The sequence below is a fragment of the Hirundo rustica genome, chromosome 2 (genome assembly GCF_015227805.2).
Source record: "Hirundo rustica isolate bHirRus1 chromosome 2, bHirRus1.pri.v3, whole genome shotgun sequence".
Taxonomy (NCBI): Eukaryota; Metazoa; Chordata; class Aves; order Passeriformes; family Hirundinidae; genus Hirundo; species Hirundo rustica.
The window spans coordinates 105,417,337-105,489,425 of NC_053451.1; the positions used below are offsets into that span (position 1 = coordinate 105,417,337).

Here is a 72,089-nt window from a genome sequence, read left to right on the forward strand (position 1 = left end):
GATGGATTCCATACACTGAAGATAAGTGAGCCACATCCTCCATCCCTTGCCTTCAGGGTGAGGACCAAAGTCCTGGCTTCAGTAAAAAAGCAAACATAAGCATGTAGACACAAACCCAAAAGTAATAAAGGGTCACATTGGAGCTTCTCTGCATTAGGGCTGTATAACAAATTCTAGTTGCTAATTCACAGTAGAAAGTGAGAGTATTAAAAACTGGGGAACTGGGCCCTATCCCTTCCTTTCTTTGACAAGTTATTTCCTCCCTAGACAACCCTTGGCTCATCCACCTTGTAGGCACAGGTTCTCTTCAGCTTCTTTCTGCACCTAACATCAAGTTTTCTTCCAAGCTGGTTTCTCTTCACCACCAGTAACAGCAGTGCTTACTGCAGCCCGCATGCTAACGTGTCCTTACACATTTTTAAAGGCTGTTGTGGACTAAGACATGTTTCATGAAGAGATGGAGAAAATAAGAGAGAGCAGGAAAATGGGGCTAACCAGGGCTGAAAGTGTTAGAGTATCAATACAAAAATGTATCTGTAAATTAAGGCCTATGCTATTTTTAGCTGTCATTTCAGAAACAGCAATAATGATGGATACCAGGTTTGTACCTCAACTCCTCAAAGGCAACTTGTCCTCATGACTTTGCCGCTGCTGCATGAATAGGAGATTCTCCCTAAGCAGGCAAGGAAGGCAGAGCGGCTCTGCATGGGGCTGTGCCCAGTGATTTAGCTGCAGAGCTGCCACTCATTTTGCCACGTTGCTGTAGAGAAGCTAATTAGCCCCACTGAGAGTCAAGCTTTATTAGCCTCAGTGCATGTTTGTTAACCTTGGCTCACCATCAGGGACAACACTCGGCCAGCACAGGACAAGGGTCTTTGCACCAGAGGCCTGTGCACAGACACACCACATGTTCTGGGTCTGTCCCTGGTGCAGTGTGCTGCCCCAGTACCCCCAGTGCCGTGGCCAGCTGGGGAAAGTGGGGACACGATCCACCCTGCTCCCCATTTCTTTCCCACTACTTCTTCTCCCACGTGCGAACGTGACGGAGGACCTGCACCTGTTCAGCAGAAACATCATCCTGCCCTGCAGCTGCTGCCCACCACAGGAGTAACCAAACTCACTTCTGTTACAGTGGGGCAACTTCAGCTTTGGGACTGAGCTGATGCTTGCTCCCAGTAAATGCTGTCACCAAGTATTTGGCACCTGCACTCCTGTTGCTCCAACTGCACTTCAGGCCCAAAGTGCCAATGTTACTACACGCAGGACTGAGGATACCTGGTGATGGACCACGCCTTGAGGCACCCTGGCCTGAACCTGCCTCTCCACACAGGATGTAGGAGGCTACACGTCCGTGGCAAGGCACCAAAGGTACTCAAACTTGTGCAGTTTGCTCAAGGGCTGCAACTGCCATGTTCTGGAGCAAATGTGGAATGTGTATGTGTGTGGAGATTAGGTCAGATGATGGCTTTAGGCTCTCAGCCTGCCAAGGGAGAAAACAACATCCTTAATCTGAAGAGAATGAAATTAGGGAAACAATTTGGTCAGAACCACACAGAATTGCCAGGCCAGGGACAGGAATCAAAGCTGCCTTGAGTCCTTGCTTGCTTCCTGTATTATAAGGCCAGCCTGCCTTCTCTAGGCATCCTTTTGGTTACTGCTGAGAATATGAACTAAGGTTGTGCATCATCTTTAACAGAAACGTCTCAGATGACCCAGGGCATTGGGAATGAGTTCCTTAGGCCTTTTGGCTGGACCCCATGAACTCATTTCAGTTGTGGAGCATTTCTGGAGCCTGTTGCCCTTCAGCTACACAGATCAAACCTGGACACAAAATTCTCTCCACAGGCGCCCTAAGCCTCCAGGTCTGCCCATGTCCTGCCTTCTCCAGCCATCCCTGGGCTCGAATGAGCACATCTCTGCAGTGACTCTAACAGGCACACACTGTCTCTATGGCAATGAGAGGCAGGGAGAGCCTGGGAAAGATGCTGCAGAAAGGACTGTCTGGCACCAGGAGGAGACAGCAGAATGTGCAGGAAACCAGAGGGAAACATTTCCCTGCAGGCTTAGGAAAGTCATGTGGCCACGGGATGACGATGAGGGACCCAAAGGAAGACAGCAACAAGTGTCAGTTTGCTTCAAGTCAGGTTTTCCTTACCCTTAATGTTTTCTTTACCTTTTATTTATAATGGATTAAATTTTAACCATGCAGTACTGTAAAAGGTGCTTACTGCACACCACCCAGCTCAATCTCCATTGGGCTCCTGAAAACTGTGAAATATAACCTTTCCAGCTTTCAAGTGCAGCACTGCACTGCATGTTATGTACTTTGTTGCAGCACAGGAAGGGTTATTATGAAATAACAAGTACTGCATAAGAGTACTTTCAGGTGCTCTCTGTATTTGTGTCAGGCTTTTCCATCTTAAAAGGCATTACATTAGCATAAAAACTATATTTAACTAAAAACATACCTACTATTATAACTGATGATTCAGAACAGGAAAGGAAAGAAAGTAAGACCTCTAATTCACTCTTACCTATTTATTGTTTGTTTCCTTTTTAACACTTCATTCAGACAAGAGCAATGAAATGGCCTTGCCAGGCTCAGCCTCTCAATTCTCAGGTACTAGTGCCTTCTTGCCTCATATAAAAGAACAAGGGAAGTATGTTTAAAAAGGTACATGCTTTAATTACGTCAGGATTTGACGTGTCTCTAGAAAAAAACTGCAGTAAAATCTACAGGTTTCTGTTTCTGCCATAAACTGAACTACTGATCATGATCGAGACAATATGACAGACATTATAAATCACATTAATTGTTGCAATTCATGCTCACAAATTGGTTTTAATCCCATGTGTAGCTATTTGCTTTCAAAATCCAATCAAAACAGAAAGGTCAACTTTTTACTTAAATCCCTTAAAAGAAGTTATCTACAAAATCTGCTGCATTTCATCTCTCTAATTTCAGGGGACAGATTAAGAAATGGGCCAAATTTTTACTTGCACCAAGTAAATCAAGAAGAAATGCAGCATACATTTGCAGGTTTATTCACAGGTGCTGTATCCCTGCATGCTCTTTCACAGCTACCTATTCTCTACAAGTGGGTAGGAGTGAGGGGGAAAGTGGGAAGAATGAAATAGTGGGACAAGAAGTATATAATCCTGAAGTCACTGGAGATACCAATGCATTGGTAGTTTATTCAAGTTCCATATGTGTGCGTAAACAAAAGACCAGGATTTACATATAAATTTGCATATGGTATATGGGACTTCTGAACCAGCTCCCTGAGACATATACTGCTGCCCTACTGCTGTGCTTTTCAAAACCCACATCTTTTCTAAAAGAGAAAATGTCTGCACCTAGCAGATTCTAACTTTGTGTGGGTGTGTAACCGACTTGGTTACCAAAGAAACTAGTTCATGTTCTACACCACTGAAAACTAATATTACTATTAGAATAAATAATTGGAAGGAGAAGAAAGGAGGGGGAAAGAGGAAAAACAAAAAATAACAGGGAGAGAGAATTACTGCACTGCAGATTTGTGACAACCAATTAATGGCCAGGGAGAGAAATGCCATAGCCTCTGTCACAAAATTTTTGGTTTCCCTACACCGACCAAACAAGCCTTTGCTTTCAATGCAAATATTTCAAACCCAAGCCTACACGGCTGTGTTCACGCACCACTGCACTGCCTACACGACGTGTTTTCTGCATAAGTGAAGGAAAGTTGCAGACATCTTGTACTGTTGCCAAGACACTCTGACACTTACTTAGAGACACTCTGCTGCTGCCGCTGCTGCTCAGGAATCCTCTGACTCCCTACACTCCAGTGCCGCACCTGGGCACTCCCCGGCTGCCTGCACCTTCTGCCTCGCTTTTCCATAGCATTGGATTTGCCTTTCTTCCCTGCAGCAGCACTCACCTGTCTATGTGGAAGGTGAACAAAACCCCAAAGAGCAGAAACGGACCATTTCTTTGGGGCAGAAATATTGTACTACTTCATGCTCGTTATGCTGGCAGGGTAACACCCAGATGCTTAACGCAGCCTCGCGCCAGCAACGCCAGCCGCTTTTTCAGGGATTTTTGGCCGGTTTTCCCAAAGTGCCACACCAGCGCCCGAGGTCGCAGTCGTGCGCGGTGCCGTGTGCCGGCGGGGCGCGGCGGGAGCGCCCGGCAGCGCTGCCCGACACCGCCGCCCCGCGGCCCCGCCGCCGCCCGGGCTGCCCGGAGAGCCCGGAGCGCCCGGAGAGCCCGGAGCGCCCGGAGAGCCCGGAGAGCCCGGAGAGCCCGGAGCGCCCGGAGAGCCCGGAGAGCCCGGAGCGCCCGGAGAGCCCGGAGCTGCCCGGAGAGCCCGGAGCGCCCGGAGCTTCCCGGAGAGCCCGGAGCGCCCGGAGCGCCCGGAGCGCCCGGAGCGCCCGGAGCGCCCGGAGAGCCCGGAGAGCCCGGAGAGCCCGGAGAGCCCGGAGCGCCCGAAGCGTCCGGAGAGCCTGGAGAGCCCGGAGAGCCCGGAGCGCCCGAAGCGTCCGGAGAGCCCGGAGCGCCCGGAGCGCCCGGAGAGCCCGGAGAGCCCGGAGCGCCCGAAGCGTCTGGAGAGCCCGGAGAGCCCGGAGAGCCCGGAGAGCCCGGAGCGCCCGGAGAGCCCGGAGAGCCCGGAGCGCCCGGAGCGCCCAGAGAGCCCGGAGCGCCCGGAGAGCCCGGAGAGCCCAGAGAGCCCGGAGCCCCCAGAGAGCCCGGAGAGCCCGGAGCGCCCGGAGCGCCCAGAGAGCCCGGAGAGCCCGGAGAGCCCGGAGAGCCCGGAGCTGCCCGGAGAGCCCGGAGCTGCCCGGAGAGCCCGGAGCGCCCGGAGAGCCCGGAGCTGCTCAGAGAGCCCGGAGAGCCCGGAGCGCCCGGAGCTGCCCGGAGCGCCCGGAGCTGCTCGGAGAGCCCGGAGCGCCCGGAGAGCCCGGAGAGCCCGGAGAGCCCGGAGAGCCCGGAGAGCCCGGAGCGCTCGGAGAGCCCGGAGCGCTCGGAGAGCCCGGAGAGCCCGGAGCGCCCGGAGCGCCCGGAGAGCCCGGAGCGCTCGGAGAGCCCGGAGCGCCCGGAGAGCCCGGAGAGCCCGGAGAGCCAGCCCGGAGCTGCCCGGAGAGCCCGGAGAGCCCGGAGAGCCCGGAGCGCCCGGAGAGCCCAGAGAGCCCGGAGCTGCCCGGAGAGCCCGGAGCGCCCGGAGAGCCCAGAGAGCCCGGAGCGCCCGGAGCACCCGGAGAGCCCGGAGCGCCCGGAGAGCCCGGAGAGCCCCGAGCTGCTCGGAATGCCCGGAGCTGCCCGGAGCTGCCCGGAGAGCCCTGGAGCTGCCCGCGTCTCCCTTCCCTCAGCCCCGTCCCGCCTTCCCCTCTCCTCCCGCGAACGAACGCGCGGGGCCGCGGGGAAGGCGGCAGAGGAGAGGTGGGAGCCCACAGCGGGTCTGAGACGAGGAGAAAGGGGAAAAGGGAAAAGGGAAAGTGAGGACAGAGGAAAGGAGGGCAAGGAAGAGCGGAAAATTCGGGATCTGATACGGACGTAGGACACAACTGCACCCTGTGCAGCTGCCCGGCAGAGGCAGGGCTGCGGCCCCGTCACACTGCCAGGATTTGGCCGTTCCCAGAGAGCCAGCGAGCTCCTCGATAGGCTCTTTCCAAAAACTGGAGGCAAGGGGACCCCCACAACGTGTCAGTGTAAATGGAAGGAGCTGTTTTCTTTACAAGAACTAATCGACTCTTTTTTTCCGCCAGGTAATCCTCTGTTTACAGTCGGTGGCTGATGCATCAGCGGGCTGGTGACATCCCCAAAGAACGCTGAAAGCAGCAGAGACTCAGTAAATGGGAAGAAATTACAAAGCTTTACCAAGAGATGCTGGAGCCTGGCAGTCACTCTCGACCCTGAACTCTACCTCACTGAAGGTTTCCCTTTTTCATTACCTTTTTTCTCACATCTGTGAGTTTGATTGTGCCAAAGCCTAGCCACTCTTCATATCCTACTCCCTTTCCTCTATCAAGCTGCAGCCAGTTTTACCTTTGTCCAGGCCATTCCATGCCACCTGGACCTCTGGCTACACATCAGTGACCCAGGGATTAGTGTCACTTACCATGATTTTCTGTTTCACTCAAAGGATCTCCTAGCCCTGATAAGAAGACAGATAACAAATTTCAGAAGCCAAAGCTGAGTTCAGCCACCTTACTGCAGCTGTTGCCCACTCAAGCCCTTGCCTCCCATACTCTTACCCAGACAAAACTCTGCTTCCCAGCTCTTAAATGAGTCTTCAGACAGTCAGACATAGCAGTGAGAGGTGATGACAAAGTCTGATGTGCAAGAGGGTGTACAGCTATGTAACTCTTGAGTCTTTTCTTCAAAAACATCTTTCCTCTTGTTCCAGTCACAGCCACATTCCAGCACCTAGAGCAAATGATGCAGGGTCTGGCCTGCAGGGAACAGACTCATTCCAACGCAGCTCTGACCCCTTCCTTAACTGACTCTGGACACCTAAAAAGGAATGGCTTAATCCTAAAAAACCCTAAGGCGTCAGCATGTAAGTAAAATGTGTGTTTGCACTAAGGCCAAATTAATGTCCTTTTGGCACCCGAATTTAGGTGTTCCTGAACATTTCAGTGCCTGACTCTGCAATATGAATGCTCTTTAATACATATCTGCATATAAATTCTGGAATGGGGCTGGGGGTGGGGACAGATGTCTCTAAAACAAATGGCTTCCCATCCCCCACACAAGTCCCTGAATGCATTATCAGAGGACCCACTGAGAGATCTGAAGGCTTAATATACAGACTTTGACCTCACAAGCTGAGAAGGAAACTTTTCAAGGGAGAATAAAACATTCCCTTTACGTGATTGTCACTAGTCTTCTCTGGCAACAGGAGAGACACACAAACACAAAGAAGGGTGATGTATGGTGATGGTGAAAGACACTTCTCCCTGTTCATTTTCCACTCCTCTAAGTAATGTGTTCCTCAAGACCAGGATTCATGCTCTCACTGTTTTATCCCACCTGCTGGTCCCAGCTCCCCTCTGCACCATTATTCTCCATCAGCTGCCTAAGATTTCTGTATCTTCATGCACCTCTCTTCCTCTCCATGTCAGTCAGGCTAATTCACCTTCCATCATATCAGAGAAGGATTCATTTAAAAAAAAAAAAAAAAAAAAAAAAAAAAAAAAAAAAAGAGGAAAAAATAACAGGAAAACAATATCCATGAACTTAGCAGAATTGCCAGGGACCAGAGCAGCCCCTGGCTTCCAAAAAAAGCAATTGCAAAGCCCCAAACTGAGCATGCTAAATACTCGGTGTGGTTTAAGCAGCCATCTCTTAGGAACCATCTGCTTAGCATGTGCAAATAGTGACTTTGGAGTTTATTATGATTCACTAAGTTTTGGAAGAATTTTACAGGAACAGCAAGAGGAAGCTCTAAGCATTGATGTGACGTAAATATTACAGAATAATGAAATACTGGTTTTAGTTTTAGGAATACAATTCATCTCCCATGAACCAAAACGTAAACTTGCAGCAGCCTTGAGGGAAAAAAAAAAAATTCCTCTTAATGAGTTCCTCAAATGTACAGTAAATTTCACTGAAATATAGAAGTCTTTGCTTGTATGATATTCCCATGCAGTCAAAATAAAGTGTGTGCTTTCAGGTGCAAAGCCAAACTCAATTAGTATTATACACAAACCAGAATATACCCTGAATGCTGATCAGAGGCAGGCTGATGATTCATACTGCCATGGTCTGCACATTCGGATTTGCAAGGAAAGCCACTGTGCAGCTTGATAAGGGGTTTTGATCCAAAAATAGGCACAGATGCGATTTTGAACATTTGCCTTAGAAAATTAGGTTTAGACACTCTGCTTTAATTGTGTGTCATCTAATGCTGATGGGCACTCACCCAGGTAGAACACCAGCTCCTCAATTAAAATGTAAAGCAACGTGTAACATTTACAGTAATGTAATTCTATATTCATGAACAGAAAGCGCTGCTTGGAATGCAGCTCTCATGGAAAGCAAGCCCGAAAACTCTGTAAAGATCAAATGTATATCATACAGCAGGATAATTCCCTGCTTCTCTTTTTTTATCTCAGAAACATCAGGAACAATTGGAAAATCAAGCCAGTCCTATGAAAAGCATGTAAGAGAAAAAGGAATCCAATGTTTTCTTATTTTGAATACACATCTGCTTAATTATCTGATGGTTCTAAACTGGAAATGTGTACCTTAAGAAAAATTGACCTCTCTCAAAGACTGTATGCATTTCACCTGCTCATAAAAGGTACACCTGTGACTTACTGATGTGGGTTTCTTCCAGCACTGTACAATAACCCGTGCTTTGTCATGAGAGACTTTTAGTACTTAAAAATAAAAACAGGCAGACTCTTGTCTTACCCTAAATACAGTACTCTGAGAAACCTTCTCCTAATGTCCTGCATATTCTTTACATGGCAGTGTGGTTAGGTAACCAAGTAATGGGATATTTTTAGGAACTATTTTAATATGGTTGTGGTACATTTTTAGTGAACACGTGTTAATATGAGGAGCGTAAGGATGGCAAATCCCTTGCTTTATGATAATGTGGCTGTTTGGTTTTGTTCATCTGTCAGGGGAAAGATATGTTTGTGACAGACAGAAAGGACAGCAGCACAGAGGTACAGCAGCACAGAGGTTCATCCAAACTGCTGACAAACACATCCCTGGTGCAATTTTCTGGTGTTTGTCAAGAAAGCACTGGTGCAGGGCTGTAACAATGGCCATCTGGGATCCATATTTGTGGGGAGTTGAAAATGGGCTGGTTAAAGAGTAGGTAAAACTCACTTTCCGTTTACAATTCATTATATTACTTGGCTCACAACAACATTTAAAAGCAGTTGATAAAACATAACACAGTATGATGTTAAGAATGATCTTACGGTAAGGGTTCTCTGGGCTGAATAAAACTCTGCTCTGGTTTATCATACTGTATTTCCTAAATGCTGTTAAATTGCTGATTATGGTCATTCTACTCCCTGTAAGAGGAAGACAACCTTTATCATCCCAGTTTTAAAGATGGGGAAACTGAGGCAAGGAGAGAATAAAAGTGAAATAAAAGTTGCCTACAGCAACACAGCAGTTGTAGAAACTGATTCCAACAGCTTTCAGTCCTTGGTCTGTCACCTATGCTGCATCCTATAAATGATGCAAAACCCCTGTGATATTGTCTAAAAATCTACTCAATCTGATACTAGTCCATAAAGACATTCTGAAAGACTGGAGAAAAATTACAGGGTTTTTTTTTCTTAAATGTCCTCTACTGAAGGTCTCTTATTTTATAGCCAACAACACTGTCAATATGACTCAATATGCAATCTAGATGGAGATGGAAGAATGTGACAGAGCAGTACGAAGACAGTTCTGAGTCAGTGTGATGTCCCAAAGCTGTACATCTGTAATATATATTTAGATAATTGTTTTTACTAACAGCCTTAGAGACACAAAGCCTAGCCAAAGGCTGTAAAGGGGATGTAAGTCAGAATATGAAGTAGAACAGGGGAGAAATAGGTTGATCATCCCTGTCTACACAACTTGGCTGCTCTCTCAGGGACTTACATCAAACCCACATTTTCTCTTGAAAGAGGAAGTAGATGAGCTAAGTAAGGGCTATTCACTGTGCTCAGTAATAAGACTCTTTGCAACCGCAAATCACAGGCTATTTTTCTTATACTTCATCAGATGTGGAAGTGTGACATCTAACCTATTCATTGTCCATATCTTAGAGTCACAGAAAATAATGCTGTCTGACAGAGTCCTCGAAGATACCTAGTCCATTCTTCTACACCAAAGTGGGATTAGCAATACTTAACATCACAGCTTGCACATTTATCCAGCTTGGCTTTTAAAATCCACCAGTAGTGGAAAGCCTGCACCCTTCTCAGGTGACCCTGCTGCTCCACGTTACTATTAGAAAGTGTCACCATTAAAAAGCATTTTTAGTATCCAACTTAAACATCTCCTGCTTTTATTTAGGCCTATGTAAACATATATATAATAAAGATAAATAAGCACTTATATATATTCCATATATGTAGTGTATGTGTGTGCCTTCACATATACATGTGCATTCACATGTGCATATGTATGTATTCATTCCTAAATCTGAAATCAGATGTTAACCTATTTTAATAGTTCTATGTGTTCTCTTCTGCTTTCACTTGCAACCTACTTCTTTTGCCCATTTTTGTATGAAGGCATATAACAAAATAAAAACATTCACACTATTCTAGGAGCTACACTGTGCCAAAAATCCCAGTATCTCCAAACGTATTTACTAAACTCCTAGTTAATTTTTTTTTTATATTACCTTGTCTCTTAAAGCAGTGCTTTACCTTTAAAGTAGAGAATTCATACATTTTATACACTTAACCATGATAGTTAAATTAAAAATACCTACTTTCTTAAAATAATTTTTAAAAACCACAAATGAAGCCTCTTTTCTATTTTGGTCCCCAGAACCCTGACTATTATAATTCCTTTTCCAGTAGTATTCCAATATCAGAATAATCAGGGTTATTCCAATGAGAACTTTGAATTGTGCATGCAGGGTAACACATACATAGCAATGCCTCTTCATTGGCCCACAGACATTTTTCCCAAAGGATATACTGTTTAAGTCTGTCGTCCTCTTTAGATAAATTCATGTTCTTGATAAGATTTGTGCATTTTCTATTTTTTTGGAAAGCTGCATCATCCAGTTATCTAATACAACTGCATTCAGTAAACATCAAACAGACTGGGACACCAAGCAGATTTATTGTGTTGTCGTCTGCTTGTTTTGTTTCTTAAAATGTAGTATGAAAGCTGTAAATTGACTCGTCTGCTTATATTAGCTGTAACATTTCAGTACATCAGGACCATTCAGACTGCATTTCAAAACAAGAACTCAATCCACATTTCTGCAAGGGAGGACTCTTTTTTTATCAGGCCATTATTATTTACAGTGAAGGAAAGACCTTTCCCTAGGCGTGGCCGAAGTGTCAGCAGACACTCTTTTAAAATAAACAGGTGAGAGGCCATGATTAATAGTCTGGTCAATGACAAATATCAGGCGGTGGAGACAAAAACATAGCCAGAGAGAGACCCAAAAGTTTCAGCTCAAGAAGCAAATCTGGATCTAACAAAATATAGGGGAACTCAAATAAAAGCAGAGCTGTGGTTTTGTGCAGCCTATGCCAATATGCAAGGGAACGGATCCATCCTTCCCCTCTACTGAGCTTTCATACAAGTTGGAGGGGGGGGAAGCACAGGCTTAGTGGCTCCCTGTTACATACCAGGATTTTTTTAATTTATTTATTTATTTTCCAATCTATTCATATTAATGGTACAATTGGGGATTTCCAGGTTTTGTATCATCACTGCCAGGATCAGGCTAATGGAGCATCTCAGACCACGGAACTGCGGTTCCAGCCACACAGGGCGCTTTCCTCCTTTTATTACACTCTGTAAAAGATGTCACACATGCTTCCTCTTAGCAGTCCTCATGATTCAGCAAAGAGCTGCTGGAGAGTGACCACCAGGGCACTTGGGAAAGAATCAGGTGCCAGCTGCCAAAGTATTTCTTGGTGATTTACATTGTTTTCATGTATGTCTCTATCCACCTGGAGGAACAGGCCAGAGAGGAGCATATTTGCATTTTACGGCACAGACTGCAAAGAAGAGATGTTGTCACGCAGGAGAGAAGTTTTCTTTCCTTTCAGCAGATGCAACAAGATATTTCAGTTCCTGTGATTTCTCCCAAGATCTGCATTAGCAAGTCCAATGTGTGGAGTGTGCCCGTCCTGTCACGGGTGGCAGCACGTCAGGGCACGGGGAAGCGCAACATCGAAGGGCATGCACAGCCATAGCTCTTCCTCATCTTTGTCCCTCTGATCCCTTCCGTTTGGTGAACATTAGGGGCTTACACATACTGAAGGAAAAATTCCAACATGACTGATTTTGTCAGTAATCTGTTTCAGGGAGGTAAGAAACCAGCCATCTTGAGTTCCAGCAGTGAAATCTGTTGGATGCAGATTGCAAAATGTGTGGCCGTCACTTGGCAGGGTATTGCTTCCTGGTTTGTACGCTGGGTTAAGAAGGCAGCTGTTCTTGAGACAGCCCCATCCTTCCCAACCCAAAGGACTGGTGTAGAGAGGGAATACACGGGCTGTGATGCTGCTTTGTTCCTCTATTTAATTTCTTCTTTCTCTGGTTGCACAGTTTAAAAAGTCACCTCAGTTTTGGGGTTCTTGAGCTCTGATTATGCTGTTTGCGCCCATGATGCCCCACTCCTTGGTCCCAGCCAAAAGAAGGTGGGACTGAGGAGAGGAAAAGAGGCAAGTGAATTAAATATTAAACTGATTAAATATAAACTACTAACTGCACTGAGACCAGCTGTCAATTTCCCAAGGTTGCTTTTAGTTCCCAAGCCTTTTTTAGTACCAGAAAATTGTCATCCTTCTGGAAGAAGTGCAGCACATGGAAGTGAAAAGAGCGATATTTTGTATACTATTCCTACTATTGATGGAGCCCGATCTGGAAATAAGGAGGGTGCCTCCTGCTTCACTTTTCTGTTAATTACAAATGGACGAAAGTTGCAAGTTGTGAGGATCCCTCACCGATCAGCAATGGGAGATTATCATCAACCTTGTCTGTGCCTTCACCTATTTACTTGGCATTGGCCCAGGTCCCAGACCTGAGGTCAAGAAATACAGAGCAGAGCTTGGTTGGGTGATACAATGAGAGCTACTTCTCTCCCCAGCCATCCTGGACTGGCTACATGTTGTCTTGATCCCTTGGCACAAAGCACAGGGTCTTTCCATGTCACCAGCAAGGCTTTCAGCCAGTATCATGAGCATAACACAACCAGTGTTACTAAAAAAGGTTTTGCAACCCTTAAGAGTCTAACCACAATTATCAAACTCTCCTCAAAATTTTTCTTTTTAGTTTTCTTTAAAAAACCAAAATCTTTGTTACCCATTTCCTCACTGTGGGTAACCTCATTCTCTCCAAGCTCCAGCACGAACCCGCATTACACTTTGCTCAGTGCCCTGTTGCAAAAAACATTCCCCATTCGCAGCACTAAATCCCCTGCACATGCTCCTAAAATATCTTCTGTGGTTCCTCATGCCTAACTAAACAATGCAAAATCCTGATTCTCTGCATGCCTCCCACAGCCATCCCAGCTGCTCCTGACACCTTTCCTTTCCCCTAGGCCCTCTTCACTCGTCTGAAGTTACTCATCAGGAATCCCCTCCTCCACCACTCCTCAGTTTTTTCCTTCATTGGAACACTTTTGGGGAGGTAGGAGAACAAAGTTATTTAAAATAAAACCTTGTCAACTTCCTCCCCTCACATCAGTTTTAAAACTTCCCATCGTAACAAGATTTGAGCAGATGCATAAAGACTTGCTCATTTCTGGATGTTCAAGTCATCCTAAAGCCCTCTGGCCTGGGCTGTGGGTTGCGTGAACCCCCCAAGGCCTTGCAGGGCCTGGGAATGACACCATGGCCTCATGCTAATCCACCTGGCCTGTCTGGCCTTGAGAGCTTCTGAGCGTGGGTCAAGGCAGTATTTTTGCAGGGACCTGAGAGTCAACAAATGCTCCCCAGAGGAAAAATCTGCTCTTCAGAGCAGACTTGAACCCCGTGCAGATGCTGCCTTTGAGTCACATCTTTTTATACTCTTTTTCATCCCTTTTATACTCTGTCCCCAAAAGTAGCTACCCTGAGGCGTTTGCTTTGAAAGGACATAATCATATTGCTCCCCCCTCACTATCCCTATTCCCAGCATCTGCACCTCATTGTACGGCCATCTCTTCCCATCATTCTCTCTTAATTTAGTTTGGAAACTCTCTGGAGCAATGAGACATCATTATCTATTTTGTAAAGCGCCATTCAGAGCCGTAGCGGAGTGGCACACATAGAGATAGGAATCCTACCCTCCCATTTCGCTCCAAAAGAAATGCAGAGCAGGCCGATGCTCAGTGCTCGCCGCGTGGCACGTGCTGCCAGCTTTCCCCCGCAACAGAGGCGAGAGCTCACCGGGCTTTGGTCTTCACAGAGTGCCGTGGGAGGCCTCCAGCTGTTCCGCTCCCGACAGCCACATTCCCACAGAATGAGTTTTGATGGCAGTTTCTGGAGTGCCAGAGCAATGATGCTCAGTAACAAGGTGATTTCACTGCCTGCAGAGTCAGGATGTGCAGGTTTCCCCTCCGGTTTGGTAATATCCAGGGGGTGCCTGCGGCATTGTAATGCGCTCAGTGCAGTTCCGGCACACACAGCTGAGCTCTGGTAGCTCAAGCTGCCCCACATTCCCCTGAATGTCCCTTCCCTGTGGGCAACCCCACAGACAAAGGCAGGGCAATTCCTTGGGCCAAAGCGAGGCAGAAATTTTGTGGGATGAAAACATGTGACTCTCTTTGGAAAGACATCATTTCCACAGCGCAGCCTGATGCTGGTTACTACAGGCAGTAAAACTGACCCTGCCCTGAGAAGGCAGAGGAACATCCAGCAGAATTGCTGATGCATCCGTTTTTTCTTCTATACCCCTGCAAAAATGCATATATATATTTAATGGTTGGGTTCAATGATCTCGAATGATTCTTTGAGTCTTCCCTGGGTCACCGATAGCTTACCCAAAGTTAGTGTGCTGAGAACTGGGCTAGATGTTGGATCCTCAAACTAGTTTTTCTGAGATACCCAGGAGAACTGTGAATCGGCCACTGGATGGTTACTGAAACAATTAATAATCTCCCTTCATTTTTAATAATGATAAAATATCTTTAATGGAGACCCAAAAAAACCAGCACAGATGATACTGCCTGCAGCAATGACAAAAGTTCTTTACTTGTTGCTAATGATGTCGAGCACTAGGCACATCCCGACATTCCCCCGACACACAATGAGGTAAGCCTGTGCTCAGATCTGTGTACAGTCTGAGGGGGAAGTGCTGCACTGGGAGACAAGACACCTGGGCTCCAAGGCCTAACCTAGTAGTGAACAGTCACCTAAACTCGGGTCCAATCCTCTCCCATGTCTGTGATTCTATGTTCACCTTTGAAATGTTCTTTAAAATACATTCAAATTGAATTTTCTTCTTTAAACTTACGTAGGACTGATACAAGCAGTATCCAACTTATGCAGGACTGATAACCCCCCCTTCCCCTTTTTGGGAGTGAAACTGAGCAGGGGCACAATCGTGTTACAAACCCCAGCGCCCCTGGGCTGGGCACTCTAGATGCAGCTGCATTGACCACACAGGCAGATCACTCTGCAGGAGTTAACAACAGGAGTTATTCCTGGTCTTAGGCATGAAACCCAGAAGAACCAGGAGATGGGACCTTACCTACCCTGGCCGTGCTCAATCAAACCACTCTCTTGCTCACCACGTTACAAGTGAAACATGGAAAGAGTTTAGCATTCAAGCTGTGTGACCTAGCTGTGAGGAGACAGGAATGAAGTCAAGGTTTTGTGTATGAAGCGTCCACGACAAAACATTAGCTTAGGTCAGACGCTACTGAAATGTAAAAGGGAGGATGACTGTCAGACTATCAACAACCAAAACAGGGAGCCACTGCCGTTTTGTGCAGCAATACATGTAACAGCTGTCAAACAGAAACTTCCTTTTCTCAGATTTGTAAAACCACCGGCCTGAGTAGTAACTGGACTCGCATGACCAACACCTTTGGATTGGGAAGCAGCAGCTTGGACCAGCTAACAGCGCTAGGAATCAGAGTGCCCAAATATGCCAATAGCCAGGGTATCTGTGCTCGTTTCCGCTATTTAAATACAATTTGTGTTTAAAGACGAGGCCGCGCCCCCGAATCGCATCGGCGGGGCCGGTCTGTACCTACACGCAGGTGGGCAGCGCGCTCAGCCACACGCCGCCGGGGTTTGCCGGTTCGCGCCGAGGGAAGCGGCAGCGCTCGCCGGGCACGGCGCGGCGCCGGCGGCAGCGGCGCGGTGCCGGCAGGTGCCGGGGCTCCCCGGGCGGGGCACCGACGAGACAGCCCGGGGCGGCTCCCGAGACGACGCCGGGCGGCCAGGGACCGTGAGACGGGCAGGGACAGCCCCGCCGCCGGCACCCGCTCTCCCTAATGGGCATGTGCGGCGCTCGCACATGCCCACTCGTGCCGCGCGGGGCCGGCGGGCTGTGCCGCGCCGCGCTGCCGGCGCCGCCGCGGTAGCCGTGCGGCGGGACCGCGGGGCGCGCCGTCGGGCGCCCCGGGACGCGGCCCGCCCCCGTCGCCGGGAGAAGCGCCCGGACGTTTCCGACGGAGGGTTCCCGCAACAAAACCCCCCCGCGAAAGACACCCAACTCTCCCTCCGCGGGGGGCGACCGTTCCGCGCCTCGCCGTCCGCCCGCGGGCGGCCCGCGCCGCCCCGTCGTCCCGGGGGCGGCGGTGCCGGCGACGGCGGGCGGGGCCGGGCGGGGCGGGGCGCGCCGCGGCGTCCCGAGCGCGGCCGGCGGGCGGGCGGCCCCGGCGGGAGGCGCGGCGCTGCGCCCGCCGCCCCGTGCTCGGCGCCGCCCGGCGTGGCCCCGCGCCCCTGGGCGGAGGGCGGCGGCGGGGGCGCCGCGGAAGGCTTTACGCGCCCGCCCCGCCTCGCCTCTCCAGCCGCGGCCGGGGGATTAGTCAGCAGTCTGCGGGCAGCCCCGCTCCCGCGCAAACTCCGCGGCGGGGGCGGGGAGCGGCGCTCGCCCCTTCCCCTTCCCGCGGCGGGGCGGCGGCGGGGCTGCCCCCCCCCCCCACACACACACACGCACACACACGCACCCCCCCGGCGGTCCGCGCCGCCGCTCCGCGGCCAGGGGCGGCGGGTTGGGAAGTCAGGCGCCGAGGGGCTGGGAAACTCCTCTCGGGCACGGCGGCGTTGCGGGAGGACGAGCGCCCGAGCCGCCCCGCGCACGCACACGGGCGGGCGGGCGCGCACACACACCGCACACACACGCACACGCGCGGCGGCCGCCCCCGGCCCCCCGCAGCCGCGGCCGGCGGGGAGGCGGCGCCCGGCGGGGCTGCCCCATGGTCTTGCGGGGGCCGTGGGGGAGCTGCGGGGGCCCCGGCGCGGCGCTCGCTCTCCTGCGCGCCCTCCGCACTAGGATGTTGCGGCAGGTCTTGCACAGGGGGCTGGGGACGTCCTTCTCCCGGCTCGGCCACTTCGTCGCCAGCCACCCGGTGTTCTTCGCCTCGGCGCCCGTGCTCATCTCCATCCTGCTGGGCGCCAGCTTCAGCCGCTACCAGGTCGAGGAGAGCGTGGAGCACCTCCTGGCCCCCACGCACAGCCTGGCCAAGATCGAGAGGAACCTGGTGGACAGCCTCTTCCCGGTGAACCGCTCCAAGCACCGGCTCTACTCCGACCTGCAGACGCCCGGGAGGTACGGCCGGGTGATCATCACCTCCTTCCGCAAGGCCAACATGCTGGACCAGCACCACACCGATCTCATCCTCAAGGTAACCCCGGCGGGTCCCCCGGCCCCGAGCATCGCCCCCCCCGCGCCCGGCCCGGCGCTCCGCATCCCGCCCCGCTCCCCGCACCTGCCCGCCGGCACGGACCCACCCGCGCATGCCGCGCTCTGCCCGCCCGGCACGGGCGCTGCCACCGCAGCTCCCCGGTCACCTCCCTGCAACAGTTGGGACGCCAGCCCGCCGCGGGGAACCGGCACCGCGCTCCCCGCCAGCGCCGCGGACTCCGCTCTCTTCCTCCTCCTTTTTTTTTTTTTTTTCTTTTTTTTCTTTTTTTGTTTTTTTCTCCTTTTTTCCCCATCTTTTTCTTTTTTTCCCCCGTTTTGCTTTTATTTGCTTTGGGTGAGCGAGAAGAGCAGTCTGGCTTGCTTAAATAATTTTTTCGGCGTTCCTCTACTCGCTTGGCAGTTGTGCTCCCGAGTTCAGGCGTCTCGGGCTTTGATAAACTCAAACTTCAAAAACAGTTAGGTACCAGTCTATCAGGCTGTCGAGAATGGTTCTGGGGGCCGCTGCTGTGTCTGGACTGCACTTCTGCATGGAGAGGGGTAGCACAAAACCTTATTTTCACTGCTCGTCAAGGCAAATGACATAACTCAGCAGCTTATTTTTAGTGGATAGTGTTTTTTTCCCCCTCCACTCTCAGCCCACCACCATCGATTTCGTAGATGGAGAGAAAATCCAGCCCAGCTATAGACTGCAGGCATGGTGCAGCCTGTGCTGCCGATTCAAGTTAGAGCGGGCAGCATCTTCCCGCTTGAGCAGCATGGAGTGAGCGAGTCACAATCTGACAGGACACCTCACCGTACTATATATCATAACACGTCAGAAACCTGCATTTCTTGAAGCTGGTACTCTTGTTTATACCCCAGTAGTTTTGAACAATTCTCGAAGGAAAAACAGGGATGATAGGTGCAAAAACTTGAGTGTTAAGAGGGTCAAGTTCACTCAAGAAGAAGGAAAGGAATATTTGGAAATAACCAAAGGTGTGGCTAGCTCAATCCTGCACATTTTTGCTGTTGCCTTTGTGGAAGCCCAAAAGGTTTCAGCTTTTTTTTTTTTTTTTTTTTTTTTCTTTCTTTCTTTCTTTCTTTTTCTTCTCCCTGAATGTCAAACTGTCAGCCCATATAAAAGCCAATGCTAATTCTTCTTAATCACTTCAAGGAGTGTCTCTTCTAAAATGAAAAAAACAGATGCAAACGCCTATTGTAAGAGACTTCAGGGAGACCTCTCTTTACTAAACAATGAAATTACTGTTATAGTGAATTTATTTGTATTTTATTTCCACTGTAGGCACATACAGAACTGTGGTAAAGAGCCACTCAGTATTTTCTGTTTTCCTTTTGACATATTACCCAGCAGTAATGAGCAAACATTTAATGAGTGTCGACTCACTAAGTACACTAACAGCAATGTTACTGGAGAATGAGAAAACTCCAGAGAAATTATTTTCATTCCTTCATTTTCTTGCACTGTGAATTGCATTTGCATCCAGTATGTGCACATTTACTCAGTCATAGGATAATAATGATAATGGATTTTTTCTCTGTACTGCTTTCTCTGGAGATCTGTAGTTTTATCAATAGGAGAATGACACACAAATAAATGGTACTCAATCTTTCTGCAGGCAAACTTCTGCATAAGATTTATCACATCAGCAAAAGAGGTATAACTTAGAAACTTCTGTCAGTATTTAACACAGCCTCATTTTTAATAGAATTCACTAAATTTTTTTTTTTTCTTTTAGGGAGATAACACCATTGCCATTTGATTGTTTTAGACATTGTTAACCGTGTCTGATGCATTATTTCCCACTCTTTACTTATCTAGCTAATTCCAATATGCTTTGTTTAGGATGGATTAAGTCCCTTGTCCTGATTATGCTCCTGTTTGTGGGCAGAGGCAGGCACAGGCAGCTGACTGTCCACCCTTGTGGATGGCCGGGCCCCGTGAGCCAAAGAACAGCAAGACAGGAGGGAGGGCTCCTAGCTCCGGATATTGTTATATCTGTGGTGATGCAGGGCTACATCATCTTGTGTTAGCAGGGCCCACCAAGGGAAGGAGAAAGAAAAAGGTGGCCATCAAGGTTGTCCTATACACATTCAGTAGCATGAAAGGGGGAAGGGAGCAAAGGCACCCCAAGCTGCAGTTCAGAGCCAACCAACTCAAAGAACTGTGCTTGTAAATAAGTGTCCTGGGTGAAGCTACAGAGTAAATCCCACTCACATTTCTGGAGCTGCCATGTAAGCACAGTCAGGGCAGACCACCCACACAGCAGCTTTTTCTTATCTTTCCTTTTCTGGAGGATGACCTCCCCAAGGGAGAGATTGTGCTTTAGAATAAATGTCAGGTTGGATGTTGGCTCCTCCCACATGGCTGTTGCTGCATCTCCACCCACAAGCAGGAGCATGGGAGACACAGGAGGGTGATTGCCCCAGGCAGATGCTGGCTGCTCTTGGAGCGCATCTTGTTCGTTTCTTTACCTGCCATATCCCACTTCCCAAAGAGGGAAAAGAATGAGCCATGAGCAGCTACAGCTTCCCTAGTCATGTACCAAGGAAAGGAGATTTTCTGTGATTTAGGCAGAGGAAGAAAACAGCTTCTCTTACTGTCCCTTAGTAAAGGGATGGATACAAAGTTTTGGGGTCTGAGCGGTGGAAACTGAAACACAGATGGTACAGTCAAAAGTTAATCTAAGATCCAAGTCAATTCATTATTCAGTTATGACTGTTGTGGTGACATTTCTAAACCACTCTGGTTAACTTAGTGTAGTTCCTCGTGGGCACCTTACCACCCTGAGAAAGTCACCATTGCCAGTGCTGCACAATACCTTGCTGGCTGGGAGGGGATTCTGGGCAGGGCTCAGCCTCAGAAATGTCTCAGCCCAGGGCTCAGGCAGCACTCCCAGAGCAGGAGCTGCTGAAGGGCTCCCGCTGTCAGCGCACATCTGCCAGCGCGACGCTGGCTGCTCCCAGGACAGCCCCAGGTCTTGCTGGATGCACAAGCTGCTCCACAGAGTCTCTCCTCATTAGCAGAGAGGTGTGTGGCTGCCTTATAGAATAGTTTTGCTTTTGAGACGATGCCAAGTACACTTTTATTTCTTATTTTTGTATAAATCTCTGTCCATAGTTCTCATAACTCCCTGTAAGCACTTAACACCATCCTAGGCCTGTCATCCCAACGTTGCATTTCCAGCTGCCATAATCATTTGCAGAAGGGAGAAATCTAAACATATCCTCAATCTCTGGTCTTGAATAGGTGTTCCAATAAAAAGCCTTGGTAGAATCTCAGATATGGAAGAGATGCATCCTGAGACTGAGATACCGTGGGAGGACAATAATGAAATTTTACTTGCTGCAGTACCTGCTCTATAGCTGAGCATAGGGAACTGGTATCCTGTGCTGTTGGTGTGCAGGCTGTTTCCTCCTCAAGGTTTGTCTTTCAAGAGGGAGAGGTAGGAGGTAAAAACACCTAATTGAAGAAAGTGTGCTTTTATCCTTATATTTCCAATAGGTGCTTAGAAGAGCAAAAATAATTGGGATATTTGATGCGGACCATCATGCAGAGGTTCGGATGATTTTATAAAGTCTGTAGAAATTGTCTAAGAAAACCTAGAATCCCATCTAAAAATAGTGTTAGAACAGTCCCCCTACCATTTCATGATGATATTTTCACTTGCAGCAAGAGACTTGTTAGGTTAAAGTCATACAGACTCACTGGGAATAGAGACCTAGACAGATTTTGAACCTCAGAAAATATGTTATAACTTAGACAGAATTAGAGACACCAATCCTTTTGAGTCTGTTTATTCCTCTATGCTTACAGTGAGTTAACTGCACCATATTAAAGACTTTTTTAATTAAAGATTTTCTTTTTCTTTTTTTTCAGAAAAATATTCTCTCTTCCATTTCCATTACTGTGTTTATTACAATAACACAGTACTAATTTTTTTTTTTTGGCAAAAACTCCACTTAAGATATCAAGACATAAAGATGAAAAGGGATTGAAATGTAACATGCCTTACTGAAAGGGATTTTATTTGCAGTTTGCTTCTATAAAAATCTGTAGATGACAGGGGTTTTTTTCCTTAAAGAAACCTTTACTAACTATAGATTTTTTAGTGCTTATAGATTATTTCTCTCATAAGCTGGCCGTGATTTGATCTAGGTAACTGGCTAAATATGTATTTGTAAGCGCAAATGAAGTAAGGTCAGGTATTTCTGTTTAAGGACACATTTATTTAAGAACTTCATAACTTCTGATTACTGCAGAACAGAACAGTTTAGCCTCAAAATCTTGCAGACCTCATAGTTGTTGGGGTTTTATTTCCTCTCTCTGCTCCTTAATTATTCTGTTCCTGTTAACGTGTGTGTTGGCACGCTCTGTCTGCGGTCCTCACGGATTTCCTCACTTACTTTGTACGTGTGAGGAAATTCGTGGAGGAAACAACCGTGTTTAGAAATAACCGCGTTCCCTTGCCTGTGGCATTCCCAATTGCTTTGCTGTACAAACACAGCACACTTAAACCACTAATTCCAGAGTCAGTGGAAGCGGGCTGTGGTTGTCCAGCGGAGCCGAAAGCTGGGTCTGCTGCGATCCTGAGGAACGCAGGGTACCCTTTTGTTAGAAACTTTTGGCTACTCCTGAATGCTTGGACACAGGCAGTCAGCTGTGGATCTAGCAATGGATGGAGTGGGTCTCCACCTTCTCTGGGTAGCTCAGGCACTAAAAACACTTCTTGGGAAACAGACAATAGAACATACAGTGCGTTCTGCTGAAAACAAAATAAAGGATGAAGTCATGTCTTTAGAGCAAGGCTGTAGGATGAGGGGAAGAGTCCTAATACAAGAAAAACAAGGGTGTGAAAGCAGCAGAAGTGCAAGCCTGTTGTCATAGCAGCACAATGCTGCAGGGCTAAAATGTATCTTATGCGAAAACAGATGAGAATTAAGATACGCAGGTAAGATCCGGGCACTGCCAAGGAAGAGGGAAGGTAAATAGCACATTGCAAGGACAATGTGGAAGTGTGTGCAGAAGCCCCCCTGAGCTCCCAGGGTCAGCAGCAGCAGCTCCTCAGCGTGATTCCTGCAGGCAAGAGGGTTTGGTCTCTCCTGCAGGCACTGGTCAGCGCCTGGAGCAGAAGTCCTAAAGTTGCCTGTGCGTGGGAGGACGATCACATCCCACTGGTGCCCACCGCCCCCCGGCCCTGCTCCAGTAGCACTGGCCGGGACAGGGCCCCTCCGCTCTCCCGCCTGCTTCACTCCCTGGTGTGATGCTCCCTACAGCCCCGCGCTGCCGCCAGCCCAGCGGCCCGTGCTCGGAATGCCCGGCATCCCGTGTTGCCTTGCCTTCCCTGCCTCGGAAGGTCAAACTTTGCTCCCCCTCTCACAAACAGAACACTTGGGGGACATTTTCGATAGGTGGCTGGGATGTGTTGGGTGTGCTGGGGCATCACCCCTCAGGGCGAGCGCACAAGTGGGCAGGGCAGGCGTCAGAGGCCAGGGACAGCTGCGCGTCACAGCACCGAGACCACGCCACCCCCAGGCAGTGTCACAGGGCTGAGAGAGAGCTGCCAGGGCTCCCCATTGACCACATTTGTACTGCCTAAAAACTGTGACAAGGCCCTGCCTTTGAGTTGGGGTTTACAGCAGGAGAGCCCCTTCTCTCCTGTTGGTATATAGAAGGAGGAGGCGAGTTGCTAACTAACACCCTGGGCTGTAAACCTGCAGCTCTTAACTGTGCAGAGGGGGTCGTTCCTCAGGCTTCTGCTGGAGGAGCCCTTGGCAAGAGCCCCCTGAGAAACAGTGTAAAGATAGAAGGATGTTCGTGGAGGCATCTGAAGTGCGTGGAGAGAGCCACCCGTGGTGGAACTGATGCAAGATCAGACACAGGAGCAAAGTTTTATTCTTTTTTGCCCCATCATGAGAAATTGATCTTGTTGCCGCACACCAGGCTGTGCAGAGAGGTTTCTGCTGCCCAGGCGTCCTGTCCTCCAGCAGCGGTCAGCCCTAAAAACAGAGTGGGCTTCTCTCGGTGGAACAAGTTCAGGCAGATTTACAAGGGGTCAGAATTAAAATGGTATTGATTAGAAAAGCTTCACCACTTCAGATCAGAAAAGAAAAATCATATCTAGCGATTTTCTGTAGCTACCGAGAAGACAGATGGAAATGGAAATGTACGCACATCTGCCGCTTCCAGCACTAATAGTTGTCCCTCAGTTGATGACTTGTAGTTTAAACAATTTTTAGGTTTTATTTTTCTGAAAATTGTTTGGAGAGAAGATAAATCACTGTGTTTTGGACAGCTGAAAAAATTAGTTGCAAAAATAAATCCCATGCATAATTAGTATCTTAGCGTCTCTTCAGGAAACCTGATTGTAGGACTGAGAAAAGGAGCCAAGCTACTCATAGCGATCCTTGCTGCTTGCTCTCCAGCTGTGACTTCTAATGTTTATCCCGAGCCATTAGGATCTTTTGGCTTCGTCCATCAGCTGTGTGCAGGCTGCTCATCCCTTGCCAGGCTGGCATGGTCAGGAGGCCACTGCCACCAGCCTCTTTGAACCTCTGCCCTGGACCCGCGGCGTGGGACTGACAGCAGGGCACAGCCCTGGCCGGGGGCTCCCTCGCCCTCCCTCTCTGCACCTTCTGATGAAAGCGCACTCTTGAAAGTTTAATTCTGCCCATATCTGCAGAACCCACAGTGGGGGTTTTTTGTAAATTATGCTGGAAGCTGTGCAAGTCTTTTCCCTCTCATAACCTTTTTACGTTTTGACTGAGGCCATCTCTTGACGTGAATAAAAAAGTACACTGCAAAGGTATGAAATGCCAGAGATTACTGAGATCATAGAAAAAGTGGAGAAATTTATAGCTATCCATTAAAGGCATTTTCTCCTCTTCGTTTTCCTTGGCACAAGTTACCTGTAAAAATTACTAAAGAGTAAACCAGCTTCTCATAAAAATGGAGTGTATATTTAAAATTATTGTCTTCATCCTGCTTTCTAGTTTTTTCAGTCTTGAACCCAAAACAGTGATAAAATTTTATACAATAATAGGTAATGAATTCAGAGCCTTTTCAGTCTTCAGTTTTTCCTCCATAACCACAAGATCAGACCTTTTTTTTTTTTTTTTTTTTTTTTTTTTTTTAATGAAAGCTGAGATTCAAAAAAAAAAAAAAAAATCACAATACTTCAGGCTCCAGGACTCACAGGAAGCAGAGACTCGGTGAAAATGACAGCAAAAAAATTCTAAGAGTGGCAACACTGAGGAGCGAAGCTGATACTAGATTTGAACCATCAGATGGAGGCTAAATAAGTTAAATAATAGCAGCAACAACAGAGTAATAAGGCTTTGCAAAGATGATGCTCCTGAGAGTAAAACATGTCTGCGTGCCAGATCATTTGCAGTGTGGGAGGACATCCATATATCTAGCTAGTTTTGTCTCATTGGCCATTCATTGACTGTATGTCAAGTACAAAGTATAGTCGAGTCCTTACGATGAGTGATGTCCCCTATAAACACCACATATCACCGCTCAGCAGCAAAACCAAACATATTTTTGAGGTATATATGATAAGCAGGAGGTAGTTGTACACATCCTTATGATTAAAAGTGGTGTCTGTGACTGACCCAGCTTCCAAGAGAGTCAGAATGTATTTTCATGAGCTGGGCATGGGAGCTTATCAAAGACTGAATGGTCCCGTTGCATTTTGCTGCCACTGTGGAGTTTCCCTGGGAGCAAAGCTGTGCCACCAGCAAGGTGAGACCCAAAGTGGGACCCTGATGGTTGGGTCCTCATCCCCTTTGCCCGTAGATTTGATTGGGGTAGAAGATTATGTAAAGTGAGCTTAAAGGATTTCTGGGACCAGATCATTTTGCAGATGAATCAGCAGTTTCTAACCCATCCCTGCTGGGAATGGATCTGTTTCCTTCACAGGGAGGCTGCAGACTTCTTTGTTACCTGATGAAATTATCAAAATTCTGGTAATACCTTCTGACTTTTAAATTAAAGGATTTCTCCACAAAGCAAAGGGGTACAGGTTTTTCTCGGCCCTTCTTGTAGCTTCCTGCATCTTTTGCAGGGACTTAAGAATAAAAACAAGCTTTCCTTTCTGTCCTGACCACACAGGTCCAAGTACAGCTCTTTTGCCTTCAGGCTCAGCTTTGATGGCACTGCTGAAAGCTGTGCCATGCTCTGTAGAGTGGAGAGCTGTCTCATAGAGCCCAGTGTGGGGCTTGGCCATGCCAGGGCACCCAAACTGACCCTACTGCAGGGCTCAGCTTCCCAGCACCTGTGTTCCTGTGCTGGTGGCAGAGGTAGGAGGACCAGCAAAAATAAAACAGCTTGAAGAACTTCCAGCCGTGGTTCTCTGTGGCAGGCCCTAGTGCTAATGGCTCAGCGTAGAAGAAGTGGAAGGATTTTTGCTTCCTGGCATCCCCTCCTGGGCCCATGGACAGAACCAGCTGGCAGGGCACTGCAGTTTCACCACCTCACATCTGTCAGATGTGCCACAGGCTTAAACATGGCTTGGTGTGGAGGTGTGAGACTGGTGCAGCCCTCACCTGGAGATATTTGCTGAAAGGGATTTGTCTCCTGGTTGAAGCCATCATTCCTCTGTCTAGAATAAATAACCAAGTGAGCATGGAACTTAAAGTAGGCAAAGACCAAGAACAAGATTTTACCAAATGCAAATGACTAAAGGAAAACACTGTTCTAGAAATCTCCAAGGTGGGAATCCTGACCCAGACTATATGTGTGTGCAAGACACACATAAATACCATTTTCAGAAGGGAGAGGGGAATTCCAAGGAATGGTCACTGTTTAAACAATGGTGAAAGGAAGAGGTGGATGTTATTATTTCATGTCTGAACACTTTCAGGAACCGTGTGCCACCGTGGTGAGGGAGCTTAGGTGGTGCTGTGCAATTCTCACGCTGCAGTGCTCTGGCTTCTCAGCAGTAAACTGCTTTTTGGTTCCTTGCACTGTTAGCTAGCTGAAAAAGCTGGGAGCGATGAGCAAGCAGTGCATGTCTACCTCCAAGAAAAACTATTCATTCAGATTTTGTTATTCCTTTAAACTTCCCTTTCTTCTAATAGGATCAGTAAGGAGAAGAACAGCTGGATAAATGAGGATCTGGTAGTCAGTCGTTTGTCCCAGGACTAGGTGCCGGCTTTATTCCGAGTGTGATTACTTGCTATTACAATCCTCTGCACCGATGAGTGCAATATGCATTATGCATTAGCGTTTTGCTAATGTTGTCCCTGTCACACAACAGCCTTTACCATCAGACTGAAGTTTCTGGAGGACCTCCTGGTGTACCATTGGCAAGCCAAATTGCAGACTGTGCAATCCTTTGAATTCAAAGGATGTGCCCTTGTAAGCTCTTGGAGCTTCCGTTTTCCGCGGAAACAGAAACTCGTCACCCAGGGTTTTGAGTGTGGGCTTTGGATGGGTGGAAAAATCCGTGTGGCCACAGCTGAATTCCCAGCATGGCAGCAGAAAGGAGAGTGCCATGGGACTGCAGCTCTCATCAGGGAAGAGGCAGCATCCTGTGGCTCACAGGCTGCCACAGGCAAGCAAAGAGAGAAAGGAGAGCGAGCCTGCAGCCGTGCTGCAGCGCTCCCCTGCCCTGCACCGAGGCAGCAGAGGGCTTTCCTAGCACCGGGCTTGAAAAAAGTACAGATAAAGTGTGTTTGTCTTGAGAAGGAGAGTCTGGGTCAGGATTCCCGGTGCTGAATCCTTGGGCATGCTGGTGCAGTTCTCAGCACTCTTTGTTGGGATGGAGGGAATGGCAAGCTTTTCCCTCTTTGGCTGTTTGCCCCCAATTTGAGACCAAACGTCATGGCCACTGGCAAAGCTCAGAATATATCTCATAGCTGCTCTAAACTGCACAACCTTGCAGCCAGCTCCGGGGGCTGCTCAGCTGCCAGGATGTGCCAGGACAGAGAGCTGTGTGCCCGCTTCCCTCTCTTCCCCAAAGGCCCATTGGTGAGAGGAGGGATGGGCTGGTCCTCCCCCTGCAGCGCCCAGTCCAGCCCAGCACGGGCTCGGAAGCACCAGGCCACTGCTGCAGAACAAGCTCCTCAGCCTGAAATGACCATTTCCAAGAGGAAAGGAGTGTTTTTTGTATGGGATTTAGCTTCTAGCCTTTCACTAAAGGTGAAGTAACAGCTGTGATAGATGAGGTTATTTTATAACCTAAATATTAAAAGAAAATGCTTCAGATGTGGAAGGAAGCAAATGCTGCAGTGAGGCAGGGTGGGTAAATAGCAACTTTTGATAAAAGTTGCATGTCAGTTTAGTTTCTTCTGCATTGTGTCGCTCCACAGATCCTCTCTGAAGGAGTTGTATTGTGAATCTAATAAAGGCAGGAAATTCCTTCTATTCCTCCTGGTTTCCCTCAGCTGAGCTTCTTTATGTGACGTCTTGTTTTATAGCTGTTGTCAATGAAAGCCATTCAGTAGCTCCCATTGCAAAAAAAATTAAAATCAGATCTCTGTCTTTGATCTGGTAAATCAGGGCATTTTCCCCAAACTGTAGTCATGTACAGTAGAATTTGTACCCCAGAACAGCAGAACTTTGCAACCCCAAACTGAAAAGACGGGAAGTATTCCGCATAGAGGTTAATTTCTTTGTCACGTTCCTGCAAATGTTTTATTTTGTTTTGTTTTAGAAGAAAATTGTGCAAAAGACCCTGATCTGTTGCACAGTTAGTTACATTTTTTTTCTCCTACCACTATGGGAAATTTTGCTTCTCACCATGGCCAGGCATCATATTCTTGCAGTAGTGTAAAGATTTGTTAGTTCAGTTCATTTCTCAAATTTACCTTCCTAATGTCAGTATTGAACTGTTATTTCTGCCAAAAAATTAAAATTTAAATATATATTAAAAAAAAAAAAAAAAAACCTACTGAAAGGTGGAAAAATACACCCCCAAGCTGCTAGAGAAACAAGATGAGAATCTAGGAATATTGTAGTCTTTGTCTATATGATGTTGCAGTATCCCGAGGAACAGAGGCAACATAACTGAGTTTATACCCATCACAGACTGTGCAATGTAATCACAAAAGGATCAGGTTGATAGTACCATATAAATGATGGAGGGGATGGGGTGTGAGGTGCTGCAAATAAGTCTCAAATACCACACAGAAGTCACTATGACTGTTTAGTTTCAACAGATGCAGGAGGTTAGCCAGGATTATTAGGCATTTTTTCCATTGCCCCCAAATGAGTGTATGAGCTCTACTGTTCTCCTGCACACTGTCTTCTACTTTTTTTAAACAGTGTTTATCATCAGACAGAATGATACACGTTAGCAAACTCAATATTTTATTTTGAAAAACCTTGTAACCCTATTAGGGCTATTCTCTTGCCATATTTTAAATTTCTTGTTTCTTCTATGTTGACTAAAATAGATTCAGAAAAGGTTGCAAGAGTTTTCTTTATTTTTTCAAGAAGAGATGGTAATTTTTTTCTGCCTTTCTGATGCTCAAAAATAACTGAATATTTTTGGGGTCAGAGCTCAGGCATGGAAAATTTCAGAAGGATGAGGAACAAAAAGGAACGTGCACTACGAGGTTGTAGACCTAACAATAAGCTGCAAACACTAAACTTAGGGGACCCTCACTAATTAACAGAACCTCTCAGAGAGAGCGAGAGAAGACCAGTGTCTGTCTCTGCCTTGCTTCCTGCTCTCAGACCACTGAGGATTTGATGGGGGAAAGAGGGAGGGGGAAAGAGAGAGGAGAAAAGAGGGCAAATTAGTTATTGCCAGATCTCTTTTCCCTGCTGTGCCAGTGGTCTCTGTAGGTAGGACATGCAGCTGTGGCCTGTCCTCTGCTCAGAGCGAGGGCTGGTCCCCTGCACTGCCCGGCTGCCAGCGCATCCTGCACAGGTGGCACACCCAGGCACAGTGCTCTTCTGCCTTCTCGACCTCAAGCTGATCTCTTAGAGTAACTAGGCAATCCTCAGCACAACAGTGTCCCTGGACATGGTTGGGCTTTAGCTGGACCTGTTGAGTTTTCTTATTTAGAGAGGCCAAACAGCAGCTCAGCTACATGTGGCACATATGTACGTCACATTATGCCAGAGTTACCAGCAAAGGACATTGGGGAATAATGCTGCTGATTTGATGCATGTTTCTTTTTCTTTTTTTCTTTTCTTTTTTTTTTTTTTGCAATGAGTGTGCTATTATTACCGCAGTCACCGGAACTTTCGTTGTTGTTGCTTTGATCGAATAGAAAAGGGACGGCGGTGAGGAGCTGCTGTCGTCCTGGCTGCTGCTGTGCGAGATGAACTGGTGAATAACGTGTGTGATTTCTCTTTCCCTTGTAGTTGCACTCTGCAGTGACCAGGATCCAAGTTCAAAGACCTGGTTTCAATTACACGTTTGCCCATATATGTATCCTGAACAATGACAAGACATGCATAGTGGACGACATAGTGCATGTACTGGAGGAATTAAAGGCTGCTCGTTCTTCTAATCGAACTAATTTTGCAATCACTTATCCGATTACTCACTTAAAGGATGGCAGGGAAGTGTATAACGGGCATCAGCTCGGTGGGGTTACTGTGCACAGCAAGGACCGGGTGAAGTCTGCGGAAGCCATTCAGCTCACCTACTACTTGCAGGCAATCAACTCCTTGAATGACATGGTGGCAGAGAAGTGGGAATCCATTTTTTGTGACACTGTTGAACTTTTCCAGAAATCCAACAGGAAAGTCAAAATGTATCCTTTCACTTCCTCTTCGCTGAAGGAGGATTTCCAGAAGACGAGCAGGGTGTCAGAACGCTACCTGATCACAAGCTTGGTCCTTGTGGTCACCTTGGCCATTCTCTGCTGCTCCATGCAGGATTGTGTCCGCAGCAAGCCCTGGCTTGGCCTGCTGGGATTGCTGACAGTGACCCTTGCCACCCTGACTGCTGCCGGGATCATCAATCTCACTGGTGGGAAATACAATTCCACCTTCCTGGGAATCCCCTTCGTCATGTTAGGTAACTATCTCCTCTCTCTCTTTTGTGTGTTTGTGCCTCCCTGACGCATTTCCCAGCAAGCAGACAAGCATCACTGCATGGGTCCTGTTGTCTCATTCCTGCAGCACTGTCCCATGCCGAATCCACACTGCCTCTTTTCCTAAACTGTGTTTATGGTACCTCGATGTTAAAGTCATGCCTGGGACTCCAGTGTAGGTAGCACAATGCCGTGGGACGTGGAGCCTGTGCAGCAGCAAGGAACAAAGATGTGCAAATGCCGTGCCTTTGGCAGAGAGGGAGCCCAGCTGCTGCTTCTCTGTAGATGTTTGATTCTGGTTTTGAAGGGAGGCCTTTGCAGTGGTTCCCGTGCAACACTGACAGCATCAGCTCTGCTGGCAAATCAAAGGGCTGCCTGTGTTGGGCATTTAGGGGGTGCTGGCTCCTTTGGAGACCAGAGCCATGCTGTCCTGGCTTGGCAGGTGCCTGCCTGTGGGATAAGGGCGGTGGTGGGTTCTGGGTTGCAGAAGTCCTGTGTTGGCTGAGCAAGTGTAGGGAGAGTTTCACAGCCCTGGGGGAGAGAACTTTGACACCCCTGGTCAGGGATGGACCTGCAAGCTCAGCACCGGTACATCCCATGGCAGAAGGTTATGGAGGAAGGCAGAACTGACTGCTCCCTGGCTCCTGTGCCAGCAGAGACATAGTTATCTGGAGTATGGAGTGGTTTCAGTTTTGTTTTTTGTTTTGTTTTGTTTTCCTTGAGGGTAGGGAAGGGGAGGACATAAGTGTGGTAATCTTGCTCCCAACCCAGACTCAGAGCCCTCTCCTGCTGGCACCAGGGCATTTGTGGGAATTGTGCATATTGTACCCAGAGGCAGGAGAACTTCACGGGAGACAAAACAAGAGCTCTGGAGAGTTCACAGCCTCTTTGTTTGTGTTTGGTTCATAACCAGTGCGAAAAGCTTTGTGCACCGTAGGTGTTTAATATGTCCTTGTTCACGCCATTATTCATTTGTGGAGAATAATACATGCATTGATTTGATCACAGCTTCCCTGGCTGAAAATCAGTGCTCAGTAATACTTCAGGTTTCAAGTGTAAGAGTGTCTCCACTGACTTAGTCACATCAAGTAGCGATATGACATGTTTTGAGCACAGCTATTTTTATATCCAGCACCAGGTTCCTGTGCCGTGCTGGTACCGTAGTGCTGCTGCACTGTGGTATTGTTGCACTTTAATTAAAGACTATGCTTCAGTGCATCACACTACCAGCTAACATACAGAACATACTCAGTGACAAACAGAATTCAGCTACTTTACATCGGCTGTCATTTTCAGATGACATCCATGGAAATTAAACTACATTGTAATCTAGAGGAAATGCTGCACAAGAAAGTCAGAATCAAAAGAAGGGTATATTTCTGACCTGAGTCTCTGGTTTCTTTGGTGGGTTTTTATGCCTGTTCATGTATTATAAAATTCAATTCCTCAAACTAAGTAGTGTATATTAAGTGTAACTTGAGATAGGAGGGGATTTTCAGATGTGTTACAAGAGTAACAGAAAAGCAGTCTAAAGTCCAGACATATGAAGTGAAAATACATGAGGAAACTGACTCAAAAATATGAAATATTATCTTTGTTTTAGGGATCAAATATCTGCTCACTGGGACAACCTTTCAGATCTTTAATTTACTAGTAGTGACAATGCTGAGACTTGAAATCCTCAAAGACTTACAGATGACTATGAAAAGTTTCAGATGTCTATTTTAGTGTTCCTTTAAGTGCCAAGCTGTACAGTCAACTCTGCTTTTCTTTTTTTTCTTTTTCCTGATTTTTTCTTTTTTTTTGTCTTGCTTCGTTGAAGTACTCCACTCTTAAAAGGGCAGCTCAGCTCCCACTGTGAACAAGTCAAGATAGCGCAGCCAAGTTCATGTAAATCTTGCCTGCTGCCCCACCTGCATAAAATCTCCCAAGGAATGGGAATATCAACAGGTGAACAGAAGGCACTGACAGCATTTTGGAGTTTTTAATGAGAACTGTTTTAAACCGGCAGATAGCTAGAAAGGCAGGTTGGCCTCTTTTTTTTTCTTTTCTTTTTTTTTTTCCCTTCTTTTTTTATTTTTCTTTTTTTTTTTTTTTCTTTAAGTATAATGAAAAGATTCAGCACACATTTTAAAATGCATTTCATACCTAGATGTTGTTTTGCTTATAAAGGATGTTTTAAGTCAAGGCAACTGAAGGCTACAGACACCCAGAACCCTCCATTATAGCCCACTGAACAGCTTCCACTTAATTTCAGTGACCGTCAGATTAGATCATAGATTAACTGACCTTTAGAAAGCTAAAGGGTTTCTGGCTAACGATGTGGCCCTGTATCTATTACTCATAATCTCATGGCTAAAAGCAGAAATGAGATAGAAAAAATGATTACACCGGACACATTTCAGGCACAGCCCCTTCACTGGTATACATCACTAATGAAGTTTCCCTGGTTTATAGCAGCTGAGGATTTTTAACTTTCATCAGCGTTGCAGAGGCGGGGGGACACTCTCCAGACATCATTTGACACAGGATGAGATTACATCTTTCATAACAGAGAGTTTTCATCATGCACTTTGTCTCCTCCTTGGACCACTTTCTCCTGTGTTTCACTGCACAACCACACAACCACTTTGCATCATGTCTGAGTTCCCCTTTTGCAACTTAGCTGTCCTCCTTATTTATCCGCTGCATCTGGAAAATAATTCATTTTCTTTTTCTTTGCATATTTGGTACCGCTCTCACTTGCCCAGTCTTCTTCCTTTTCATCCCAGCTTTCCTCAGACTATGTTTACCAGACTTCCAGCAATCTTCTTACTTTTGACCATTCCACATCTTCCGTGGAGTGTGGTGCCTAAATCCAGGCACAGGATTCAGACTGAGGCTTTCAGCAGCGCAGAGAGTAGGAGGATGATTTTTCACATCTTGCATATGGCACTGCTGTTCATACATCGCCATATGTCATTCATTCTTTTCTCAGCAGTATGAAGTGGTTGGCATTTGGTTGGTGGTACAATGTAATTCACAGATCCTTCATGTCGTTTTCAACCCTGTTTTCACAGTCATTTATTCCAAACAACATGTAGAAGTTTGCCCTTGTCCTTGCTGAATTATAGCTTGTTTATCTTACACCATTTCTCCTCAATAAGTTTATCTGGAGACTATCACTGTCTCCAAGATGTATTAGCTGGTCAGCAATGTTTTGCAATTACCAACCTTTTCATATTTTTAAGAATTACTTTCTGAATAAGTTGTCCAGTCACAAGCCCATTCTAAAAATATAGGCGCTGTGTCTGGAAAATGGTCTGATCAAAGTTCTTTGTAATACTTCTTTCATTCATCCTGTTTTCTTTGACATCCCTTATTCATCAGCCATTTCCAAGAACAAACAAGCTACAGTGAAGGGTACCAGCCGTTGTAGATGTTGAATCCTCGGCCTTCCCAGCAACAGGAAATTTTAAAAGTTACTAAATTACCATGACTTACCCAATTACAGTCTTAAGTTCAGGCTGTGTAGGTGTAGGCAGGAATATCTTTTGCCTACTCCACCTGTTAAATATGACATGCCAGTTTAAACACGTTATACTTGGGTTTTAATCCTGGTAGTTTATTCTAATTTATTTTACTTTTTAATTAAGGCAGATTACTGTAACCCAGCTTACAAAAGATGACTCTACATAGTCTGAGAATGTCACCGTGATGATTTTTATGGTGGGGCGGGTTTCTTTTTCACCGGCCCTGATTTCTAACTCAATGGCAAAAACTGAAACCAGGAGAAATGTTGCCAGAGCCTCCTTTCCCCTTTGAGATACTAAAAGAGTGAAGGTTCCCTTTGGTGCCTGGAGGTCCTGGCTGCGAGAGGCAGGGAGAGGCCATGGCTGGGGCTGCCTGAACCCCACCGAGGGGCTGGGGGGTGAGGCAGCAGAGGGCAGGCTGGCTGCGGACACTCTTTTCTCTGGGATATCTGGCAAGTCAAACTGAGAACTGTTCTTCTCTAGCTACAGGTTAACACAGGTACTTCTAACCTGAAAGTGAAGCCTAAAGCCTGAGAAAATTAGCAGGCTCCCACCATTTGTCTGGACATAGTATGAATTAGCATATGTCTCTGAGGTTTTTTTAAAACCGCCATCCACATCCATCAGTGTGCAAACAATTAATTTAAGGACAGGTTTGCTGACATGTCTAGTTCATGTGGAATACTTTGCTGAATTAGGGCTGTTCATTTTTGACCATAGGAACCAAAAAAATAAATTCTACAACTAGGATAGATTTGAAATAGCTGATTTATTGTGCCAGATGAAAAACAATTAAAATTCTGATTTCCTATTGCCTTCTTCATTAAAAACTACAGATGTTTGGTCTGGCACAGATGCTAATATATCCATCATAAGTTTCCGTTACACATTAAATGCTGTTTAAAAACTTCCAAACCTTTAAAAATACTGTTGTCCTCAAAAAATCGCAGTGTTACCAAACAAATCACTGGACAACCAGCACTGTCTGAACAAGCCTTTGGCGTGACTTTTTTTTTTTACTTCCCAGAGGCAGAGTGGAACCTAGGCACTCAAAATAAAACTGCAACATAGCCCTTTGCACTGCAAACTAGCAATGTGTTTGCTGTTCCTTCAGAAATGAATACAGCTTGCTCGGGGAGAAGTGGCTGTCTTCAGCTGCCAAGTTCGTGAAAAGCATCGGCTGTGTGAAACCGCGGTGGAACGCCAGGCGCTGCCAGATATGGGCAGGGACGCAGGGCCAGCTCCGAGAGCTTATATTTAGCCTCCAGTGCTGGCAGGGGAAAACCAGGTAGAAGCTGTGAGAGTGGCTTGAGCTTGTAGCACACTGGAAAAGGAAATGATCGCCAGCCGTGTGTGAAACTCGGCAAAAACAGGGACAGAGGAAAACCCCTTCTTGCAACCTCCATCGCATCCCGCCCTGCGGCATGCCCCTTCTGGGAAGAGAGAAGGGAAAAGGGAAAAGCAATCAGCAGAGATATCCAGGGAGGGATGAGTGGGAAGGAGCAGGTGGAAATGTCAGGCGGGACCCAGGCAGGGTCCTCCTGAAGTTCAGTCCCGAGAGGAGGAAAGTCAGGGGGAGAAGGACGCCCTTACAGGGCTGTGTCTGGCACGAAGGAAACACGGGAGCAGGTGAGGTGCAGAGCACTTTGGAAGGTACCTGGAGGAACCAGGGCTCATCATGGCACCTTACAGATGCAGAGAAGTTCCAGTCACTTCTTAGAAACACAAATCTGTTGGACACACACCTTCCACGTGGCTTGCCTGGGGGAGAGCTGTGCTGATGGAGGAGTGAGCTGAGATACCTGTACAGGAGCTTTAGAAATGCAAAAAGTTGGAGCACCATTGACGGAATGTGAGGTCAGAGACAGCTAGGAAAGAGGGTTGGAAGGAAAAGGCAGCAGGAGAACAGGGGAGATCAATGTGTTTGATGACAGGAGTGAAAAGTGCAGGAGGGCAAGTGAGAAGACTGCTGAAGGTTAGAGACCATGAAGGCAACAGGCAACTAAACCAAGCAGAGCAGCTGACAACCAGCACAAAAAACCTGAGAATGCTCAGGCCAGCACTCACCAGTGCATGGGGCTCACTGGTGCTGTGCCTCAGTGCTGGTAAGGCACCTGGCCTGGCTGCTGCTTCGTTCTCTGGAAGAATATGCAGGTAGGGAGTTACAACATATACCAAATTTATACACCCAAAATGCATTCATTATCCTCTCTATCAAGCATCCAGGTGTTTGCTATGTTCAATAAAACTGAAGAGTCAACATTAGTTACATATAGAGAGTTTCAAAGGGAGAGAAGCAGCCCCTCCACAGGTTTCCTCAGTGCCCTTCAGTCCACACACATAGGTAACACAAAACCCCCAAATATTTGACCTTGTATAGTATTTTTCCACTGGTTTTCCTGGTGACAGTTAATAAAAATGTGACGCTTACTGAGTCTGATTTTTTTTTTTTAATTCCCCAACTAAGCTTTCTCACTCTACCTGTCCAACTCTGCTGTCTTTTCGTGCTGGGAAGAAGCATGTCCTCCTTCAGCTGGCTGAGCTTGCTGCCCCCACGTCTCTTTCTCCCATCTTATCCATCTCTTTTGCAATATCTGGCAGCCTTCTCCAGCAGGTCTCACCCATCTTCCTGCTCCAGGCCATGGAGCTTCCTAATGCCTGCACAGCTCTCAGCATCTTTTGGTCTCCCTAAGCTTCCTTTGTCTCTTTTCTGCTGTTTTTCACATTCTTGTCAGCGTGTCCCCTCTGCCATTTTGGTTGGGTTTATTTAAATTTCTCCTCTCTCATCCTTCCCTTTCCTCAGCCATAGCTGGGCCCATTGCTCCCACCGTTTTCCCTATATTCTTCAACAACTTCCTTGGCTCTCAGATATGCCCCCACTATACCCTGCAGTTGTATCTCAGCTGCTTCTGATTTCCCAGTGATTTCCACCATTCATCCTTCCCTTTTTTCATACTGCCAAAGCACTCCAAGAGAGCCCTGGAAGTACACTTGGTTTTTTGTCACTCCATCTGCTCGGCTTTCCCAGTTCAGCCCTGCATAGCTCAGTTACAGTCCTAAATCATTTCTGTGGTTTGTTCCTTTCATCCCTCTTCTAAGAAATGAATAAAATTATCTGGTTTTATCTACCCTGAACAGACAGAATCCCAGGCTTGTCACTTTCCTCATCATGCTTCTTTCTTCTCCTTTTTCTGTCCTCAGTCTTTTATCACATCTCTAAGAAGCCATGCATCTTCTGCAGTCCTTCAAGCATCACGTACCTTTTCTGTTCCTCATGTGGAAGAGGGAGTAAGAGCAGAACTAGGTTCCCAGGCTACCCCTCCTCACTCAATGTACCAATTAGTCCTCTCACCAAAGTCTGCACTTTCACACAAAGTGGAGCTGATTAACCACCTCCTTCACCTGCTGGTCTTCCTCACTCCAGCTCTTCTCCTGAAGGATGATGTCCCTCAAGGAACCCAAACACATTATTTTATAGGAGGGAAAGAGACTTAAATGGTGGCAGCCTGTTTTAGACACCAGCCCTTTCCTGAGCAGTGCAAAAGCAGCAGGTAGAGCTTGCAGCTGGCACACATGACACACGGCCAACCTGGTGCCCAAGTTCCCCCCCTTCACCAGCACAAAGCCCAGTGAAATCCCTGCACACATACTTGCTTCTTGGCTTCAGAAGACTGATGACTCAGATAATTTACAATGTTTTTTGGGAGAGAGGAGCTGTATCCATAGGAAGTCAGTCCAGAGAACATCTTAATACTGAAGCCAAGTTCTGTACAGCAATTTCCTCTTAATTTTTGGTGCTGCGATATACACTTGTGAAAAGTATGTTACAGTATGTTCACAAGTAGTGAAGTCCCTCAAGAGAAACTTCCATGTATATGAGAACGTACTGGAAATTCAGAGGTTAAAGAAAGGAATCCTTTCTCTATCTCTGCATATACGTGTAGGGAGAATACGTGTGTATGTATAGAGATATAGATATAGATATATGTTTGTGGTACACTTTATGTACTGGGCCTGGGTGATCAATGAAGACCTGGGGAATGCCAGCAAGTACTGATGTGACTTCATTTTGAGGTCTGGCTGTGAGAGAGATAGTGCACGTTGTGAGCTTCAAATAAATGACGTCTCCCAAATAGGCAATAGCCTAGAGGCTTGTATGCAGAGAGGGGACCAATCATTTTCAGGTCATGAAACCTTTGGTGGTGAATCCTGAGGTGGATTAAATAAATTGGAATAAGTCTGGATGCTTTATGAAAAGCCCAAGTTGAGTTCCAAAGTTGTAATTTTTTTTTTTTTTTTTTTAATCAGTAAAAATAGTAGGTTGGGTGTGCTTTAACTGAATTTTTGCAACTTTCTGAACGCTGTGTTTCACATATGGTTGATCTATATATTATGAGTAAGAGTAGTGACAAACATCACTAAAACAGGAGAATTTAAGTGTATGCCTGAGATGTTGTGGTTGTACCTTTCTCGCCAGAAAAGGAAAAACTTGAATTGTGGTAAACAAATCCATCTTCCACTGGCCCATGTTCCACTGGGACAGCACTCCTAGAAGCAAATGATATTTTAGCTTATGGCCTTAGAAATTTAAAGCAGATTTAAACCATGTTTGCCCAAAATGTATCCACTATGTCTTACTCCGTCTTCGGGAGGTTTGTTGTGTGTCACTTGGCTGTTCTGCAACATGGTAAACATTAACCTAGCACAGGGGGTTGCAGGAGGCTCTCTCTGTTAAGTGCTTCTTTTACACAGCATGCATAAACTCTGTCCAAAAATCACTTAGTGATGAAAATCAGTTTTCAATTTTGTCTGCTGATATGAGTCATAATATGTCATATGTGAGATGAGCCCAGGTTTCCTAACTAACTCCACGTGTGACTAACTCCACATGTGACCACCTCCTCAGCTACTGAGGCTTGAGCTACCTGCTCCTTGGGGAAATTCATCTTGCCAGCCACACCTGTCATTCCTTTACTGTCCTGGCACGGCACTCTCCCATCCTGTACAGCTCCCCTGGTGCCCAGGGTGGTCCTGGCTCCCCCCCAACCCTGGGGTCTGCACCCCACACCAGCAGCAGTAGCGAGCAGACCCCTGCCCTCCTCCGCTTGTCATCCTCCTTGCAGCTTTCTCCCTCTCTTCAAATAACAGCTTACACAGGGCACTCTTCTTCCTGGGGAATTTTCTGGTGTTTCTGAGCTAAAGAGGATGAAGAGGCATTCCCTGGGAGGACATTGGAGCATGGAGACCCTTTGGAGGCCAGACAGAGTCAGGTGTTCCCTGGTGTTTGCTCCAGAAGCAGACTTGCATGTACGGCACAGGATTGGTTCAAATGCTTTCAGTTCAGACCTGCAAAAAGTCTGGGGATTCAGTAGATGAGCAAGTCATGCAGATAACAAATATTCCAGCAGCTAAAACCAAATTTTGCTAACTCGCAGCTCCTTCTGTTGCACTGAAAGAAATATGACTTTTAACTTTCGCCAGGTCTTTTGTGAAAACGGGGGAAAGCAAGTGACACATTTAAACAGAGCTGACAGCCTGCTATTTAAATGCCAAAACAACCCTTCACTGATTTTTAAATGGAATTAAATGTTTTCTTTATATATAAAAGTAGATTTTGAACTATAACTTAGTTTGCTTATCAAAACACAAGAGCCGCTCAAGTTTTCTCTCAAATGTATCTCTGTTTTTAAAATGTATTTATATGACATGCTTGCTATCACTGTAACAACAAAATCTCAAATATTACATTGTTTCAAAAGTAAACAAAGGATGATAAAGAAAAATATCCATCATTCTCCCAAAACCTAAATCAATAATTTTATTTTATTGAAATCAATGCGTCTATTCAGGATTAACCGTGTAAGTGCTGAATTGCATGTATAATCATTATAACAAGAGGCTGTTAATTTAAATAGAATTTGGTATATTTTGAAAAAAAAAATTGAAAATGCAATATTAAATAATAAGATTTTTTTATTAGTAAATAGCTCTAAAATACACATACTCCAAAAATAAAAAGTGATGAACCGTGTTACCACCATTGCTGATTAGGGACTGTGGTGAAATCTAGGACTATGAATACCAAGGCATTGTTTAATTCTACTTAATTAAAATACTTCACATTGTTTCTTTTCCCCTTATATAGATAGAAAAATTACAGAATGTTTATGTGTGTCTTGTGTATGTATATGTATTCCTTCAAAGCTAGATTTATATGTAGAATGATTTTCATTTCAATAGTTACGTGTCATCATGGATTTTTTTATACATACATATATATATATATATGTAATATGTGATCATGGTTTTAAAATTAGCTTATGACTTGTACCATTTTCTAAAACATTAGCTCGTTGTTTGTTTGTCATGATAAAAAATAGTCCTGGGGAGTTTATAGTTGGCATGCCCCCAAGCACTGCTGACTGTGTCCCCACAGTTTAAGGTGAGACCGAGGGGGTGATTTCATTTTGTCTGTGCCTGCTTTGTGCAAACGTGTGCTTTTTAGTATAGGTCAGAAAGGGCTACACCTGACCAAAACAGACTGTTTCACAGGAGGGCAGAGTTGATTGGGTGCTCCATTTCCAAAAGCTCAGTTTAAAAATGTAAGATATTATGGCAGACATTCATTGCCAGAAGACTGGGATCTAAATTACTCCAGTGCAGCAGATCTGTACGAGTCTTATGAGGAGCCTACTCCCCTTTTGTGACTGGCAGTGCTGCACAAGACCTAAATGAGGCCTCAACCTTGTGCTGGCTTTCCAGACACGCCCCATTTTCCTGACTGTGCATTAAGCAATTTGAGCGTAGGCTTAATGGCCCGGAGAGTCTTCCAGCAGGATCTAGGACTGAAAATACCATTGTGGTCTCCCAGTGTGAAGCACTGAGCACCAGCTGAAGACATCTTCTCTGCACGCACCAACCAAGGCAGCCGGCGCTGCACAGGGACTCTTTTTCTTCAGGGTGCGTTTCTGTGGGCACAGCCACCCACAGCTGTGAAAGGCAGCAGATTCTGAGAGCATATTATTAAACATTTTGGTTTCTCTTATTTTGTTGCCAAGTAGATACAGCACAAAACACAACTCTCTTTCCAGAGACTGAGGCAGATTTTTATCTGGTGTGCATGCACCAAGATACTGTGTTTTTGATGCTGGTAGTAAGTTGAGGAATATTTGGGCGTGCATGGGGCTTTCTGACTGGGATGGGCAGTGCTTTTATAAACACGGTTGGAGAGATCAGCCTGAGACTTGAGGGTGAATGGCTAATAATTAAATGTAAAGGCAAATGAGGCATGATTGAATGGTTTCATGCCTAGATACCTAACAGACTCACCTACCTAATTTCAGTATGTTTCTCTATTGGGAAGATCCCAAGTCAGGTGTTAGTACCTGCAGCCGTAGTATATCTTAGGTGATAATATGTGTAAAATTTAGTAGCCTTTAAAACAATAATTGCAAATACTGAATCTACCCAACAGTACTGTTACCATGTCTCTGAGGTATGTTGTCATACCTGTAATGTAGTTTCAATACTGACATGTAGAGTCTGTGTGACAGGAGGTAAATAAAGCACTGCCATGTGTACAGCCTGTGCTTACACCTTATCCCATCCCATGTTGCTCTTCATGTGTCCTGAGTCCACGTACCGTGCCTGCACATAGCATTCAGGCTTACTTGGCCTTTGGACCTGTGTTTGGAGTTATGAAATGAGGTCAGGCTGTGCTTGTGTGGCTGGGACTTCAATCACTTCGCCAAAGAGGATGCATTTAACACAATTCAGCTGTCCACAGCCTGCAGTCCCTTTGTGACTACAAGTCCCCTGAGATGAACATTACTGCCTGGAAACACAGTTGTTTAGATGAGTACCTTACAGGATGTTAGTATCCTCTAGGATTTTACTCTACACTGTGAACTGGGCTCCCACAAACAGGCCAGTGTAGGAAAAGCAAGTAGGATTCACAGTGCATTTTCTCAGCTCAGCACAAATGTTTGGGACAGACAAGTCTGCACTGTGGGATGTTCAGCAACACACACCCTCCTTCAGGTCTGACATTCATGCAGCAAAACTGGAGTATTGCACCATTTACGGACCACAAAGTTGGACATTGCTTAGGGTTTGTTACAACAGCATGTTAATAATGACAGTATAGCTGGTCAGCTCAACCCTTGCTTTAAATTGTTATCCACTCAGTGAAAAGTGTTGTATAAATTATGCTTGGTGCTGATTCTGTCTGCGTGCTGAAGGATCTCGTTTAGCTGTAGTATTTTATTATTTTAGTGAGAACGGGGTATGAAGCCAGATGTTTGCTTCAGCTGGATGCAAATATTCTTGCTCTGCCTGTCACATTCAGTAGCAGTTTGAGCCTGCTGTATGTTCTGGGCTGAAATTGTGCCTGCTGGGAGAGGCCACATGAGGCAGGCCGGGTATTTAGTCAACAACTGGTTGATTGCAACTCCTGTGACAAAGGGAGTCCGGATTAGAGGTTTCACTTGGCTTGTCAGAAGATGGGAGCTGATGAGATCACTGATCTAGCTGGAAAAAAATAAGTCAGCAGGGGGAAATTATCTCAGCCTCTTTGTTGACATTGACTGTGGAAAGCAGTCCTAGAGTTGAGCGGTGCACATTGTTATTTTTAATACTGTCAGCTAGGAAAATTCATTGCACCTTCATTATATCATATGTTATTGCAGGTACCATTTTGGAAAGGGCAATTCCAGCGGTATGATTCTGATCTCCTGTGTACTATTTTTGCACAAGAGCAGTTCTTGAGACCTTGCCTGCATTGGCAGCAAGCTGGGATATGAATTTACAGCATCCTAGCCATTTCATGTTAATTCATCTGGTGTTTGTCTCTGAGGATGATATTTCACTCCACTTTGAATGTGAATCAAGCTGTGCTTCACAGATATCCACAATGAAAGCTGGTGCAGCTTAGTTTGCCCTCTGTACACTCACACCCTTTCTCACAGGACACTAAATTCCTCTTGCAGACAAGTGCTCCAGTTCAGTGGGGTGATTTCAAGCTTAAATCAGCCTGAATGGGACAACATTGGTCCAGCTGAACTGATAGTGTTATGGGGATGCAGCCTTACGGTGCAAGCAAAAACTTTAAATCAAAATCCACACTTAACCTCAGAAGTTCCATCAGAGCATGCTTCCACTTCAAATTTTCACCCACCCAGTTTACAAGGCTCCCATATATCCTACCATGAGTCATTACCCATTTCAGACAGTCTTATGTGCCATCAGCATCAGGAAAAGATTTTGTTCCAAAAGTAACCTAAAAAAAAAAAAAAAAAAAAAAAAAAAGGGCTACTTTCTGATCCCCACCATTCCTTTTGTTCCAGTGTGGACTAAAATAGGTGAATTAGTAGCCCTGTGGGAGCAGAAAACTTCAGTAGGAGAGGGGAAGTAATGCCTGAGAAGGGAGAAACACCCCATAGCCCAGCTTTGCCACTAGTGAAGCGTGCTCCCTCTGGAAGATGGTTTGATGTTTTATTGGTGTTAATTGTGGCAGTTAATGGGCACCACACATCCTGGTGCAGCACTCAACCTCCCTTAGGGGTGCATCTGTTGTTATTAGTGTTTTGTGTGCCTCCGCATTAAAATGGGATTGATAAAATCTATTACCCCTGAAATGCGACCTTCCACACACAAGGCTGGAACTTCACAACCTGTAAGTGACATTTCACTCAGAGAGATTTACTCAAGTATCAAACACCTACAGAGACATACAACCTTCAAAACAATAAGGATAGAAAAGATGAGACTCACAGTGTGCTATTCTCTACTTTCATAGTTGGGTAAAAGTGCAAAAAGAAGAACCAAAAACTTCTTTCTTGGTCATTCCCCTTAATTTCTCTGGTGGAAGATATCCAAGCCTCATCTTACCACAATTAGATCAAAACTTCACATGATTTTAGTGCAAAATTGGGCATACCCCTCACTTGTTTCACAAAAGCAGGCAGCAGCCCTTGTTTCAGCTAAGCATCTAAGCCAAACAAATAGAGATCTGGTTTGTGACTCCGGTGATCAGAAGGTCACTTTGCTGACCACTTTGCTGAGCTCTAGAGCTGCTTAAATCCCTTCTCCTCTCTCTGCTTTGGTCTCACCATTTGCAGTTAGGAGCAGAGCCAACACTAAGCCTGAGCTGCCCATGCCAGTTTGTGAAGGCCTCTTGCTTGAACAACCACTTAACAGGGGAAAGGATGCATTTCTTTTTTCGGGTTTGAAAATCATACTAAAAAGAACTATTTCAGTGCCTGCACATAAGTAGTATTTTAAAATTAGGTAAATGGTTCGATAATTTTAAGGAACAGAAAATTTTGCTTTCGTTTTCACAACTTCCTACAAGTGCTTTTTTCTGATGTATGCTCTGCATTGATTTCACAGAGCATGTGTAATTGCACGATTTGTTTCTGAAGGAAGCAAATGAAAACTTTTTATAGCATTTTCTGGCTACTCATAAAAGTGCTGTATTCAAGCTAAGCCTAATTTATTTGGTTTATTGGTAGTATTACTATTACTACCAGGTTCTAAAATGAAAGGTAGCCCATCCCAGGCTGAAAAACCTGTGAGATCCTCAGCATCAACAGGAATTTTCTTCTTCATTTTCCTTGGCTACAAAAATCAGAATGTCTGTTCTCAGTCCTCTAACACATGGTAGGAGTATCCTAAATTCAAAGTAGCAGAAAAAGAATAAGAAAAAAAAAGTTTGATTCCCATTTTGTCCAATACCCTTCTCCTATCCCTTTAACATTTTCCTTTGACCCTGAACCTCTTTTTTCTTAAAAAGCTCCCATCTTGCTGTGTGCTTCTTGTTAGCTTGTGACTGTACAGCCTGACTGTAGGGCATGACCAGTGAATCATAACAGCAAATGTCAGCAGGAAAAGATCTCCTGTAGCCCATTAGCTGTTTGAGTTCATATTTATTATTTACTGAATGACCGTGAATAATGAACAAGTTGCTCTAAATGATTACAGATTTGTGGCTAAATCTCTATTAAAAAGGGAAAATCAGTTGAAGCAATTACAGAATTTATTTACATGGCAAAAATTGCCTTAGTCTCATTAGTATTACATGGAGTAGATGTAGCAACAGCGAGAGAAATAGAGGTAGTTGGTGCAAATTGATTAGGGATACAAAAAATGAAAACTCTGAAATGACAGAGAAGTGAAATTCTCTCAAAATGCTTCCATGGAGATAGCTGCCCTAGTCTCTGTGGGTTAGACTTATATGAACATCAGCGAGTTACAGTGTTGGAGATTGTTACTCAAGTTGTGTTTACAGTGAGTATTTAGAGAGTTAAATTGGGTTAGGTAAGTCCCATCCTAGCTAAATACAGCTAATCTTTTGACTATCAAGCCTAATTTGTGCTTGAGTTTGGGCCTAATTTTTTTCTCAGAGGAGACTGGATCAGGTCAAGAGTGCCACTGGTACAAAAAGTCTGCAACTTTGTCATTTAGGTACGTCCTCCTAAATGTAAATGATAATTCGGTAGCTATCAAAGATGTAGACAGAGAAATCACAAACTGTACAATTGAAGGAAAATACCAGCTCCTAGTACACAGATTGTGTAGCAAACAACAAAAGGAACCTATCCTAAAATAGGAGAGTATCCAAATATTTTTCTCTTGACTTTGTGGAGCACATGTGGTAACGCCTCTTCATGCATTTACTTGAGCAGTTCTCTAAATCAGATTCCATTTTAGGGTAGTCTTGAAGATTATGTAAGAGCAAATTGTGGTTTTATCTTTCCTGCTTAAATAAGGAATGTGGTATCAGAAGTCACATTATCAAGCATTATCCAAAGCCTTATACCTGTTAAAACATCATGTTCAGCATCATATTTAACTGGTTATAATTTCCTTCTCTCATTGCAGAGTCAAAGGTTCTGCAAATTAATATAGCTATTTGAGTATTTTTAGGCAAGAGCCAATTAATGCTGATTTTTTTTTTCTTTTTTTCTTTTTTCTTTTTTTTTTTTTAATAAAAACATGCTATAGCTAAAGCTCATGATGGAAGTAATTTGTAATATTCAATGACCTCATTTTATTCTGTTTTGCTCACTCAATGCTAATACGTATGATGCCATGTGAAATTCGCAGACGAGCCTGTCTGCAGGACTCATGGGAGCCGTAAATGGATTAAACCTCTCACTCCCTACTTTGGCAAGTGATCAGTTACATTTAAATAAAGGTCAGTCTGTCTTTACAAAGAACACACTGAAAGCAAGCTTAATAGCTTTCCCTACTGAGCCTAGAACATAACTATTTGAAGCATAATTAGCAACAGGGTGCCAGTCACTGATTGTGCTTTTTGCTTGATTTTATGTCTGGGGAGTTCCAGTATTCCCCATTAGCTTTAAGAGGGGGCACAGTGCTAGTTATCAAATTGACAGTCTTGACCTGGCCTCTGAAAGCAGCTGTAAAACATTGCTGGGGAAAGTTAAGATGAATGCCAAAGCCAGGTCTGTAATACTGCTACAAATTGGACATTTGAGGTCCATGCCACGATTCTAAATAACAAAATAGGTAAAATATCTGATATACATGAGAGTGTGGACTTCATTACACTAAACACCAGGTGATAAGGAGATACACTAGCTGTCCTATTGTCTCAACTTATGAGCTCTGTATTGTGACTTCTTTATAAAATACCCCATACCTATTCTTTTCAGCATAACAGTGACCATCTCTGCCATCTGTCAAAACACAGATTTCAGGAAGGTGGAGTGAATCAGCAACAACTGTCCCTATAGTGAAAGGTGCTGGCCCCAAAATGGTTATTTTAACAAGTTAATTAAATACTTAGCCTGTATGAGGCATTTAAGAATAAACATGGTTATGGACTCACAGCATCATAGGATGGTTTTTGCTGGAAGGGACCTTCAAGATCATCTAGTTCCAGCATCCCTAATATATCGTGTGGTGTTCCAGTTCTTCAAAACACCTCATTTGCTCGGGGTTTCTTGACTTGTATTTATAGCCCTTGTAGCAAAAGTGAAAATTGTCTACAGGTGGAGAGAACAGAGCTGATACAGCAATTTTGGTACTCTGCAGACAGCCTGAATTCTAAGACAGATCTGTGAATTACCTTGACCTTCCTGACTGGAGTATCAGCTTCAAAAGTTCAGTGATTGCACTTCAGTGTTATCAGCAACTAATTTAGCACTGATCATTTTATGTAGTACTATCAGAGAAGATGGGTAAGAGCAAAACACAGTGGACTGACTTTGGGGAATTTCTGGAGATAATCAAAGAGCAGACCAGAGAAGCAGACAAGTAAAAGCAAAATCAGCAAAAGAACAAGGAGGAACTAAAAGGCAGCAAAGAGACTGGGATTATATGTAAAAGATCTCTTAAGTGAAGATGAACATTATAATGAATTATTATGAGAAAATATTACCATCTCACATTTTAGGTGTGACACAAAGACTATATTCTGTTTATCTCTGTGTAAATCATCAAACCATATTTACTTCAGCTCCTCTCACCTGGCAGATGGTCAATGGTTGCATTCCCAGCTCAGGTCCACTACCAGAGAGCAGAGGTATTTGTCCTCCGAATGCATCTTCACAACATAGAAACTGCCAGAGGAAGGGATTAAAACCAACCAGCAATTAAAATAAAGCATGTACTCTTCCTCATTTACCTACACGTGGGGGTTAAACACAGGATTTTAGGTCAACAGGTTTTCTTTTCCTTTTGTGAACGGTATATCAATTTTAAGAGTCAATTAAATACATTACAAAATGTAGGCTTTGCCAAGAAATATAGGGCTGTATTTGGTTTTATAAGGTCGTAGATATATAAAGAAGACCAATGCCTTAAGTAGCTTCATGTCCATTTTACCGCTCTCCTTCTGTAAAATTTATTTGTGCTTTTATTTGTTTGTTTCTTTTCTAGGATTTCTTTTTCCTGATGGAAAATTTGTACAGGAAGTGGAGAAATCAGTAACTGATTTAATTGATAATTTTCAGCTTATGTGGAATTTTCATTTTTTACAGATTTTCTACAAGGCAGCCAACTAATGCTCTGCTTCCAGCATAGGCACTTCAAGGTCATATTTCTTTGTTTTCAGCACAGATACCATCAGATACCATCACCAGGAAAAACTAATTTGAAAGCATCTTCCATCACAGGCACTTGGAAATAATGAAACAAAACAGCCAAGCAGAGTAAAAGAATCCTATTTCTTTAACCCATGAATCCTGTGCCAGCAGCGCAGAACTCTCCTCGAGCTCTGGCAGGAAGGTTTGCTGAGCAGGTAGCAAACACACTTCTGTGGTTTATACCTCCATAATCATTTCTCTCTTCTGCAGGATATTTCCTTCAAGCACTGGTAGCATCCAGCTGTGTCTCATTTGAGCATTTTAGCATGTCCACGTTACCTTTTTTCTGTGCAATTCAGGATCTGAATACTTTAAACACTACCTTTGTTCTCTATTGTAGGTCATGGGTTGTATGGGACTTTTGAAATGTTGTCCTCCTGGAGAAAAACTAGAGAAGACCAACACGTTAAAGAGAGGACTGCAGCTGTATTTGCAGACTCCATGCTCTCGTTTTCTCTCACCACTGCCATGTACCTGGTCACTTTTGGAATAGGTGCCAGTCCCTTCACTAACATTGAAGCAGCCAGGATTTTCTGCTGCAATTCCTGTATTGCAATTTTCTTCAACTACCTCTATGTACTCTCCTTTTATGGTTCCAGCCTGGTGTTTACTGGCTACATAGAAAACAACTACCAGCATAGTATCTTCTGCAGAAAGGTACCAAAGCCAGAGGTATTGCAAGAGAAGCCTGCATGGTATAGGTTTCTTCTAACAGCCAGATTCAGTGAGGACACGGATGATTCAGAGGAAACGAACACTTACGAGAGTCATCTTTTGGTGTGGTTCCTGAAACGCTATTATTGTGACTGGATAACAAACACTTACGTCAAGCCTTTTGTAGTTCTCTTTTACCTTGTTTATATTTCATTTGCCTTAATGGGCTACCTGCAGGTCAGTGAGGGGTCAGACCTGAGCAACATCGTAGCGACTGCGACTCGGACCATCGAGTACACGACTGCCCAGCAGAAGTATTTCAGTAACTACAGCCCAGTCATTGGGTTCTACATCTACGAGTCAATCGAGTACTGGAACACCAGTGTCCAGGAGGACGTGTTGGAGTATACCAAGGGTTTTGTGAGGATATCTTGGTTCGAAAGCTACTTAAATTACCTTAGGAAACTCAACATATCCACTGGATTGCCGAAGAAGAATTTCACTGACATGTTGAGGAACTCCTTCCTGAAGACCCCTCAGTTTGCCCATTTTTCAGAGGATATCATCTTTTCCAAGAAATACAACAATGAAGTTGATGTTGTGGCCTCCAGGATGTTCTTGGTGGCCAAGACAATGGAAACCAAGAGAGAAGAACTTTATGACCTCCTGGAGACCCTGAGGAAGCTCTCGCTCACCTCCAAGGTGAAATTCATCGTTTTCAATCCATCATTTGTGTACATGGATCGTTATGCCTCTTCAGTGGGAGCCCCCTTACAAAACTCCTGCATTAGTGCTTTATTTCTGCTCTTCTTCTCTGCATTCCTGGTGGCAGACTCTCTGATCAATGTCTGGCTCACTCTAACTGTTGCCTCGGTTGAATTTGGAGTTATAGGTTTTATGACCTTGTGGAAAGTGGAACTAGATTGTATTTCTGTGCTGTGCTTAATTTACGGAATTAATTATACAATTGACAACTGTGCTCCACTGTTATCAACCTTTGTCCTGGGCAAAGAGTTCACAAGAACTAAATGGGTGAAAAATGCCCTGGAAGTGCATGGGGTAGCTATTTTGCAGAGCTACCTCTGCTATATTGTTGGTCTGATTCCTCTTGCAGCTGTGCCTTCAAATCTGACCCGTACACTGTTCAGGTGCTTGTTTTTAATAGCATTAGTCACCTTCTTTCACTGCTTTGCCATTTTACCTGTGATACTGACTTTCCTGCCACCCTCCAAGAAGAAGAGGAAAGAGAAGAAGAATCCTGAAAACCGTGAGGAAATAGAGTGTGTTGAAATGGTGGATATGGATAGCACCCGAGTGGTTGACCAAATTACAACAGTCTAATCTGATTTGTTGGTTGCTTTTTTACACTAGGTCTTACTGAGAGAAAAGAAAGAAACCAGTACTGACTAAATGTGTGGGGACAGGAAGGAGACTGGAGGTTTTCTCCTCCTTCCTCTAAGCTAAATCCAGGAATATTCAAAATTATGGGAGAAATTAAAAATAAATTTAAAAAATAAATAAAAAGAGCTGGGGTATTGTACCTTGCTCACTTCCTATAACAGGTAATATGGGAGAATTTGCACACCCCTGCAAAGAGAGGTTAAATTTTAGATGCATGAAGTAAGATCTAATGGAAGAAGTTGGGTTCTTAAGCAGTCGTCTGCATCGCCTGTACTGCAGATGCTGCAATTATTGTGGCTAAACCAAATCATGTTGAAAGGTCAACTGTCAAGGCTGAAGTAGCACTAAATGTTCGCTGGATGTAAAGGCTTTACAAACTTTCTGCACAGCAATAACTCAAGTCAGTGAGTCAGCTCTTAAAAGTCTTTGCCATCACATTTAATTTTTCTTTTCTCCCCTAATCTAAACATTTATGCAAGACTATATAAAAGATAGCAAACTGTACTGGGAAAGAAGGCAGTACACAGCAACCAAGTGCTTTCCAAACACTTTTATGTTATGAATCACGTTTTTTTTTTCCGAAAAGTATCATTATTTTAAAATGGAAATCATCCCTTGTAACATTTTTAATCATGGTTTTATAGCTGTTTCTTTTTCTTATAAAAACAAAAAAGAACAAAAAAAAGGAACAAAAAGATCTATGTGACTCTGTCACTCTAGAAAATATATAATTCTATTTTATACGTCTCACTACTAGTTAAATATGTAATCTGCTTTACCAACTGTAATTTTGTTAGCACTCTACTAAGATATGTGAGTGGATCTAGCAGCAGACAGAAGATGGTGTACTGAATATTTCAGCACCAAAATCCATGATACAAACCTCAAATACTAAAATGTCATCATGAAAGTGAATGTTAGGGCTCTTTCAGTGAGAGCCTATTTCAGGCCATTCACTGGTAATGCACACTAAGAGGATTAGTGGGTAGTTTTACATAATGTATAACTAAATCCCTCCAGCTTCCTAGAGTACCTGTAAAGCAATAGACCTTGCAGCTATGGGCTCTTCCAGGAGACAGTGGACAGTAAGAGTTGTGTGGAACAAGCTGAAGGTTGGGACTGTGGTTTAGCAGCAGCAAGTTTAACAACATCCCAAAGAGCCCATATCTAGAAGGTCTATCAAAAACATCACATCTGAGAGGGAAAAAAAGAAAAAAAGGAGGAAAAAAAAAAAAAAAAGAACTTAAAAATATTACATTACTAAGTCTTTTTGGAGCCGTGAGTTCTAAATCAATAATTCTGTCAGCATCTGTGATGTGGAGTAATACAGATAAAGCAGCATCTCTTCCCTCCTCCGCCCCCTCCATCCTTAAGAGCGACAGGCTCATTACTGCAAGGTTTTATCATGTGGTTGAACCCTAGTGGGGATGTGTAAGCCAATTCTGTAGGTTTTGCTGCGAGAATTCTGACCATACATTGCCTGTAAAAACCCAATAGCAGGAAGCTGGCCTGGTGTGTCAGGTGGTTTCATATGGACTGTTGCTTTGTGGTGCAACATGAATGTATTCCAACCAAACTCCCTTTTGCAGCTCATGAGGAAACTAATAGTACTTGAAAGGTTTCCAGCATTTGGCACAAAGTTTGCTTCAATTACAGTATCTGGAGGGGTATTGCAAGAGCCGTGGGGCTTGGAGCACTGGGAGCACCGTGGCTCAGGAGGCTGCCTGTGGTACCTGTGTAGTCACTAGGATGTCCATGGTCACAAATCCAGGATGTGCTTCATTGCATGAAACGTCTCTTAAGCATCCAAATCCCAGTGACCCCCAAATGCCCTGTGCAAAACCTGCAAATGCCACCTACTGAATATTAATTTTCAAGCAAAGAGATACTTCTGATGCATCCTTCCTAGCAGAAAATAAGATAACCAGATATTTTGCCCTGAAGCAAAACGTTACATTCTCACTAGCAAAACAAGTCAGCAGTGCAGCTGGCAACATTTACTTTCCCTTGGATAAGTCCCTTCTCTAACCAGAAGAAAGGAAGCTGTGTCCAGGAATGCACAGGCTCTTTGCTTAAGTAAACAACAGTTGCTTTAGTAGCAGCTGGGAAGCTGTAACAACTTCAGCCTTGGCAGAACACAGGCAGACACCTTGAAGACAGCCAAATGGATGTAAGTCTAGGAAAAAGATCTGTTCCCCCTGTTTTCTTTAGACTCAGGCTTGGGGCTATGTTTTCCAGCCAAAAAAATACTCCTTAAATATACTTCACTGTAGATTTTCTATGATCGTCAGTATGTTGTTTAAATACCAGTCACCCTGGCTGTTCAATGGGCAGGTGCTGTGGCTTTTACACTTCTGAGGGCATTAGCAAATTAGCTGAGAGTTACGGTGGAATTGCAATTCCTCTGCAGTAATCTACTGGCTTGTGGGACGCTTGGAAATGGGATGTGTGTCAAAGAGGTTGTTTGTACACTGCCGGGAGGAATACATGGCAAACACTGATTTTACACCTCTGCAATCCCTCGTGCTATCACTTGCAAACACCAGATGCCAAGATAGTTACCATAAACCTCCTCACATCTAATTGCAGTGCACAGACAGGAGCATCTTTAAAGAGATGTCCAAAGACAAGTTTGCAGTTTCACAGATCTCTTATTAAATCTCACCATGTGAGGCCTTCAGAGATCTTCAAGAATGGTGATAAAACCAGGGATAAAATTACTTCTCTATCTCCAAACCTGTCAGAAAAAGGATGTGGAGGCATTACTGTGACAAAGTGCTGCAGAAGAGGCTTGAGTGTCCACAGAAGGCAGGGTGAGAAATTATGCAGTTCATGCCCTTGCCCCCAAGGCAGAGCCAACAACATTTAAATATTTTCTGAAGGATGTTTGTCCAGCCCATTCCTAAAAGTCTTTTAGGGCAGATTCCTCTCCCAGCAGTTCTCCTCCAATGCCATGTTACCCTCTGCAGTAAGCAGTAATTCCTGCTAGCCACCCAAAACTGGGATGGAGAAGAGGAGCCATGCCCCTCTGCACACAGGGATAGGGCAGGCAGGAGACTGGAGAATCCCCAAAAGAGAGAAAACCCAGAACAGAGCCAAAACCAACTTACATACATTTTTCACTGTGTTTCACATCAAGCTGCCATTCTGTTTCCCACCTCCAGGGTTGGCAAGGTACAGCCACGGAAGTGTCCAAGGTGCACTCACCCCAGGTCCGTGAGACTTCTGCCTGAATCCTGCTGTGTCTGAGGGATGCACCAAATGCTCCTTCTCTGCAGGTAGCTTGAATACCTCAACATGAACCATGTTCTCAAGGTTTCAGACTATGCTAAGCCACTTTGGCCTTCCTCCCCTACAACTTTTTCCTCTGGAGCAATTATCTTCACCAAAGTCAATGGACCTCCCTGTGCCGATTGATCAGTAGGTGCAGATGCAGCACTCTGTTCTCAGTCCAAAGCACTCCCAGTGGCTAACTGTGCATAAGATTTTACCCTTACTGGTGAACCTCCAGTTTGGAAGACTACCTAGGCTTAAGCCAATTTTTGTCATACTCTTAAGTGGCTTTTTAGCCCAGGTATCACTGTGGTTTTGTTTGCAATATAGATGATCCAATTTTTTTATAAATTCGGTGAGTAGAACAGAGTAGAACATTATATGCTGTCAGGCACTGACTAAAATCTAACAGTTAAAGTTTTAGCTAAGGCTAGCAAGACTATGTAGGACTATAGCTCACTGAGCACATATGTCTTCTACAAACATTAAAATTTCCATACAGTAAAGTATGGCGTACAGTATATTTTTACTACAGGGTAAGCATGGGGGAAAAGAGCCAACCTATGTGCATATGGCCCTCAAGATCAATCCAGTTTTCTTGTAATATCCCTTCTGATGTGTTAGCACAAGTCCACTTTCAATTTACAATTACTCTAACTGGAGAAAAAGAAAAAAAAAAAAAAAAAAAAAAAAAAAAAAAAGAAAAAAAAAATTTTATAGGTGGAATAACTATGCCATAAAAATTAATTGATGAAGACAGAATTTTCTGCCCAAAGCAGAAATGTGGAAGTGTTCTAGTTAGATTAAAATAAGAGCAGGAGATGTGGAGAAAAACCTGTCTGTCAAAGAAAAAGAGCTTCTTTTCCAAAGACAAGCAAATACACTTATCATGGTCAACTGCATGAACCTGGAGGGAATACAGTATCAAAGTGGCCTGAGGTTATGTTGAGTCACGAGAGGATTCACATCTGCTCTCAGAAGCTTTCTGAGCCAGCACTGAATTCAGGTAAAACATGTACTGTAAATTGAAAGGTGTACTTTTAAATGCTTTTTTCTAGGCTGACTGTCCTCCTGTGAGCCATGAAATCCCACATCAGCCAACACCTTTATTTTTATTCAAAGGGAAAACAAAACTAATTGGAGGCATGACTGGGCAGAGATCAGGGGAGTCCAGAAGGAAGACTGGCTTCTCTGAAAAACAGAGAGCAAAGCAAGTGGGTTGTGGGAGAAGACCTGGTGACTTCAAGACTTAGCAAAGTGCTGTTTTTTCCTGTTTTGTTAACTCGGGAAGCAAATAGCATGTTCAGGGAGATACAGGGAAGGGAAGCCGGGTCAATAGGAGTCAGCTCTGGGTTTGCTGTGGACTCCAGTTACAGTAGCTCCTCTGGCATGGTTGGGAACTGCAGGATGGGAGTGTGGGAGGGGCAGGGATGGCACTGCTGTGTGGGCACTGGGGATGCCAGACCAGGGGCTGTGGTGGTGCCATTTCCCATGTCCCCATGCCACAGCCCTACCCGAGGGTTCCCGGGGTGTGCAGCCTGCAGAGCATCAGCTCCCGTGCAGGAACAGCTCCTCAGGATTCTCACACTGTGGCAGCGCTGCTGCCGGGTTTTGCTGAACCAGTTCTTGCATGGTAAGGCACAAGCCCTGTAGGAAACTGCTTTATGGAAGCTCTCGGTTGGAAAGAACTACCCAGGGCCTTTTCCTCCCCTGCCTTTGCACATGTTAAGACACTAATCCATAAAAATCAGATTGTAAAATTTAGCTGTGTAGGGACAAAGTATTTCTTCCATGGCTTTATCCCTACATTTATCACAAAAAAAGTACTTGTCATTTATTTTCTTATAAATATTGTGAAATAAGTAAGCCTTTCTGGGGTGCACACAAGTCTGATGAGGAGGCGGGGAGTGGGGAGAGCCGCTTCTCCTTCCCCCTCCCAAAGGTGGGAAGCATCTTCCACCCATGGCCAGGCACTACACCATCACTGCAGGGCACCCCCAGCGACCCCAGCTCAGTGGAGTGGGGAGGACAACCTTATCCCCCTTGCCCAATCTTATTAGAGAACAGGGAGAAACTTTAGCTCCAAACTGTGGGGAGGATGAGCCTCCAGGCAGCCCTCGTGAAACCCATCCACTGCCAGGAAAGCTCAACGGCAAACTTCTTGTTTGGTTGGGATTTTTTTGAGAAAGAGATGGCAAAAGTATCCCAGGAGGGCGTTTGAACACAAATTCCTGTCTATGGTGCGTGGGTTGGAGCAGAATGGCGTGCCCTGACATGCCACCCCTTGCCCTGTTGTCCTGGCACAGCTTCCTGCCTGGAGAGAGGGCACCTCAGCATCACGCGCGCCTGCCTGGGGCAGCCGCTTCTCAGGCACAAATTGTTCTGATGTCGTTGGCATTCTGCAAGTCATTACCCTTTTTTTTAATTTTTGGGAAAAACAAAACAAACCAAAACAAAAAGATCGGCAGAAACAATTCTAGATTATTTAAGCTCCAAGAGGTCTTAATCTGTGCATCAAATAAATGGCTTGCAAGATGTCAGGGGTTTTCATTTAGGCTTTTTTTAACCTATTTTTACTATTTTTGTATTAATTTAGGGGAAAAATTGTATAATGAATCTCAATGTATAGCATAAGCCTAAAATAAAATGGCTGTCTCTCTCTTTGCTTCCTGTGCTCCCAAACTGCTACTGAAACCCCATGCCATCACCAATGCAACAAACTGATTTTCCTGGCCTAACCCAAATAATCAGGATGAGCATGCTCTCCAAGTGCCCTCAGAGAGGGGTGGTGGAGTAGTTCAGGGACACCTGCTCAGCACAGAGCCAGTGATGTCCCCAGCAGGATGGGCATGCTGCTTTTCCAGGAGCCCCTCTTGTTCAAGGCTGCACACTGCTCAGCAGCAAGCACAGGGAAAACCACATCCATTCATTTCCATGTTATTGGGATCTAAGTGCTTTTTGGGGGTGTTCTAGATAACCCAGCAGCAGAACCCTAGCCTCGGCAGGCAAACCAACAGCTAAGGCAAAAATCTGCATCTGATTTGAACAAAAACTACAAGTTATTCCCTCAAACAAGGACCAGACCTTCTGAGATCTGGTAGGTAGGTGGGTAGGTAGGTAGGTAGGTAGACCTGAAGTATTACTCTTGAACAGAAGTATTGAGATGGAACAGAGTTATTGCTACTAAAAATTTTCTTACCAAGACCTTACCATCCACAAACTCAGAAGCCCCATCATCACTGAGAGACCCACCTCTCCCACCAGCAGAACCACAGCTGCTGCTCCAGGATGTTCTGGTGACTGTGCTCAATCATCTTCTTCCCATGCCCAATCAGCTAATCCATTTACAGTTCTTTCCTAATGCTTTGGAGGAGAGCAGCATCCCTACAGGCCCATTTGGACCAACTGCTTCAAAGCTGAAGCAACCACCCCACCAGGGGATGAGGATGACAGCTACAGGTGCTCTGTAGAAAGGAGATACGCATCACTTTACTGTAAAACACAGGTGACCCAGATCCAGTCCCAAGTCACTGCAACAAATAGCAGGGGTTTGGGGTTCTTGGCTACCAAGGGCTTTCAGCCACTTTAGTTTAATGGGAAGTTTGGGTCTGCAATTTAAAGGTGATTCCTGTCACCTGTTATGGCTCCTGGCCTTGTCCCTTTCAGTCATTCTTTCTCTCATTGCCTTAAATTCAGAATCCAGAATGACCATTGCCAAAAATTCTGTCTGAAACTGAAATTCAAATGATACCAATTTTTCTCATTGCTAGTGTAATGTAAGAGAGGCTATGTCTAAGCATCACAAAGGAACTCAAAAAAGCAAAACCCCCATACCAGGCTGGTGTTTCTCATTTGTGCTGGCAAGCGCTCCTTCGTGCAAATCTCCACCAATCTAATTTATGAAATTCAGGCTTTCCAAATGTGTAATCAGCACGTTTTATTCTGAAAGTTCATCTGTACATATACCTTCCAAATAGAGGCATGTTAAATCTGATTTTTAGCTTATCAGGGAATACAGTTCAGCCCAACAAACATTCGTGAGCAGCGTGTCTGAATTCCACATGCAATTCTTACACTGCTGAATACAAGTCAGAATATTTTCACTTCCAAATACCACATTTCCTAATTTATACAACTGATTTGCACACAGAAACTAGGCAGGATTGTGGACCCAAAGCAGTGAAGTGTGCTCATGTTTACATTCATCCTGTAAATATTGCTTAAACTTGTAAACTTTAATGGCAATGTAGAACTCATTGAGAAGAACAGGAACTTTTGGCTGACTTCAGTTTACTGGCAGAATATAACTGAAATATATGCCAAGCAGTAGCTGGAAATAACCAGGGAATAAGACATCCAACAGTCCATCAACAGAGAAAAAAATCCTCTTGAAAATTTATATATATGAGAAATGTAAGAATCATGTTAAAGGCCTTAGCTGGGTATCCAGACTATACATAGCATATGTTATATATGAATGCAGAATATTCCATTCTGATTCTTTTTGGCCACATTGAATCCTCTGAAATATGCTCTGTACTGTGAGGAGGCATACTTTTGAGCAAAACTGGCATTTATCTTCTTAGAAATTACCAATTTGCACAGGTGAAGTTTGCTAGAAACAAAATTTTAAATGTATACAAACAAACTGATGCCAGAAATCACAATTTGTAAAAAATATGCCTTCACATACTGATTATATTTCATAATAAGCAATCTGTTCCCTGATGCTCCAAGTAAAAAATGATTTTTTATTTGTCAGCTATATTCAGGAAAATGAGATGCCCCACTAATGTATATATAGTGCATACACCCCCATACCAATTATGTATTTCTTATACGCCCAACACAAGTTGGCTCCTTATAAAGAGGAGGAAAAGCCAACCTAGAAATGAAGTTGAAAGCTGGTAGGAAGCATAGTTTATCTGTACTGAGATTAGTAATGGATCAGCAGGGGAGGAGCAGCAGACAAGTTTGGTAAGGATTTTAGGAACAAAGAAACTGGCTGCAGAAATGCAGAGCTGTCAGTAAAACTCAGGTTTTATCATGTCAAGAGGATGAGAAAGAAATTATATAAAAACTTCTGAGTTGCAAAGGGAAGGAAGGTCTAAGCTAGTATGAAACTGAGAAAAATCATATGAACATATGTAAGACTAGCAGCTGTAATGTATATTAAGGCTGTTTAAAAAAGGACAGGATCTGTCCATACAAGGAAAATAAAAAATCACAGCTGCCTAATTATATGATTTCATATTTAGATCCAGTACATCATTGTTTTGGAATAAAAGGAGGATATCATTCATAATCTAATCTGGAGCCCAGAGCTGGAGAATTTAACATGATATATAAACAGTATCATACAGAAAAAGAGATTGGTCATGGATTCTGGCTCATAACTTACTTTAAAATGACAAATTGACCCTCCCTATTTTACTGTAGTTCTTACTTAGAGAAGAGCAGCTGACTTTAATGTCCTGAAATAGCCACACCTTCCTGACAAAATACTTGTGTGTTGGAAGGGTTTCTTTTCTTTTCTTTAGAAGATGTGATCAATTTTCTCTCTGGATGAAATGAGCCCTCAGGCACGTAACCTACAGCAAGAAGTGGGAAATTCCAGCTATTTTAGGGTGATTCCTGATTCATGGACATCAATCTGCAATTGAATCTCTCTTTTCTTTCCTCTCTGCACACTACTGCAGGCTGTTCCAAACCTGTCTATTGACAGTTTTACCAGTCGTACCCCTCTTTACAAGGGAGGTGGGGTTCTGCCAAGCATCTCATGGTGTTGGCTCCAGAGGTAGTGGCCACATTATAATTTCAGGATTATTCCTTCTCATTAGCCCCTCTCATGGGAGCCTTTCTGTCAATATCTTGGATCCTGCTGGAAAGGTGGCTACAACGGCTGTCACAGGACAACCAAGAACATTTTGCTGACCTGCCATGGCTCTGATACACACAAGTGACATAACATTATTAGATCTGGCAAGAAGCGTCCAAAGCTCACTGTCAGGGCATCATGTGATATTTAATACCACCATCTGTGAGGATGTTTATAAAGCAGATTGATTATATGGAATTTGCTGTAATAGGGAGAGGAGAGGAGAGAGACAGAGAGAGAGTGCTGATTCAGCACTTTCCGAATCTCTCCATCAAAGGAGGCGTTCTCACCTCACAGTCAGTGGTGATACCAAACCTGAAGAATCTCATTTACAGAAAAAGATTGAAGGAACTTGGCCTAGAAAGGGGAAACGTGGAGCAGTGATATGTGACTTCAGAATTATGGATAAGTTTGCTAACTCAGTGAGGTTTTTTTGGTTTTTTGGTGTTTGGTGGGTTTTGTTTGTTTGTTTGTTTGTTTGTTTGGGGTTTTTTTTTTGTTTTTTTTTTTTGTTTTGTTTTGTTTTTTTGTTTTTTTGGGTTTTTTTTGTTTTTTTTTTTTCCCCAGCATATGCTTCAAAGCCAGAATCTCAGAAATACAAAATATTTTAAGTGAGAAACAAATAATAAATTCATGGAGAACACTTCACAGGTAGAAATGACAAATACCTATTAGAAACTGTAAAGTCAAGGGAGACAAAAAAATCAACTCAGATGAGAAATGCCTAGATTAATTGTAGAGAACTCCATGAAAACCTGGACAGAAAACCTCCTAAATGTACTCACAGCCCTGGAGAGCTCTTCAGGTGGTCTGTTCCAGCACAAGATCAAAAATAAGGTAAGAGTTTTAAATCATTGACAACTACAACCAACAGAGCTTTAAAGTGTGGAACCTGGGTAGGGGAGAAATGGAAAAATTAGGGGAAAAATACTTTAATGAAGTACTTACTCTTTGTTCATCAGCACCTCTCCACAGACTTCTCATGAGTTACAGCTAGTCACATTTGTTTAAAGCACCACCCAGCACATTCCAGACAACTGTTCTCCCCTTCCCTGGAAGCCAAAGGATGAGTTTCATTTTGTCAGTCTGCTTTCAAGGCAAATGATCCCTTGACAGCGTCTGAGTGACAAAGGACCTGAGACACAGAAGCGCGTGCAGACCAGCACAGGAAACCCATACCTGAGCCATGGCAAGGCAAAGCATTGTTCCTCCTTCATCAGACAGCTGTGCAAAAGAGGGCATTCCAATTTCTAATGCACTTTAAAAGCTTACAAGAAAAATTGGCCTCTGTGGTACACTGTGGTTTCCCTAAGCAGTAGATGTGCTACGGATGCTGTCCAGGTATCCTTATGCCCGTGCTTTCCCAAATCTTAGTATCCCTCAGCCTTTGGCTTCATGCCACACAGCTCCTCTGACCCTCCTATTGCAAGCTTTACTGAGATAACTTTTTGGTGAAAAATACTTTGTTCACAACAAACAAATCTTTTCAAATATGATCTCTTCTATTCGCCCCAGAAGGTTTCCACACCTGCCATCTCTACTCTCTATTACTATATCTGGAAATGAAGGTGGCCGCAGCGGGAAGGAGAGGAAGCAAGCAAACATCCCATAATTTCATTTAAGTGGCAGCTAGTTTTGTGAGGTTCAATTGTCAGTAATTTTGTGAGCCTCATTTTCCAGTACCAAATTTTTAAAAGATGCTCACTGTTCAAGTCCCAAGCCAGGAAGAGCTACGGATTTTCAGTATACTCCAAGCAGAGTATAACTGCTGTACTGAACCCATGTTGCCCAATGGAAATAAAGCATTGGGAAGGGGAGGAGAGCTGAATAGAGTTGCTGGATTTGAAATTTTCAGCAGGGAGGACTGGGTTTTATTTTTTTAAAGAAAGTTTGCATTTTTACCTTTGTTCTGAAAGGAGAAGTCTTCAAGTCTGATAAACTCAAGGCACATAAAATCATATACAAAACCTTCTGTTCAGGAGAGGAGCGGCCAGATGTGAGCTGAGAAAAGATATCAAGGCAGTAGCAAATGCAAAAAATAGCAAACATTGCACTTCCGCGGAAACATGGATCTGAATGCATAATCGGCTAAATGTTACCAAAAATCTCCTGATGGAGGAAAAATAGAGTCAGGGAAATATTGTAAAAAAACCCTTTCCCTGGTTTTTAGCTTCTTGTTGTGGCTTATTTGTACGGTCACCAGATCTGTGGCTTTCACATTCCATTCAAATCTGTAACTGTTTTTTTAGACATAATCATCATAATTTTTAGGCATATTAATGAGTTATCATTAATATACATTCAGCCATTGACCAAATATAAACCATACTCAGGTGGCCAACCATAGATCTCAAACAGTCAAAAGTCATCCTTTACAGCTACCCCCACTTCTAAAATACATATAAAGTATATGTACTAAAGAAAATAATGGGAAAAATCTATACGAAATTCTAACTTATGTGAAAACAATTTGCTTTAAACAGGCCAAACAGAATTGAAAATTTTGCAGCAATTACTTTTATAAGCTCAAAATGTGAAGGTAAAGTAGCTCTATTCAAGCCTTTTGAAGAGAATGAATGAGAGAATGAATGTGAAAATGCACATGGAGTGCAATTTAAAGAAGCAAGCAAGCGAATCATGACCAGAGAATGTCTATAAAACCTTGGCAGTTGACCTTCAGTGGGTGAGGATGGTAAGTGGTTTGGAGAATGAGCATTTCATCAAGTGGTTGAGTATATTTTTACCCTTTTCAAATATGAACCAGCTCATCGGGTAAAAACTGATCATGCAAGGTTTGTCCATTTGACTGCTCTCAGTGAGCATGAAAAAAAAAAATCATTTTCTTAAATGAGCCTGTGGTTTCTGCTGACTTTGGTTAATTCCAATATGTTTCTGTTAACCACTAAGGGGACAAAAAACAGAAATAAAAATGCTCCAAACCTTTATTACTTTTTCTTTTCTCAAGAATCTATCCTACACATCCCATTACCTTCTCCTTTTGCTATGCCAGACCTCCCTTATGAAATTCCCCAATTTTGGCCAGTTGACTCAAGCGCTCCCCTAATATACTCTTGCAATTGTAAGTACTCAGGGGTTCCACTAAAGGGGTGGCCGGATGCAGCTTCAGGACTAATTGTATCCTATGACTTACAGAATTATGCATCAACAGCTGAAAGGACACAATTACAAGGTGAACTATTGTGACACACACTGTGTAATGTCATACAATCAAATGCAATGTTTAGTAAACATGAACCTCTTTGTCATTTTGTATTTATTTATACAGGTTTAAAAAAAATAAAAATAAAGCACACATTTAAAAATACCCCTTTTCCATTGTGTCTCTGCAGCATTATGCAACTTCCCATTGAGGCTGATGGGAAGGGAATGACTCGGTCAGTGCCTGGGGAACTAGGCAATGACTAGCCAGGAATACACAGTTCTTGTTTGTATTGAATTATACCTGCAAAGAGAGGCATACAACCTTCCAGGGAGTGTGGGAGAGAAAAGGAACAGCTCACCAGGTATTCGCTAGCAGCTGCCTAGGTGGGAACACCAAATTTCTGCAGAAGTAGGAGCCTTAACTAGGTCACTGCTTAAAGGGCTGCATTTTTCCAGCAACGTGCCAGTAATGAAATACCAAAGGGTTTCTAATTCCTGGACTCCTCCCTTGGCTACAAAGTCTGGGGGAAAAAGGAAAGGTGAAAAAGGTCTTCCACTTATGGTTGGAGAACTGTAAAATCTCTGGCATGCCCTCAAGACAGGGAGGTGACACAGCTCTGCAGGGAGCCAGGTCCTGCCAACTTGCCCAACGATCCCATGGGTTATCCCACCAAGTCTGTGTAGCACACAAAGGCTCTGCTTTGCAGACCTCCAGCAGGACTGCCCCCCTCTCCTCTGGGTGTGACAATGCGCATTTCAAGATCTCTGTCTCTCCTCAGATGAAGGTTCTCTGGCACCTTGCCCTCCTGCAATACCACCCTCCTCTCTCCTTGCTTGTTCTCATCCTCATTTATCTCACAGACACGCAGATAAGAGATTCCTATGCAAAAGGCAAATCTCAGTCCATTCCCCTATGGCCTGAGCCAACACGACGTCCATTGGCAAAGGAAAGCAATCCGCAATTCTGGCAAAATTATCATTTTCCCCCTTTCCTCAATACACCACAAGAAACAGAGAAAGATGATCTAATGACAGATATCCAAAATACTGCAGAGGGAACAAAAGCCAAGCATGCTACTAATTTTTTAAAAATATGTGCAGTGAGTTTAGTGTAAGTACAATGAGTGGAGAGGGCATATCATCATTTTTTACAATGGTTACAGAATCATAGTGGGTTTCATGGTAGCAGCTTTGGTCTGTGCTTTGAATACAAAGCAATTACAATGTCAAATATGAAAAAAGATAAATGTTTCTGAAATTTAATTTTGTTCAAATCCCAGAAAAATCGTGGTACAAGTGGTAGGAAATATCAAGTCAAATTTCAAATCCATCTCAACACTTGCATGTGTGTGCATGCTCACATTTGGTGCACTCAGTGGTACTCTTAGCAGACACACGAGGAGGAGATCCCACATGGGCTATTCAGGGGCAGCTCCATTCAATGTTTTCACCACTACCAGCATGGATAGTGCAGCAAAGAATATATTAATAAAGCATCGTCTGCCTGAGCAGGGAAGAACTGCAGGACTCTGAAGGCTGAGAACAGAGTCATAACACACCCAGACCATTGAAAGAAAGAATGATGTGAAATCAACTATAAGAAATCCGGAAAAGCCAGGTCCAGAGGGGAAGAGAAATCAGTGGTGCAAACACAAAGTATGGAAAAACTGATTAAACAGCAATTTTGCAGAAGAGTATCAAGAGATTGCACTTGGTCACTGCTTCACAGTGAATAAAAACTGTGGCAGTGCTACAAAGCCACCACATCTAATCCTTAACCAATTTATTAAAAGAACCACATACAGAAGATGTGGAAGACATTTTTTTTTACTGTTCTCCTTATAGGAGATGGATCTTCAACTGAACACTGTGGCCATGACCCTTGGAAAGAGTACAGAATTAAATGAGAATGAGGAGGCAGAAAAATGCACTTTCTTCAGGAAAGCCTTCTTATTCTAGGAGAGATGAATTTGAGAATCACAGTAACATTTTTCTGTATGAAAAGGATATATAAGAATGGGTATCAAATGTTTCTTGTGTCCCCTGAAGGTGGGGCAAGACACAACCAGTTTAATTTGCAGCAAATATAAGTCAATTTGTATATCCTAATTCCAAGAATAGGCATGCACTGGGAATATGCCTAGGCTGGTTGTGGGACCATGTTTAGCAGGGTTTAAAGAAAAGGTTACACAAAAAACTGCTTGAAACAAGCTAGATACTGATTCAGCCCCTTTTTTTACAAAAATCCAGTGTTTTCCAACTCAAATATGGTATAGCAATTTAGGTTGCCCCAAGCTATGTCCCTTTAATTTGGCTCAGACTGTGTATTCCGAAGCAGAGGCGCCTTGGATTGCTTGTCATGTTACTTAGCATAAAAGCTGGATTCCTGGCCTGTAGAGGCTGGGATGTGTTCAAAAAAATGAGAGATTTATGTGTCTGTAGCTAATACTTTTAAGTATGGCAATTTAAAATTTGTAGCAATTCAGCCACAATAAGTGGAGAAAATGTGATGTCTTCTACTGTTTCCTGATGCACTTTAATATGTATCTGTGAAATTCAAGCTCTTTAGCTCACAGAAAATCTCTGCTGTAAAACATCTGGTAAGAAGGGTCCGTGAAGTACAGAATAACAGCAGAAGAAAGAGACAAACTGATTTGCTGGATAGACAATTATTGGACGCTTAGGAGACAAGAAATACCAGATTAAATACTTTCTCCATTTCTTTCTTGTGGATCAGTCTTTCAGTGTTTAATGAGTTTCTATCGGTCTATGCAAATAATTCACAATGAATAATTTATCTGATATTTTTTCTGTTTGTGGGATATCTAAAAGCAAATTGGTTTCCTCTCACATATTCATTATTCAAAATTATATTAATACAGCCTTCGGTGAGTGTGTTGTCACTGCAGTTGCTTTGCTCCACAATTCAGTTTTCATACCACCTACATGTGGCAAGGGTCCCACCAAATTCCTCTTGTCCTCAGGGCAAAGATTCCTTCAAGGTGAGTTACGGTCCCGCTTTCAACAGGCTCTGCAGGATATCTCTCTGTCCACTGATGCCATGAAGGGGGCTAACCCCAATCTGAGCATCTGGATCCGATGTGGGCATCTGGATAGGCCGGCCAGCGGGAATTACTTTCAGTGCTAAATTAAGGACCCTCTTGAGCTCCCACTTTCCAAATTAACTGGCTAAAGAGAAGCAAGATTACACACGGAAAGAAAATAAGCACTCCTCTGGGCATCCCATTTCTGCTGTTAATGTTCCCTGTCTCTTCCATTGGCTGTTTTTAGTCAACATTTTCATAGAATCATGGAATAGTTTAGATTGGAAAATACCTTTAGGGTCATTCAGTCCAACTGTGCATTACCTGCTTGCTTGCACTTGGTTTGCACACAACAGGTAGGCAAAGGATTGTGATCTCAGTTTTGAATCTCATTTTGAGAGTTCTTTCGTGAAGGAAATTGCCACCATACTTGAAGTCTCTGTCATTTTGGGTACAATCCATGGGACTCCTTCTGCTCCTTGGAACAGAGAATTAAATGCTTGTATGGAGAACTTTCAATTCACCTCTGTCATGATGCTTAGGAATGCCAGACAGGCCAGCTAACACAGCAGGCATTGTTCCTGTCGTGTAAAACACTGAGAATGCCAAATGATGACAGAGAACTGGCAAGGTCCTTCAGCAAGCAAATTTGGAATAGGAAGGAAAACTCGAACTGCAGTTGTTTTTCCAGATGTAGTCAGATCTCTTGATAATCACATTATACAGAGGCAGTTCTATAAATTTTCTCATGACCTCAGTGCAGATATTTAAGGAGTTTGGTAACTGAACACAATGAAATATTTGTGTTGCTAGAGACACTTGACAAGGAGACACACTATATTAGAAATTTAATGTGTCCAGCTCCTTCAAATTCCTTCTTTCTTAGCATTTTCAGAATGCAGAATGCCACCTACACTGCAGCATTTGCCTTTGCAGAATCATATTCCTCAGAAGCTCATCTCAGACTTCCTGTTTCACCATCTCAGACTGCTAGAAGAAGTCATTCAAAGTTATCAAGGATAGTTTTATTCACAAATGGAAAGGCTCATTCTCTTTACTGCCATAAAAAGACAGCTTAAACATCTGACTGCTTGAGGTTAGCCTATTAATGTAAAAGTGAGAGAGCGTGCATTGGGGAGATAAAAAAGGGGCAAATGAAAGGACAGAAAGCATGCAGGGGGAGAAAAGAGGTTAACACAAGAAGGGGGAAATGTCAAAAAAAATAAGTGGAATGGGAAAAAAGCAGAAAATTAAGGGAAAAAATAGAGATGCCATCAGTAGAAAGGAAGAAACCGTGAAGAAAAACAAGGATATTGGGAAAAGAGAGGGATGATACCAGATCTTAAAATAATTCTGAGAAAATAGATAGTGATGTCAAAATCCCAGTAATTGAATTTTTGCCTTGAAAAGCCACTGACAGCTTTGCTTAAATGTTTAGCCACAAAAAATCAAACTCCACATCCCTGACTGCATGTGTCTCTCAATGAAGTCAACAAGAATCAATAGCAACAGCAGCAGTCAAATTCATGCTGTTTTCATAGTAGAAAAGGTAAATACAATCCTCTTTCCATACCTGCACCATTTCTCCATCTTTTTTTAGCTTCTAACACACTTTCTAACATATGTCTACCCCAAAGCCACCGTTGTTAGCCTTCCTGATGGCACCCAGCTGAAGAGAAGCCAGTGAGGGAGAGCTCACATATTGTCTGTTCTTAATAAATCATCATTAAAGGATAGAATGGCAGCACCACAGCATTGTCCAACACAGTCTATTTGCCTTGAGTCAGCTGCTCTGTACTTTCTCCCTGTTCTTGCATAATTGACTACTACATCTTACATTTCTTTTTTTCTCTGCAAAAAGGAACGGTCTTATCTGAAAAATATTGTAAACTCATTCAAATTTCATGAAGTCATCGGACCTAATGCAAACTGGAGGTACAGGAAAACCAAATAAATGAGTAAACCAGCACCTCTCCACTACTTATTAATAGTGGTATTTTCTGTTTCCTTTAACTGCAACTCAGGCCTGCCTGGCCTCTCCCTGATCCTTTGCAAAGGACACTGGAAAATTTATGAGCAGCCCAAACTTACCCAATCATTCAATATCTCAGATATTACAACATATCCTAGAAAGTGAGTACTCAAATGCCTGAATCATCACACTGAGGCCGTGTTTCCGGGACCAGTGATGTTTCCACCCATCCACCCGGTGTGTCTGATGAGACACCCGCAAACAGGGGCCAGACAAGGAAGTAACAGTGTCACATAAGAGTTAGATAAATGCTTCGCTAGTGGAACCAGTTCAAAGATCTCTTGGCAGTTTAGGCAAATCCTGAATGTCGTCAGCACAGGAGCAAATGAGTGAGTAGGTCTCCTTTCAGACCTGAAACTCAGGTGATCATGGCGGTGGAGGGCTGTGGAAGAGCACAGGGGGACACAGTGTCACCAGGAGGGACAGGGAGCCACCACAAGGGGTGGCAGGTGGTCAGAGGGTTTCTGGAGTTTGTGGGGATGCCTGTTTCCTACCTTTCCATCGATCTCACAGGTGCCGACGCAAGATCTCCCAGTTTATTTTATCTCTAGTGGGGCTTTGGTCTGTAACAGGGCACAGCACCACACCCCAGCCCTGCTCCCTCAGGGACCCCAACCCATGGCCTCTGGTGGCGGTGGTGGGGCTGCCAGGCTGTCCTTGCCCTGTCCCTGCCCTGCCCCACCCCAGTGGGGAGTCCCACTTCTTCCCAGACGTGTGGTCTCCACCTGTGAGCCCAGGTGCTGCACGCCGAGGAGGGGACAGCAGGGACACTGCAGGCGCAGCTGCCAGCAGCTGCCAGTCTCCCTGCCGGCCCGCTGGGACACGGGGAGGAGCACACTGCCCCGTGCACCAGCCTGAGTCAGACACGCCAATGCGAAAAGCGCATCCTAAAATCTAACAGGCTCAGGTCCTCAAGACCGTTTTGCCTATGCAAAAACCTAATGATTCTTCATTTGGACATCAGTCTAGATACCAGAGCCATGATGATCCATCAGGCCTGCAGGCTTCTCCGTATGGTTCATTTGGGATGGGAAGACAGGTAATACACAATCATGTTGATTAGCCAAGGGAGTGTTTGGTGTACCGTGTGCTTTGTACACCTAAGCAACAGAACAATATCAGATATATTCCTGAGTGACCTATATAAACAAAAATATCTATATCTAGGCCCTAAAACAGAGTGTGGATCTGTCTCAGAAGTCAAGGTACCTAAGGACATATTATAGAAGGAAAGAAAAGCTAGTATTTCCCTCTAGAGGTCTTTTAACAAAAGAATGTGTCACAATGATGTACAGCAGGTAGAAAACAAATTTGATAAAATAAAAATATAGAATAAATATTATTTTTAAGGACACTGTCCCACAATATTTTTGGTTATTATGCAAAAGCATATCTTTGATTTGCACAATAAGACCTTTTCCAGAAATATTCTATATTAGCCGTAAAATGTCAGGTTGTAAAGCAGAATCATCCATCAAAATGCAAAACAAGCAGGTTTCTTATCTTGGGACAAATGGAGTTCACCAAAGATATGAGGTCAGGTGAAAAGAAGGAAAATTTTCTGTATTTTTCAGCCACCAGGGTTGTGAGAAAAATCCTTTCTGAATTCTTCCTGTTTATGTGCCTGTGATGTACCTGTGCAGCTCGAGGTTCCTCATACACAGAAAGCAGGATGCATTAATCATGAGGAGCAGAGGGCCTGAAGCTGCAGTGTGCTACTTCACTTGAAAAGCCTCTAAAATATGCTAGTGCCAGATCTGCCTGGGCTGAAAATTGTGTTCTGATCACAATAATGCATCTGAAAAGAGTAAAATTAAATATATGCTCTCAGAAAATTTGCTACACATCTACTCCCAATTTCTTTCCATTTCTGCCCTACCAAAGGGTTGCAATTTCCATCTCTGCCTTAAGCATGCTCCTTCTGTGTCTTTCATCAGACTGACAGAGCTTCCTCCTGCCTTTCTCATGGAAGTTCACCTCAATAAAATCACCGAGGTAAATAAGGCGAGCGAGATTTTCCCACTGCCTCACGGGGAATTCATCTGCCGAGGCTTCATTTTCTGTAGTGTATGGCTCTTGTTCCTGGCCTCCTCCACAGTTACACACCTAGGCACGATGGTAACCTGGCTTTCTCCCCATGTACACCTGGCAGAGAGTGGTATTAGCTCTGATGGCAAGCACTAAGCAGTGCAGCCTGCTCGTTGTCATACTGGAGCAAGAACAGCCTCGGCCACGTTCCCAAGCATTTACTCTTTGTCTGGAGTTCCTCAGATATTTCAGTGCCAGCCATACATCACAGCTTTAAGAGCTGAGGTGACAATTCAAAATATGAAAATCATTGCAGAGTAAATGAAGCAAATGATCGTTTTTGACAAATACACATGAGTGTGGCACTCAGAAATCTGGCTTGAATGTCTCTAAATAATTAAATTTATCTACCTCAGTAACTGCATTTGAATTGCAAATTAATTCTCCACCTCAGCCCTGCCGCATGTGTGCGTCTCCACTGGTACCTGAGCTCCCACAGCCTGCTGGCTCTGAGTGCGGGAGCACCCTTGGGCAGAAGCATTTCAGGGCAGAGAGCACTTTGCTTTGCTGCACCATGTTTTGTTGTCACCCTCCTTGCACTTGCTTTTGGTGCCTTTTGGTGCCCAGGGGCAGTGCCAAGCATGGAGCTGCTGAGGCAGGGCTGTGCTCCTGCAAACCTGGCTTAGTTCCATCCTGTGTGTTGTGGTATCTTTTAACTGCATAAACCATCCTCTCTGCCACGCTCCTTTCTACACAGAATAGACAGGGCAGCACTGCTCACCTGATATTCCCCACCTGGGGAATGACAAAATACTTTGTTAAGTCCCTGTATTGTTTCCATCTTTGTTCAGTTCTCCGCCAATGCCGCCTTTATCACAAGTTACTCAAATTCCGTTTTAAGACAGAATTATCCACCTCCCTACCACCTCTCAGCATATGAGCATTTTCTCAAGAACAATGAACTTTGTTCTCCCAAATGTCCTGTGAGATGAGGAAACTTCTTTTCATCCATTTTAGAAATAGAGGCTTGAGGCACAGAGATATTAATGTCAACAGGGCTAACCCACTTTAAAAGTTTATAGTTTGACTTTCTTAGAGAACCAGGCATTTTATTGCACTACGTAACTCCAAGCATTCCTCATTTCATTTCAACAAGTCAGACTAAAGGGCACAGGTAAAAAAACCCAGAAACTGAAGAACACACAAGCATCACCTGTGAGAAATGTCATTGAAGTGTTGTGATTTAAATCCCAGTGGAATTCAGGGAGAAAAGAAAGTTCTCCAGGGCAGTATTTAACAGCCCACCCCAGAAGACTTCTTCTTGTTCCGTCTTTTTCACTGCACAGATTCCCAATTCCCGCTGCAAATAACGCAGACGTCCTGGAGGTGACAGTTTCTCCCCATAGCCACATCCCCCAGCCCATGTATCCTGAATTATTTACAACGCTGTGGAAAACCCTGTGTGTGGAGGGTGAGCAAGTAACCCAAAATTGCACTTGTTACCATTCAGGATTGTAAAATCAGCTTTGCACATACAAGCTGAAAACTGATATTTTTTTCTAATTACATGCCTCCTTCTAGCGCTGTAAGAAAACTCTTAGGACAAGTGAAGAAGGGGCTAGGAAGTTCCCAGGCTTCATGCTTGCAGCTCTGAAGCGACCCTGAGGCAGGAATAATCCTCTGCAAGGATGTCACAAAGACGACAATGGCAAATGGCCACTCTGGTTCCTTAGCAAAAGGAACTACACTCCACAACGGCAGCAAGTGAATTTTTGCCCTTGCACCCCAAGCTATTCTATTCCTCAGGCCAGGTTCAACCCTCCTGGAGCCTTGTGACTCTCGATGCCTTGCCCCACCACCATCCCACAGAGCTCCATCCTGCCTCCCCATTCCTCATCACCCACGTGCCCTTACCCATTCCCGTGTCCCTCTCCACCACAGACACACACACACACAGAGTGAGAATTCTGCACACAGAATGAAATCAGCCAGCAGAAACTCCAGTCTTTCAGGGGTATTTTCACAGAGAGAGTAAGGCACAGATCCTGACACCAGCCCTGCTCTTCACCCAGATTTCCAACCCTGCCATAAAGCTCTACCTGAGCAAGGCTGTCCCCTCTTTCTTGCAGACAGGCAAATTGTTTCATAGAATAGAAATTGTACACGTGTTTTGGCAGTGAAAGTTTTAAATATAAACTCTTAAGTTTTAGCAAAGTTTTGAAACATAGAAAAACAATTATAAGCATTTTTGTATCCTGGATTGAGGCTTGATTACCTGGCTGCATTATTTAAGGAAAGCTTTTACAAACAGAAAGAATATGCACGTGATCTCTGGATAACCAGACAACCTCAGCTGACAAAACAGTATCTAAATGACCACAGTATTCGATTTAATTCCCTCTGTCACATGGCCAGTTCTCTACTACTCAGAGATGAAGAGGTGAATTCTCTCTATAGCATCATTTCTCTGTATCTCAACGCAAAACCCAAAGCTTTTTAACAGCACT

The 72,089-nt window shown here is 44.5% G+C and overlaps 1 protein-coding gene across 1 annotated transcript; it reads left to right on the forward strand.

The window, feature by feature from the left end:
* Positions 1–17,088: 17,088 nt before the first annotated feature.
* Positions 17,089–54,095, forward strand: PTCHD1 (patched domain containing 1). The gene is made up of 3 exons (XM_040057169.2): positions 17,089–17,471; positions 29,811–30,471; positions 48,451–54,095. The coding sequence occupies exons 1-3, from the start codon at positions 17,121–17,123 to the stop codon at positions 50,103–50,105; spliced, it is 2,667 nt and encodes an 888-aa protein (XP_039913103.1). The 5' UTR covers positions 17,089–17,120; the 3' UTR covers positions 50,106–54,095.
* Positions 54,096–72,089: the final 17,994 nt, after the last annotated feature.

What these genes read in the sequence shown, in the direction of transcription:
- PTCHD1 (XM_040057169.2), top strand. Translation starts at nt 17,121, where the DNA reads ATGTTGCGGCAGGTCTTGCACAGGGGGCTGGGGACGTCCTTCTCCCGG. An exon ending in ACACCGATCTCATCCTCAAG is followed by an intron (nt 17,472 to 29,810) that starts GTAACCCCGGCG and finishes TTTCCCTTGTAG; the next exon opens with TTGCACTCTGCAGTGACCAG. An exon ending in AATCCCCTTCGTCATGTTAG is followed by an intron (nt 30,472 to 48,450) that starts GTAACTATCTCC and finishes TCTCTATTGTAG; the next exon opens with GTCATGGGTTGTATGGGACT.